A 56,773-nucleotide genomic window follows, 5' to 3' on the forward strand; every position below is an offset into this window, starting at 1 on the left:
CGGGTGAGCTCACAGAGGATGAGGACGAGGAGGAAGAGGAAGAGGGTGATGCTTGGTTTGCCTCAGAGTTGCGATGGGGCTCATCCAGGCCTGTGTCGGCATGGCCACGTGTTGGACTTCGCCGCTGGGAAATGATGGATCAACCAAGGCCGGTCTCCGAGGGGACCCCGCCTCGCTGAGGGGTGCTGAGGGAAGCAGCTCCTCCTTCTTCCCCCTCCTCCATCCAGGGAACACGAACCTCGGCCACGCCAGATCTGATTAAACATTGCCTCCCTCCCCAAGCTCGGCCTCGCGCTACCCTGGGCTAGCAGGCGGCAGCCCCCGGAGCCCTGGGGTGGGCTGTTGGTGGCCACGTCTCTCCCGGGGTCCTGCTGCTGCCAGAGGGATCCATCCTGGAGCAGACCCGGTGCTGGGAAGAGCCGTGGGGGATCCGGCCGGACGCCTGCAGCCCATGGAGAGGCTGTGGGGAGCGCCAGAGGACGCGGCGGATTGGTGGACAAGCTGCCGTGGGGCTTTTCGCTGTCGGCTGAAGCTGTCGGCTGTGCCAGGATTACCGCCCGAAAGACCCGCAGCTCAGCAGGGAAAGCTGAGATAATCCGTCACAGAGAAAGGCCGCTCATCCGGGGCTACCGGGTCACTGGGCTCACCATGCGGCCGCCGCACGCGCCGGTGCCATGCTGCGCACCGGCGATGGGTGCCGAGGGCCGGAGAAGGGCCAGCTCCGAGCACGGCACAAACACGTGACTCCGGGAAACCCCTCGGGTTTGGGGTGGTTCACCCGCCCGTGGGGCTGCTCCCTCGGGTTGGGGGGGGGGGTGATGGCACCAGGGTGGGGGCGGTGCCACGGGTGGGGCGCTGGTGGATGGGGATGCTGTCCCGGGAAGGGGGCTCGCCCCAGCACCCCGCTGTCTGGACATGGGGCTCAGCAGAACTCAGCACCCACCTCTGCCCCCCCCCGCCCCTCCGAGGAATCCTGGTACTCTGGGCTGCCGGGACGTGGGCGTCCCCCTCCTCCAGGCCCAGGGGTGTCCCGTTGCGCCCCCTCAACAGCTCTGCCCTTTCTCTTCTGCGGGGAGATGAGGGATGGCTGGGGGGCCCAGGAGCGGGGACACCACCAGTCCCTCCCATGGGGCCACCCCACCCTGTCCCGCTCCTCCCCCGGGGATGGGGTGCCTGGGGGTCCCAGGGGGTCTCCCCAAGGCCTGGGGTGGTCTGGGGGGAAGCACAGCCCCATGGCAACCCCTCGGCTTGTCCCTCCTACACCTGTCCCCATGGCAACGCAGCCCCTACCCCTCCAGTACCCAAAGCTATACCCCATCACCATGGCAACGGGTCCCCGACCCCTCCATCCCCTTGGCAGCACCTCCCCTCCCTGTCCGTCCCGCACTGTTCCCATGGCGACGCCCCCCTTAGTCCCGCCCGGCCACCCGCCCTCGCCCCTCCGTCACCATAGCAACACCCCCCCCGCCCCGCCGTGGGGCGGGCGCTCTGCCGGCCCGGCAGGGGTCGCGAGGCCGCCGCTCTATGGTCGGCTAGAGCGGCTGCTGTTGCTATGGCAACGCGGCCTGGTCGAGAGGGCAGCCCTGCGGCGCTGGGCGCTGCGTTACCCCCACGGCCCGGCCGCCGCTCTCTCTGCTTGGGCCCCTTTTCCGGCCGGCCCCGCCGCAGGAGGTTACCGTCCCGGGGCGCTCCCCCTCGGGCTGGAGCCCCGCCAGTAGCGGCACCGCCAGCCCGGGCCCCTGTGGTGGAGGGCAGGGCCCTGCCCACCGGGCGAGGCCCAGCAGGGCCTGGGCTAGGCTGGCGGGGCAGGCTTGCCCGCATCCCCGGAGGAGGCCCGGCGGGGATGGCCTGGCAGCCTCGGGAGCGTTTGCGGGGTCCAGAGATCCCCCTGAGGGAGGAGAGTGGAGTGGGGGTGGCTTTCCGTAGCGGTGAGGGGCTGAGGGCAGTCAGAGGAACCAGCCGCAGGCCACACCGTGATTCTCCTCTGTTTGAAGCAGGAGCCTCCTCACCGCTGGGTGAAGTCCTGGAAGGAACCGTTTCAAATCTGCACCCTGGTGCTTGCGCAAGGAGCCCCGGAGGATGTGCGCTGTCCTCTGCAATAGCACAGTTATCACGATATACAGGGGAGTTTTACAGGGCGCTGCATAGGATCGCCATAGCCCTGGCCTCAAGGAAGGTCGGGGGTGTCTCTCAAGAAAACTGCATGCAAGTCCAGGAAATCTTGTGGTTTTGGGAGAGCTCTTCAAAAGCCAGAAGCCCCAGAAGATAGCAAGGGAGGTGGCAGGCAGGCCAGGTGCCATCGCCCGTGACACAGAAGGGCACAAGGACCTTTTAGAAGCAGAATGGTTTCACCAGGCGTGGATGCGGAGCAGCAGGCTGGCTCGGTGTGTATGTGACAGTTTCCCACTGGGAGTTTGAATTGCATCTTGGCAGCAACAGAAGCTCTCCCTAAACCTGCTTGGCTGTTAAAAGCCTCGTATTTGCCACTTTATTGGTAATACTGAGCCAAAGCCGTGGTTGTAGAGTGCTTTAGCAGAGTTTTAAAATCTGAGATGCTGAGACTAATCCCTCGTGTGACCCCGATGTGCTCCCGGAGTACAGGAGCATTCACCAGCGCTGCTCCTGCAGAGCCATCTGCACCAGCTGCTGGGCTATAAACTCAGTTTCACTGAGGATTTGGAAAACTGTTCGAGTTTTAAAAGGAAAATTCCTCTGTTTCTATAAAAGGAAACCACACAAGGATGTCTGGAATCAAAGGAGCTTTTGAAACAAAACTTCTGAGCGGGTGTTTATGTTTCATGGCAGATGAAGTTATCAGCCACATGCAGGTGATAAATGGCCGTGGGAGAGCGGAGGCCGTTGCTTCCTCTTGCCGGGCAGCAACCGGGGCAGAGCTCGTGGCCTTGACGAACTTGCTTTTGCCAGAAGAGAAACAAGAGAAAAGTGAGTACTAAGGAAATGGCCGTGGTAGCCGGATAAACCCCATAGTTAAGTGGAGCTGCTCAAGCCTGCGGAGGTTAGGGACTCTGCTGCGGTGGGAGGGGGGCTGGTCTTGCAGGTTTTGTGCTGCTCTGCCCAGAAACGGGCTGGAGAGGGGTTTGCAGAGAGCAGAAAATCGTATTTTGCAGCACAGCAGGTTAACTGTTCACAGCCTCCACACACAAACAGTCCGAGCAGACAGACGATGGGGCAGCCTGTGTCTTCAGTGTCTCCTGGAGTGGCAGTGAGGGGGTAGGAGGAGTATCTTGAGCTGCTCTTTCCCGCAGCAGCTCACCCTCACCTTCAGGGCACGGCAGGCATAGGCGTCCCCTCCAGTCACATCCCAGACGCTCCTGCGGATGCTTTTCAGTGCCCTGTCATGGCATGTCCCCCCAGGGAAAAGATGAGAGAATTCATCACCGTTGCACATGTGTCCTGGTTTCGGCTGGGATAGACCTAATTGGTTTTTTCCCTTGTAGTAGCTTGAATAGTGCTGTGTTTTGGATTCAGTGTGGGATTCGGTGTGAGAAGAATGTTGATAATGCACTGATTTTTTCAGTTGTTGCTGAGAAATCAAGGACTTTGCAACTCCCTGTGCTCTGCCCGGTGCAGGTGCACAAGGAGCTGGGAGGGAGCAGAGCCAGAGCACCAGACCCAGACTGACCACTGGAATATTCCAGGTCATCCAGCGTCATGCTCAGTGTATAGAGGAGGGTTGATCGGGAAGCTCGCTCTGGCTTCCAGGATTGTGGTTTCAGGATTCTCTCTCCTCTGGGATCGCTAGCCAGGAGTGGGCTGGGCATTGGTCAGCGGGTGGTGAGCAATCGCATTGTGCATACTCATTTGTATTTTCCATTATTATTATTATCATTATTATTTGAATTTTATTTCAGTTATTCAGTTGTTTTTATCTCAACCTACGAGTCTTCTTACCCTTACCCCTCCAACTCTCTCCCCTCTCGCCTGGGGTGGGGGAGGCTGAGCGAGCGGCTGCGTGGCGTTGGGCTGCCAGCCGGGTTTAAACCACGACAGCGTGCCAAGCTCCGTTATTTCCGTTAGCGAAATGCACAGTGAGACCGTTATCACGACAGTGAGGGTGACCCAGACGAACATCTCTCATCAAGCTTTGTGTTCGCAGGGGATGTGTGGTCTGGTGCTGGCAAGAACTGGGGATATCCTCGCTCTGCTGGAGCCTGAGATAGACCTGGCCTGTGGGATGAGCCTGTGCTCCGGTGGAGGCGGCAGCAGCTCCGCAGCTTCTGAATGGCCACCCCTTTTACAGGCGGAGGCTGGAGACACCAAAATGCTCGGCAAAAGCAGCTGCTCACTATTGCCAGAGGTACACTCGACACATCTGTGGTGTCACTGGGGTGAGATTTACTCAGACACTCGCCTTGGCATCGTTACCAGCCTGCAGTGAGGTTCTCGCTCTGAACACAGCGCTCTCCTCTTGAGTTTTGAAGTGGGGTCCTGCTTGCTTCACCTGGTGCCCCCCGTTCCTGTGCTTATTCCTCCACCCTCACCAGCCACTTGTTACCCAGGAGAGCTCCTTCACCTTCCTGACAACTTCTTCCCTGAAGCGGAAGCCTCCCAGCCTCGCACAGAAGCTGTTCCAGCTGATCCCTCTGGGGAGAAGGGGCCCGGGAGTGCTCGCCCTGCTGAAGGACTGGGTGAGCACGGTGGTGCGGGGACATTCTTGTTCTCCCTCTGCCTCGGGTGACTCCCGACATCTGCGCTGCTTTCTGACCACCTCTCTTTTTTTACGCTCTTTGCCCTGACGGCTGCTCCCCCGTTAAGACAGGGCAGGGAGCCGTTGTCCGTTATCTCAGGGCTTTGCGTGGCCGCGCGCAGGAGCTCTGACAACGTGACAAACCAGAGAAGAAACATGCCGCATGGCTTCCTGTGGATACACGTGCCACCTTCCTCCCCCGTGGGAGAGCTCCCGCAGAGAAAGCGCTCGTGGATGTCTCTGGAGACTGATTTTATGTCAGCCAGCAGCTCCCAGGGCCTCTCACTGCTGAGTCAGAGGTGGGTGCCACCGGCTGCGTGCCTGCCTGCGCCGCCACCTCCCAGAGCAGAGGGGTTTATCAGATGTGACATCTCAAAATAAACCTCTGCGAGACTTCCATGGCCTTCAGCCATCGTCCCGCTTTCCCTTCGCGATCGCGGCGAGGACTGCTGTCGGAGCAGGCTGGAGGGGAAAAATGTGTTTTGAAGATTTTAGTTACAAAGGGGCTGGATTGCGGTGCAACTTGTGAAAAGCAAACACAAGGGTTGGACGTGCCTGGACAGCTTCAAGCGTGCTTCGACAACTCTGCTGTGTTTCTTGTGAGACCTTTTGATGTTGTATTTCTTAGTGGAAGACCTGTTTCTTGGTTTTGACACAAAATTACTGGCAGTCATCCCCCTCCAAAATTAAAGCAGCCTTCTGGAAAGTAGGTACCCGCCAAGCAACAGAAATTGGGTTTTTTGTCCTGTCTTAGCAAAGGTCTTGTTCTTCCTGAACCATTCCTTTAGATCCTAGAGGCTGCACTTCACTCCTGCTTGGCATGAAATAGTGTTGATTGTCCTTTGCCTTTGTCACTGTGCCACATACATCAGGTGCTTTTAAAGCACCCAGGCGTGAAGCTGAGCTTTACCGTCTCCTTTAACGCCGCCCTTCGGAGCTGATCCCTCTGCTCACGGTGCAGGGTGCAGCGTGATCGCTGCGGTTCTCAGCTCTCCCCCTTTGGAGGAGGGTTTGAATTGCTCCAGCTGGTGCCTTCACACCAGATGCAGTTTTTTTCCGCCTGTTCCGTAACTGCAGTCAAAAACCTTGTAATCAAAAGAATAACAAAACACACAATGGCCCTGCAAACTCCCTCATCTCTTCCGCCAGCTGTTTCTTTCTTTTAAGAGAAAAGCTTCCATTACTCAGGCATTTTATGAGTTTATGCTTCTTTTTGGGGCCCGGATTCAGTGTTTCACCAAAGAGATGTTTCCTTTTAAGGCAGAGGCCTGCTTTGGGAAGGGCAGCTACTAAATCATCCAAGCTGAGCAGTGCCCTTGCTGCTGCAGAAAACGGGATAAGCGCTTTGAAAAGCCCAACCTTCCTCTCCCCGCAAGAGCAGCGTTCCCCTTCGGCTGCTCCAGGCTGTAGCGTGTCGGTTCGCATCTGCGGCTCCTCCATTTCACAGCGCAGGCTCTTGTCCCTGCTGCAGGATCAGTCCTGCCCAACCCTTGGGTGCAGACACTGCTAAACCTGCCCCTTCTCTCTCTCCCCTTCGGGCACAAAAAAGGACTTGCAGAGCCTCCTGGTTTCCTCTCGGTAGGTTCTGGAGAGAGCCTGGGCGCTCCAGGCTGCCCCCAGCCCACTGCAGTCCCCGTCTGCAGCTTCCCCAGGGTGTCTTCAACCCCGGTCCTGTATGCTGGCTTCATGCTGCAGCTCCTCCCTGCTGATAGACCGTGCTGTGGGCGGTAGCGGTGAAACCGCCACGGTGGGCAAGCTTCCCCGGGGCTGCCTCATTTCTATCGTTTGTCACTAACAGAGCCCTGCACGTCATCTGCGCTGACCAGATTGTTTTATCAACCAAGCGTAGCTGGTTATCTCTGAGAGCGAAAGGGCGCTCTGCGGCCCCCGAGGACGCTGCCCGGCACCGCTCGCGCAGGGGCTGCCTGCATGCTGCCTTCAGGTTCAGTGGAGCCCTCCCTTAGCTTTATCCACCCTGTACATGTACAGCTGGGGAAACTCCATCCAGAATTTCAGAGGGAAGTCTCAGTGTATGCAAACAAGGTGGAGATTGGACCTTCATAACCCTCTGCCCACTGTGAGTTTATCTGTGTCACCGAGGGGTTTTGTCACGGTGTCTCCTCTGTCTTTTTAGGGTCTTCTCCAAGTGTGACTGAATAGTCAAGTGCTACTTCTTTCCAACTCTCAAGTGTGGGGTTTTTTTTCCCCTCTGGACTTTGCAGCCTCCAGAGCAAGCCCTTCTGCTTTTGTGCAGGCCCTTCTGTCTGACACGGTATCCTTGCGACATCGGCGCTTGGCCGATCCATCGGGATCTCGCCCATGAGATGTCCTTTGCCAGCCCCATGGCGGCTCCCGGCTCTGCCTCGCGGCGGGTGCCTACGCCGAGCGGGTGCCGTGGTGAGCCCGCAACATCTCTGGCGTGATCCCAGGCAAGGAGGAGGTGACGTGTCCGTGTGAGTACATGGATGCGGCGCTCTGTGGCATCCCTCCAAGATGTGCCCTAATTGGTATTCACATAACGGAATCTCATCTTCTGGGGAAAGCTAATTACACAAAGGTTAATTGGGATCTCGCCGGTGTGGGAGGCAGGGAAGCATCATCTTTGGCCAAAAATACCCGACAAAGAATTTTGAAACAACTGAGCAATTTTTCATTCAATCAATCTATTTTTGTTGCTGATTGTGACGCTGTGCTGCTCTTTTTCTTCTCTGGTACCCCACGTGAAGTGAGCACGAGGCTCGTATCCCTGTGTGAGATGTGACTTTGTCCCGAGCAGAGGGACTGGGTACTGCAGGCTTTGCCATCCTGTATGTCTTCCGTACTGCTGTAGCCAGTCCCACAGAGCGTTGTCCCCTGTCACAGTGACGGAGGGGCTTCTCCTGGCTGTGTGCTGTGGTGGGGGTGTGGGGAGGAGGAGACCTTGCAAGGGTCTGCTCCAGAGGAGGCCACGAGGGTGATCGGGGGGCTGGAGCACGTCCCCTGTGAGGACAAGCTGAGAGAGTTGGGGGTGTTCAGCTGAAGAAAATTCCAGGAAGACCTTAGAATGGCCTCTCAGTACGTAAAGGGGGCTACAGGAAAGCTGGGGAGGGACTCTTGATCAGGGGGTGTAGGGACAGGATGAGGGGTAAGTTTTAAACTGAAAGAGGGGAGATTTAGATTAGAGATAAGGAAGAAATTCTTCCCTGTGAGGGTGGTGAGACACTGGCACAGGTTTCCCAGAGCAGCTGTGGCTGCCCCCTCCCTGGCAGTGTTCAAGGCCAGGTTGGACCAGGCTTTGAGCAACCTGGGCTAGTGGAAGGTGTCCCTGCCTGTGGCAGGGGGGGTGGAACTGCATGACCTTTAAAGTCCCTTCCAACCCAAACCTTCCTGTGATTCTGTGGTTAACCCTGGCAATGCCAAAATAATACAAATGAGGGACAATTTGTCATGAAAAATTTTGGGGTGATCATGAAGACTTTTGTTGTTTGGGTTTTGTTTTTTTTTTACCCACGGATCAGCAGACTGGGAAGTCCTAGCAGATATTGTTCCCAGGATGAAATGTGTTATACTGAGAAAGAGTGTCAGTGCTTCCAGCGTCCCTGGGCACTGGCTGCTTTGGGAACTGGGTGTTCTTAGGGAAAGGTGGCAGCTCGCTGAGGGGAGCCTCCCCCACGCCAGGGCAGGTCCCCTGGCTCCAGTGGCAGAGGGCTGTGCAGTGTCCCCGGTAAACAGGGGGCTACTGCCAGGGAAAACCGACGGTAGAACTGAGAGACCCTGTAACCCCCTGCAATGTCGCTGTCTGTGTTTGATTCCCTTTGGGATTATTTGACCAATCTGAATCATTTTTTCTGATTTTTTCGGTCTGTTTTTTCAGCGTATTCAAAAATCAGAGGAAATGTCCTTTCCAGACCTCCACCCCATCACCCGGAAGAGCCTGTGGGTCGCTCTGAGTGACAAACGCTCTGCAAAATGGCTGTGCAGAGGCCTCGCTTCACACGTACCAGGTTATGCCTTTGGGCCAGCCATGTCCAGCCTCTCCTTTTCCTTCAGTGCTTGGTTCACCATGAAGTAATTGCTGTAATTTTTAGCACTAAGGAAGTGGAGACCCAGAAATCTGTGTCCTTAAGGGTATTAAGAAGAGGATGATGGACATTCTTCAGTGTCTTAAACTCCCCCAGCCCTTCCAGCTCTGGTCTCGTTCCAGAAATATAATTGGGAAAATGTCTCCCAGCCTCATGTATTCATTCCCAAGGGCAAAGGAAGAAGAAAGTGAGTTTTGGACTTTTCATGATTTTTTGAGTCATAAAGCAGAAACAAGTGTTCCCGCCCGAGCGACCCCCCCCTTCGCAGTCCCGTGCTCCCCATTCCCACCCCCACCGTCCCCTCCGCGTCTGACCAGCTCTTGGCCTGGTTACCGGCAGCCGAACCACGTGTACACCCGGCACGTTGCGGGACAGCGGCACAACTAGGGCATCCCAAAAAAAGCCACCTGGGGCCGGGGCGTGTGTCACGCTCGGAGGTGGCACAGAAACCGTTGGGAGGGGAAGCGTCTGTGTAATAACCGGCATAAATCCCCAGCGGCCCCCCCCCAGCGCTGGCCTGGAAACGCTCCCGCCGCGGTGCTGAGCACTGGCTTCTCCCGATCCGCCTCCCCTGTTCCTTCCCCGTTGTCGCCCTCCCTGACGGCTCTGGCGCGGGGGTCGTGGGCAGATGGGGGGACATGAGGCTGCCTGTGAAACCGAGGGCGGGGAGGGGGGTTGCTCCTCCTCGATGATATCACGCAAGTGTGAACGTTTGCAATATGGCTCTTTCTGCTTGATGCGATGCTTCCGGCTACTGGGTTTTACATTCCTTGGACCCCGAGGGTGTTGGAGCAACCTGGCCTGCTTGCTAATAGCTGAGAAGAATAAAATAATCCTCAATTCACACCGTCGGGCAGCCGGGTGGTGCCGGTCACAGCTGCAGGAACCTGGTTCCAGACAACAGTACATGTGTTGGCCTCAGGGAGCTCCGTCCGCCCCGGGAGCGCAGTGGGGGGTGGCTGGTGTGAAGTAGGGCAGGGTGTGGACTGCAGGCCCCCCGCCCCGGCGAAGGGAGGGGCGAAGGGAGGGGAGCCGCGAGGTGAGCACGGCTGTTAGAAGCAGCACCCCACCTTTCAGTGATTGAGGGGGGCTCTGGGCCCCCACGGGGCTGCACGCTGTGCGTGACTGCAGGGTGACGGCGGGGGTGCCTCGGGTTGTCACACTCTGGGTGTCTCTGGATGGCTCTGGGGCTGCTCCGTATGGACTGGGACACACTGGGGGTGGGTGTGGGGCTGCTCCGTACAGACTGGGCCATACTGGGGGTGGATGTGGGGCTGCTCTGTACATACTGGGGCATACTGGGGTGGGTATGGGGCTGCTCCATACATACTGGGCCATATTGGGGGTGGGTGTGGGGCTGCTCCATACGGACTGGGCCATACTGGGGGTGACTGGGCTTTGCCAACTGATACAGAGAAATGTCCACTTTCCTTGCAAATTATTTACTTATAACAACATATGATGATTTCTGAACGTTGCCTAAGAATCCTGCTTGCCCGGACTGTTTTATGGATTCAGTGTAGCTTACCCAGATAGTTTGGGGATTGGCTATGATAAGAAAGTAGCAGGTAGCCCTGCGGCATGAATTAAAAAGACAACTCACTGATAGCAGACTCAAAGCCCTCAGTGGGCACTTAGGCAAGCTTAAACTTGAACAAAAGGACTCAGAGATACTATCTAGGGAGGATGATCTCGCCGATTTAGGAAGGAGGCACCTGAATTTTGCTTCACAGCGCATGCCCTGGAAGGAGCGGGCACCGTGAGGAAGACCACGTACTTCCCCCCTTGACCACCAAAGACGCAGGCTCAGACTATGCAAATGAGTTCCGAGAAATAATTATAATAATGACGCCTATCCCCCGAACTAACTGTAATAACCCGGCCTTTCCTAATGAGTATGTATGCTTTGGTGTAATAAATAGTTGGCTACTTGCCAAAGCCGGTGTGCAAGCTTTGTGGAGAAATCCCCTTGCACCCCGGCCGGAATAAACATACCTGCTTTACAGCTCTCTCCGAGTCGGAGAGTTTGTCTCCGCGCGTCACAACACCATGTCACAACACCATGTCACAACACCATGTCACAACACCATGTCACAACACCATGCCATGTGCGCGGCGTGGGCCCTCCTCGCCCCCGCGCTCCCCCGCGCCTGCTCCTTTATTTTACATTTCAATGCCAGGCCTGCAGACGCGGCTCTCGACCTTCCCCCTGGCCTGGAGCCAGCCCCGCTCTCATCAAAGCTCGCCGGTTCTGCCCCGCGGGGTCAGCGGGTGCCCGTGCTCCCTGGCACCGCACGGCACGGCATGGTACGGCACGGCATGGCATGGCACGGCATGGTACGGCACGGCATGGCATGGCATGGTACGGCACGGCATGGCATGGCACGGCATGGTACGGCACGGCATGGCATGGCATGGTACGGCACGGCATGGCATGGCACGGCATGGTACGGCACGGCATGGCATGGCAGGGCACCGCACGGCACGGCATGGTACGGCACGGCACGGCACGGCAGCTGGGGGGGGGCACACCGGGGTGGGGATTTCTCACGCAGCAGCCGAGGTTTGGCATCTCGAAGGGCTGTTGTTGCAGCTGTCTGCGAAATTTCCCTTCTCTTTGGCAGAAAAATTCAGGGAAAAAAAAGCCTTTTCTGCTTTTTGTGCGTTTCTGGCAGCGGCGCAGCTCCCCCAGGCGCAGCCCCGCGCTCATGGCAACCCCCCCCGCCGCTGAGGGCAAAGGGGCAGCGGGATGTGCACGGGGGAGCCAAATCCTTCCCCCCCCCGGCAAGGTGACTGGGAGTACCGGGAGCATCAGCAAGAGGTCTGTGCCGGCCCCGGCGGCCTCCTGTGGGGCTGTGGGACGTGCTGGTGTCCCCGTGTCCCCGTGGCCTGTGCCAGCAGGTCCGTGGGCCGCAGCTTGCGGAGAGTCGCTGGCGGCTCCCTTGGGCTGGGAAAATCCTTCTGCCAGCAGCTCCCGCGCGGTGCCGAGGGGGTGTTCACAGCTTCCCCATCTACCGGGCTCCTCTCTGGCTTCTCGCCACCCCCGGGGGGGGATTTTGCGGCGGTCCCGGTGCCCGGAGGAGCGCTGCCAGCTCCTGGCTCTGCCCGCGGCGCCGCGGGCACCGGGATCCTCCACCCGCAGTTCTCCGGGAGAACCCCCTCGGCCCAGGGCTCTGCACCAGCCTCGGACCCCCCATGGCCACGCTGCCGGGGCTCCCCAAAAGGCTGATGCTGGCGGGGCTGTACCGGGTGGGGGTGAGGAGTGCAGAGCATAGCAAAAAGGGGGGTACCTGTCCATGTCACCCCCCAAATGGGCCTTGAACGAGGACGGTGCAACCGCCGGCGCAGGCTGGTGGTCCCGGTACCTCCGGCCCTTCACCCAGCTGGGAGAGGCGGGAGCGGCGGCAGCGGGGAGCTGCTCGGGGTGAAGGAGGGATGAGTTTGTCACGGCGGGGGGGTTGGCTGAGCCCAGCCGCTGCTCCCCCCCGGACTGGGGTCCAGCTGCCCCGTGTGCTCCCGGGGGCACAGGCCCCGAGGCCGGCACAGGGAACAGCTCCTGCTGTCCCCGTGCCGCAGGTGACCCGGCAGCTTCAATTCTATTTCCACCAACCTTCGATTTATGATTTCAGGGCTTAGTTTAATTAGCGCCCGGACCGTCGGGACGGGGGACAGCACGGGCTGAGAGGTTGCGAGGACGGTGCATCTGCTGGCAGTGCGGCTCTGGGCGCCGTGTCACCGGCGGACCCCAAAGAGCGCGGCCTGCTCCATCCTGGTCAAACCCACAAAACGCGGCACATTTTGGCTCCCCACTCCTTTGGGCAAACGTAGCAGGTTTTTTTGCCTTCTGTGCAGGATTTGTCACCTCCCCAGGGCCGCTGGGCTCATTAATTTCCTTCTCGTTACGGGCTCCAAGTGTCTCCTGGGCAACATTTTTAGATGTTTGACCTATATGCAGAAGATGATTTATTTTCCCCGAACGACAGCATCCCTCCTCGGGGAGCCATGCGGCTCCCGGGACTGTTCCCTCAGCTCTGTCTGGGGACGGACACGGCCCTTTCTGCCCTGTCCTGTCCCAGCTCTGCGTCCTGGTCCAGGGGGGTCTGCTGCGGGGGGGGGCGGGGGACACCGGGTACTGAGCCGAGGGGTGCGGGATGCGGTGGGTGCTGCAGCGGGGGACGGTCACCACGGGGGGGACCTTGTGCCAGGGCAGGGAGGTCTGCGGGAGCAGGTAGGGTCCTGCTCAGCACCAGGGCAGGGAAGGTGGGGGTCACAGCACTGGGGTGCCAGGGCTGTGCTGCGGCTGGCACCGTGGGGCTGGTGGAGTGGGACCCCTGACCTGCAGCGGGGCCCCCCTCGTCGTGGGACAAACATTGCTGCCAGGGCTGGTGGTGTGGGCAGGGGGGGTTGCCAGGGAGAGGGGGGCAGCAGGGTGGGGCTGCACCCCAGGGTGCCCCTTCCCCAGCACCCAGCAGGACCACAGCACCCAGCTGTCTGTGGGTGGGGATGCACCCCCAGCACCCCAGCACTGCTGTTTCCCCAGCACGGGGCTGCCCTGTGGCCCTGGCACCTCAATAACAGGCCCCCGTGGGAACCCAGTGCCCCCCCAGCACTGGTGCATCCCCAGCACCCCAACACCTCATGCACCCCCTCCCCTGGCACCCCCCGCACCCCTGAGCATCCCCAGCACCCCAAAACCTCATGCACCCCTCCCCTGGCACCCCCCGAGCATCCCCAGCACCCCAACACCTCGTGCACCTCTCCCCTGGCACCCCCTACACCCCCCGCACCCCCGAACATCCCCAGCACCCCAACACCTCATGCACCCCTCCCCTGGCACCCCGCCCCCCGAGCGTGCCCAGCACCCGGACACCTCAGGCCCCTCCTCCCCCGGTACCCCCCCCCCCCCCCCCCGAGCGTTCCCGGTGCCCCCAGCACCCCCCGGTCCTGCGGCCCTCAGGACCGGCCCCTCCGCCGCCTGTTCCCTGCCGGGCCGCCCCCCGCGGCCGGCGCCTCCTCCCCGCGTCGGGCGGCGGCTCTGGGGGAAGATGGCTGCGGGCTCCGCGCCGCGGGTAGAGCCGGGCCGGGCCGGGCCGGGCCGGGCCGGGGGGAGGCGGGAGCGGGGCTGGGAACGGGGCTGGAGCCGGGGGGGGCGGGGGGGCCCGTCCCGGGGAGCGGGGCCGGGGCAGCCGCCGTCCCGGCCCTTTGTCTGGGCCCCGCTCGGCGGGGACGCGGCTCCGCGCCCCGCCTTTGTCCGCCCCGGCCACCCCCCCCCGGCCTCCCCCCGGACCCGCAGCCCCTGCCGGGTGCTGAGCCGGGCTGGCTCCGGCTGTTTTCCAGGAGCCGGTGGCCTTTGAGGACGTGGCTGTCTACTTCTCGGCGGAGGAGTGGAGGGGGCTGGCGGGGTGGCAGAAGGGGCTCTACAAGGAGGTGATGATGGAGAACTACCAGCTGATCGCCTCTCTGGGTAAGGGCCCCCCCGGCCCGGCCCCGTCCCATCCCAACCCCATCCCTGGGACCTATCCCCATCCCCAACTCATCCCCATCCCAGGGACCCATCCCCAACTCATCCACTCCCCATCCCATCCCATCCCATCCCATCCCATCCCAATCCCCATCCCCATCCCGTCCCCACCCCACCCCAGGGACCTATCTCAGGGCCAGAGGGATGTTGTGTGCCCCAACATCCAGCCACCCTCTGACCCCCCCCCCCCTACTCCTGGGCCTGTCTGGGGGGGGCTGCTATTAAACAGCCCCTCCCAGAGCTGAGACCACAGGAAGAAGCCGGAGCCTGGCAGGGATGGAGCAGGGGAGATGGTGGTGGCCGGGGGGACAAGGTGTGGCAGGGATGTGGCGGAGGGATGCCCGTGGGGGCTGCAGGGGTGTCTGGCTGCTGCGCGGGGGGCCACAGAGTGGAGGGGAAATCCCCCCCGCTCCCACTGGGGACGTCGGAGCGGTACAGCCGCGGTGGCAGAGTCTCCGTGGCACTTGCCTGCGCGGAGCTGCCCTTTTCTCCCTGGAGCAGGCTCGGCCGGCCCCAAGCCGGGGGTTGTCCTGAAGCTGGAGCGAGGGGAAGAGCCGCTTTTGGGGGACCCCCCGACCGCGCCCGTGGGAGAGAGCCTGCAAGCTCCTGGCACAGGTGAGTGTGGTGAGGCCGACGGCGAGGGCTGGCTGCTCCATCAGCCAAGAGCCGAGCCAAGCCCTCACCAGCGAGGAGCCGGTGTGCCAGGCGGCAGGCGCGGGGCAGGATCCGCCCAGAGGCCGCAGTCAGGGATGGGCGCACACTGTGAGCGCCTGGCAAGGCCGTGGTGCTGGTGTTGGGGCTGGGGGCGGGGGGGGGGCTCCTGTGTGCCTCAGTTTCCCCATTTGTAAATGGCGACGGTGTTATTCACCCCCCTCCCAGGGCAGGGCTGAGAGCAGAAGGGTCCTGGCAGGGGTCCTGGAGCCAGGGGACGAGGGCAGCGGGGCTCTGCGCCTGCCCCGGTGCCCAACCAGGGACATCTCTTGCAGCGGAGTCCCCTGGGTGCCAGCTCTCCAGCTGCGCTGCCGGCACCGGCTCCAAGAGGAAGGAGCTCTCCCTGGCCGACCGGGTGAAGCTGCTGCAGGCGCTGGAGTCGCCCTCCGCCTCCGTGGCAAGCGTGGCCAAGCTCTTCGGCATCTCCAAGAGCCAGGCGAGCAGGATCGGCCGTCGCCGGGAGCAGATCCTGGCCGACTGGCACACCAACGCCAACCCGCTGCGCAAGCGCAAGCGCGAGGGCAAAGGCGGCCAGGTGGAGGACGCGCTTTTCACCTGGTTCCAGCAGGCGCTGGCCCGTGGTGAGCGCCTCTCGGGGCCCATCCTGAAGGCCAAGGCGCAGGAGCTGGCCCAGAGCTCAGGCCGGGACTTCGAGGCCACTGATGGCTGGTTGTGCCGCTGGAAGACCCGCCACAACATTGTCTTCAAGCGGTACCAGGGGGAGAAGGTGGACAAGGCGGATGCGGATGTCGGCAGCGCCCAGAGCTGGCTGAGCGAGGTGCTGCCCGGTCTCCTCACCGGCTACCGCGCCCAGGACGTCTTCAGCGCGGAGGAGACGGGCCTGCTGTACCGCGGCTACCCGGAGCGGGCGCAGGCCCCTGGGGATCTGCGGCGGCTGGACGGCGCGAAGGCCAGGGACCGCGTCTCCGTCCTCTGCTGCGCCAACCACACCGGCACGGAGAAGCTACGGTTGCTGGTGGTAGGCAGGAGCCGGTGGCTGCGCTGCCTGCCCAAGGACCCACGGGTGCTGCCAGTTACCTACACCAGCTCAGGCAATGCCTGGGTGACAGCGCGCATCTTCCAGGAGTGGATCCTGCGGTGGGACCAGGAGCTTCGCCACCATCGCCGCAGGGTCGTGCTCTTTGTGGGCCGCAGCAGCGCCCACCCCCCTGAGCTGAGCACCAAGCTACACAACATCAGGCTGGTTTTTTTCCCCGCCGACGCCTCCAGTGTCGCCCAGCCCATGGATTTGGGCGTCATCCCCAACCTGAAGGGCCACTACCGCGCACTGGTGCTGGCCCGGGCGGCGCAGGACCCAGCGCTGGCCCGGGCAGGGCGTGTGGCTGAGATCGCCAGCCAGGTGACGCTGCTGGATGCCATCTACCTCCTGCACAAGGCCTGGAGATTGGTTCAACCGGCCACGGTGCGGAGCTGCTTCCGGAAAGCCGGCTTCCACCTGATGCCGCTGGAGCGGTGGGAGGCCGACTCGGCGCCGCTGGCGGATGTGCCACGGCCGCCCTTCATCACTGAGCGGGACTTCCTGGCCTTCGTCAGCATGGACGCAGCAGAGCCGGCCGTGGGCGACGTGGCGGGCGAGGATTGCTCGTGGGGGCGACGGGGCCGCTGGGACGCAGGGGCTGCTGGTGAGGAGGAGGAAGAGGAGGAGGAGGGGGAGCCGGAGGCTGGGAGCCAGGTCACAGCTGCCGAGGCGCTGGCCGGGCTGTCAGCAGCCATGAAGTGGTGCCAGTTCCACGGGCTGGTTTACCACTGGGAGCGGCTGCTGGAGACCGAGAACACCCTGCGGATGGCCGTCGTGGCTGAGGCCACCCGGGCCCCGCTCTCGGCGTGCGCCGGCTACGTGCCCGGCATGCTGCTGTAGGTGGGAAGTCGACGCGTGCTGGGGCCTTGCGGAGAGTAGGAAGGATGGATCCTGCGGCACCTCCTGGGGAGCAGCACCTTGCTGCGACCCCCTCGCCCTGTCCAGGGCTGGGGGGGGTGGGTCCAAGGGTGGTGGGGGAGGTGGAGGGGCTGCCGAGATCAGAGGCGGGGGCCACCCTGGTTTTTGCTGACCCAGAGATGGCCACAGGCAGAGTTGGGGTGAAGCTGGGCTCTGCTCCCACGAAGCCAAGGTGACTCCGGGCTGCGGGGCTGACGTGGGACAAGGTGGCTCCGTGGGGGCCTGGCCCGGCGTGGCAGCCCCCAGTCCCTGCAGCTCTCAGGCTCTCAGCCCCTCTCCCACTGCAGCCCTGGGGAGGGGACAGTCCCGTCCTGTGCCACCCCCCCACCCCAGGGCACGCGCCAGGGCCCCAGCCCCCCAAAATGTGTGTGGCGCAGGTGAGCTCCCCGTTTGCTCCCAGCCCGAGAGATTCCCAAAGCGGTGGTCCGGGGGGACAGGGGGGATCTGTCCACAGCGGCCTCTGTCCCCGGTGGGGGGGATTGGCCTAAGCTCACAGGGGACGAGAGGCGATTCTGCTCCAGTCTTTGCCTTAAACACCTCAAGAAGCCCGGCCCTGCCGTATCACCCTGGGTCCCCCCACTCCGCGGGGTGCCGCATCTCTTGCCACCGACCATGGGCGTGCCAGAATGTGGGCCGTGCCACGCAGCTGGGGCACCCGCGGGGCCCTGGGAGTTTCTGGGGTTTCCTGTAAAATGGGCCGTTGTGTTTGTCCCGTCGATGCGGGATTTTCTGTGTTTACCCCCACCCCAGCAGTAAAGGAGGTGCCTGGCAGATGCCCTGTGGTCCTGCGCCGTTCTGGGCTGGCAGCCTGACCCGCGGGACCGGGACGTCCCTACCGGCACGCGGCCATGCGGGGACACACGCGCCACCCAGGGACAGCACCACCCCGGCTGGGGGTGGGGGCTGCAGGTCCTGCAACTCCCCGAGTTCCCAAGGGGGTGTGGGTGCACCCATGGCTGTGGGTGCAGGGGTTGCCAGGCTCCGACCCTCTCCCGGCTGCCCGCGGCACTGGGGCCCCATCTGTGTCTGGGCCCACTGGTGCTGGAGGCTGCGGGCTCGCCCCAGTGTGCCACAGACTCACCCCAGTATGCCACAGGCTCACCTCAGGGTGCCACAGGCTCACCCCAATGTCCTGCAGGCTCACCCCAGTGTGCCACAGGCTCACCCCAGTGTCCTGCAGGCTCACCCCAGTGTGCCACAGACTCACCCCAGTATGCCACAGGCTCACCCCAATATGCCACAGGCTCACCCCAGTATGCTGCAGGCTCACCCCAGTGGCCGGTGGGGGGGGGGCTGTGGCTTCTCACCCCCTCCCGCCTCACACAGCCACCCCTTGCTGCAGCAATTCCCATCCCTAGTGCCGGGAATGCACCATCCCGGGGTCCCCCCCCCTCCAGGGACACCCCTTCCCAGCAGTCCTGCCTGGGGGATTGGCTTCCCATGGGGGTCCAGCTTGCAAGAGCCACACTGCCCCCCCAAGGGCCGCTGGGTGCAGGGGTGAGCTGTGGGGTGAGCCGTGGGGTGAGCCGCCGTGGGGTGAGATGTGGGGTGAGCCGGGGGGCACTGGCTGCCTTCCTCGGCACCGGGGCCATTCCCTCTCATCAGGATCTGTCCCTGCGCCGTGGGGACGGTGTGGGGGGTGGCACAGGGGGGCCATGGCACGCTGCAGGCAGTGCTCGGCTCGCTCGGGGCTGACGGAGAGCCCCGCCGTGCCACCTCACCCCCTCGGCTGGCGAGCAGGCAGAGGCCTGCCCACAGCATCTGGCGCAGGCAGCGCAAGGAGCCCAGGCCCTGAGCGGGACCGGCTTCCTGTGGCGCTGGACGCTGAGGCCCTCGAGGAAGGGGCAGATGGGCGAAGGAGCTTCTCTGGGACGATGGCGATGGAGAACGACCACCTCACGGCCTTGTTAGCAGCCAGCGGGCATCATCCTCAGGGAATTATCCCGCTCCCTTGAGCCCTCCCCGGCGCTGGCACGCTCCGGCGTCGTGACACTGGTGCAACAGGAGATGTTCCTGCCAGTGCCTGAGCCGTGCCACCTCCGTGGCACAGAGAAACTGGGATGGACTGCGGCCAAAAATCATCCCCGGCATCCTGGGGACACTCGTGGGGTGAGACTGGCCCACAGGAGGGGGTGGGCAGCCCCCCGTGGGGCTGCTGTGGCTCGCTGGAGCTGTGGAGAGCAGCGGGGGGGGACCGAACGCAGACGCCCGTGCCGAAGCTCTCAGGGCTGCGCTGGGAAGGACGGACTCGGTGAGGGGAACACCCCAGCTGGGAGAGACTGGAGGAGTCTTCGGGCTGGAGTGGGAGCGGAGCCACGTGCTGTGGCTCCTCGTCCTGTCCTCACCCAGCACCTCCCGGCTCCTCAGCGGGGCTTTCCCTGCCGGAGCACCGGCCTTTTCCCCCCCAGCAAGGGTTGGGCCCTCGCTTTGGGCTGCCACAGGCCGGTGGGTGCTTTTCCCACCCAGGACACACCGGTGGGTGCTCATTCCCGGCACAACGTGCCTGGCACAGATCCTGGCTGCCAACGCGCTGGGCAGGTGCTCTCGGGGGTCCCTCCAGCTTTTCCCACAGATTTGGGGTGTGCCCACGCTTGGAGCCCTGACACACGAAGTTACCCCCCGGCTCCTCTCCCCAGGGAATCCGCGGGACGGGGCTCGCAGCGAAGCACCCACGGGGACGGAGCCCGGTCTGACGCCGGTGACACGAGGCCTCGCAGGACCCACCATGGTTTGGTGACAGGGGACAGCCCGGGGGACACCTTCATCCACATCCAGGGCCTGGGGGGACCCCGACAAACCACAGATGGGAGCGGTGGGGGGGGCAGGAGAGGGCGGCTGCGCCTGGCAGAGCAGTGCCCGGGACACTGATCCCTGCCCCGAGCGGGGCGGGGCGGGGTCCCCTCTGTCCCGCTCCGCGCTCCTCCCGCTGCCCGGGGCCGGGGCTCCCCATAACCGGGGCCGATGCTCCCGGGCCCGGCCTCCCGCCGCGGTGCCACCGCCCCCGCCCTCCCCTTCCGGGCCCGCCCCGGTTGTGGCTCCGTCGGCGCCATCGCGGCGCTCCGTGCCGGGGCCCTCCCCGGGCAGAGATGCAGCGGGTAAGGGCGAGCGGGGCCCCGCCCCGGGACCCGCCGGGACCGGAGGGGGGGGGGAATCCCGGTCCGGTTTCGGCGGCAGCTCCGCGCCGCCCCCTCCCCCCCCCGCGCTGCTCCTGCGCCTGAGGCCCCGTCCCCGCGGGTCCGTGGCTCTTGTCCGTGGCCCGGGAGGAGCGGGGGGGGCGGTGTGGGGACCCCCGGGACCCGCCGGTGCCCGGTGGTCTCGGGCAGGCGGGTGCTGAGCGGGGTGTCCAGACGTGGCAGGATGCGGCCCCAGCCTTCTGGTCCTGCTTAGCGGGGGGTGGGGACCCGGGGCCGGGTATTGCCCCCCCATCCCCGGCCTGAGCACAGCCGGACCCCCGGGCCAGGCTGAGGCGGGGGGGTCCGGGGATCCCCGGCCACCCCGCAATGACAGCGACGGGGCCGAGCAGCACAAGGACGGAGCCGTTTCGGGATCCGTGACCTGCTACAGCCCCGCCTGCCCCCCGGGAGAAGGAGGAGGTGAGGGTGGCGGCAGACACCACCCCCACCACCCCCCGATGGGGTCCCCGGGTCCCCTCAGCCCCTGCTCTTGTCTTGCAGGGTGCGGTGACGTTCGAGGACGTGGCCATCTATTTCTCACCCGAGGAGTGGGTAGAACTGACAACATGGCAGCGGGAGCTCTACCAGGAGGTGATGATGGACAACTATGACCTGGTCGCCAGCCTGGGTAAGGACGAGTCCTTGGGGAGCCCGGGCGTGGGCAGCACTGCCGGGCTGGGAGCGCGTCCGGAGGCTCAGCCAGGGGTCCGGAGGCTCAGCCGGGGGTCTGCAGCCCGAACCCCTCGGGTCGGGCGCACGTGGTCAGAGCCCAACCTGCCGTCTCTCCACGCAGAGCGGGGCTGCAGCGTGCCCGCTGCCCTCCCCGGGCCTGCCGAGTCCATCCCCGGTGTGTGAGGAATAACAGCTCCAGGTACCCCGGCCCCGCTGCTCCCCACCCGCTGCGCCCCGGCTCGCCGCCACGACCTGGGGCTGGCGCCGGCAGCTCCTGAGGGCCCTGAATGCAGCAGCCCCCCTCCCCGGTCCTGCTGCTCCCACGGCCGGTATCCTCCTGGCACGGCCCCCGGTGACGGTGACTCCTCAGGTGGCTCGGGGGATGCTGAGGTTTCTCTCTCCCACACAGGCCCCAAGTCCAAGCTCAGCCACAAAATGGAGCCTGGGGAGGAGTCACGTGGGGGGGTCCTCTGCGGCGGGGGGGACGGCAGAGCTCCCGATGCCTCCGGCACCTGTGAGTGACCGCGGGGACACCGGGCTGGGAAATTGGTGCTGATTTAGTAAGTTTGAGGTAGAAGCCCCTGGCGCAGCACGAGGCGGCTGACCCCAGCCAGACCCCCACCGAGGCGGGGTCCTGCCCCACATCCTCACTTGGGTGGGTTGGGGTGTCTCACCTCGGCCCGGTTGTGCCGTGGGCGTTGCAGGGGTGAGGGGAGGCTGCGGCGGGGCGGGGGGAGCCGGTGGTGCCAGGACCGTGGGGGGTCTGCGCTGACGGTGCCCCCGCCCTGTGCTGGGACGCCCCTCGCCATGACTGCGCCCCTGTTCCCGACAGCTGCCTGGGGCGGGACGGCCGGCGAGGACCCGTCTGAGGACAACGACCGGGGACGCTGGGTCCCGTACGCATCGCCAGCTGGGGCAGCCGAGGAGTTGGGGTACCCCACGCTCTGCTCCGGCTGGTGCCACGCGGAGCCGGGGGCCTGGGATGCCCCCCGGGAGCTACCGGGGTGGGAGCGGGGGGAACAGCCTCTGGGGGCGCCCATGGCAGGGGGTGGGGGGCTCCTCATCTGCGGCATCTGCGGGCTGAGCTTCGAGGCCGAGGCCGAGCTGAGCGTGCACCAGGACGAGCACCGGCGCCCGGCGCCCTACTACCAGTGCGGCGCCTGCGGCAAGGCTTTCCGCCACCGCCGCAACCTCCTGACGCACAAAAAGCACCGGGGCCGGCACCAGCATGCCTGCACCGAGTGCTGCAGGACCTTCTGCTTGAAAGGGGACCTGCTGCGGCACCGGGCCAGCCACGGCGGCGAGGGCGGCCACGTCTGCACGCTGTGCGGGGACAGCTTCCGCCACAAGCGCGGCTTGCAGGCTCACCGCAAGGAACACGCCGACCAGCCGTGCCACAAGTGCCCGCAGTGCAAGAAGCACTTCGAGGACGAGGCCAGCCTGAACCGTCACCAGGCCGCCCACTGCGAGGAGCGACCCTTCCTCTGCGGGCGTTGCGGCCGCAGTTTCAGCTGGAAGGAGAGCCTGATCATCCACCAGCGCAGCCACGCGCAGGAGCGCTCCCACAAATGCCCCGACTGCGGCCGCGGCTTCAGCCGCAGCGGGAACCTGCTGATGCACCAGCGTGTGCACACGGGCGAGCGGCCCTTCGCCTGCCCCCAGTGCGACAAGGCTTTCTGCAGCAAGGCCAACCTCATCACCCACAAAAAGCTCCACCGGCGTTACAAGACCTTCGCCTGCTCCCACTGCCGGCTGGGCTTCGACTCCAAGAGCAAACTGCTGCTGCACCAGCGGGCTCACGGCGAGGGGGATGCGGGCACCTCCACGGCGGGGGACGATGGCCAGCAGTAGCTGCGGCCACTCTGGAACACAGGAGGGGGCTTATCTCTGTGCTGGGAGGGCGTGGAGGGGGCCTCATCCTGCCCTCGTGGGACATGACTTTGCCCACTGCATCCTCCCCAGGGCACATCCAGGACCCGCCAGCCCCGCGCTCCGCACCCCTTCGGACCTCAAAAAAAACCCTCCAGGGCACTTCTCCCATTTTCCCTTCAGACCTCGAAATATTGTTCCGGGGTACTTCCCAGTTCTCCCAGTCCCACCAGTGCTGCGTGGGGGTTGTCTCCCTTGTCTGTATTTAAAGCCAGAAGGGAGTGATGTGAATGTGGTCTCTTGCAGAGGGGCAGAGGGCCCCGATCCTGTGCTGGGTGGTGGAGGAGCAGCTTGAGCCTCTCCCCGCTGCCCAGCTTTTGGCCCTCAGTCTTACCCTCGGAGAGGTGCTGGCGTTGGGCTGGGCAGCTCTGGGGGATGAACAGCACCCGGGACCCCCGTCCTGACCCACTCCTCTGGGCATAGCGGATGCTGCCGGGCGCTGGCCAGGTGAAGTTGGGGTGGGGATGGCGGAGTGGCCGCCCCATCTCCATCCCCTCTGGCTGCACACTGGTGAAACGGAGCTGTGAGCCCGGCCTGGGGCCACGGTTTGCCTGGAGCTGCGGAAGAACAGAGCCGGGGTGCGGAGCGTGGGACCCCCAGTCTGCCCAAAGGTGTCCCCCACCCCACGGGGGCACCTGGGGCCTGTGGGCTGCCCTGGCTCTGCCCAGGGCTGGGGGCTGTAATCCCTCCCCGATGGGGCTCGGAGGGATGGGGCAGCTCCTGGGGGGTCTCTGTGCTTCCGGGGAGGGCAGGGGTGAGGGGTGCTGTCTGCACCCGCAGCCTGGCTGCCCTGCCAGTGCCAAGGATGGAGCCATCCGGGCACCCCAACCTGTCCCGGTGCTGCTTCACCGGGACCTGCTGCCTTCCTCTGAACTGCTTTGTACCTTTGTTTGAAATGGGGGGCAGTGCCTGGGACGGGGAGACCGCTGTTCCCAGTTAGGAAGCGTGGCCACCCAGTTCAGTTTGTGGCCAGTGACTTTTCCCTCAAGCACCCCCCAGCACCAGTTCCCCTGTCTCTGGGTAAGTGTAGGAGGAGCCTGTTGGCGCATTTTAAGTTACGGAGCACCACGTTGCCCATGTTTTTTCATAGTTTAATAAATCCCTTCTGGCAGGAATGTGGCTGTTGGTTTGGACGAGCGGTTGCCCGTGCTGTGGCAGCACACTGCGTGCTTGGGAAGCTGAGGGGAGCTGGGCAGGGCTGGGAGGGCCTGTCCGGTGGGGGATTGGCTGCTGAGCCCGGCCTTAGCTGGTCCTTGTGCCGGCATTGCCCAGGGAGCCCCGAATGTGTCCGTTCCTGAAGATGCAGGTGGACTAGACGGTTGTCCTGCGTCCCTTCCAGCTGAAACTCCTATTCTATTCTATTCTATTCTATTCTATTCTATTCTATTCTATTCTATTCTATTCTATTCTATTCTATTCTATTCTATTCTATTCTATTCTATTCTATTCTATTCTATTCTATTCTATTCTACTCTATTCTATTCTACTCTATTCATTTGTTTCTATTTCTGTTATTCTATTATGTTCTATGCTGTGCTATGCTACACTACGCTACACCACACTATTCTATTCTCTATTAATTACAGCCTCAAATGCGAGCTGCATCGAGAGGGGCTGCAGCAACCAGTGCTCATACTGGGGTGACCCCCTGCTCGGGGGGGCAAGTGCTGGCCCACTCCCCCCACTCTGGGAGCTGTGTGGTGGCCACGCATGGTGCCTGGCATGGTCCGGGGCCGATGGCAGAGCCTGGGCAGGCAGAGCCGGGGAAGGGGGAGAAAATAAATGAGTCTGTGCTGCAATTTGCAACTGCCTCCAATTTTGGCACCAGTTCTTTGCCCCAGGTGTGGCTAACGGTGGCCAGTGGTTGCCTGAGGCCACCCTGCCCTTGCACAGCCCTGTCACCATCCCCAGGGATGCCTCTGGGGCCTGCTGGGTCCCTCTTGCACCTGGGGGGTGGCACCCGCAGCTGGGGGGGTGGATGGCCCCACACCCAGCTCTCGCTAGAGGCTGCTCCTGGGGTCGGGGGGGAGTTCAGGTGGGAGGGCAGGAGGGACCAGCCGGAATGGTGGACTAGGTCACGCTGTGGAGACCCTGCTCAGGTGATGGCACGCTGTCACCGGGGTTAGCGGGGTTGGGGGACGGCTGGGGACAGAGGGGCTGGAGAGGTGGGCCCGTGTTGGTGTTCAACAAGGCCAAGTGCAAGGTCCTGCACATGGGTCGGGGCAATCCCAAACACAAATCCAGGCTGGGTGATGAGTGGATTGAGAGCAGACCTGAGGAGAAGGACTTGGGGGTATTAGCGGATGGAAAACTGACTGTGAGCCAGCAATGTGCGCTGACAGCCCAGAAAGCCAACCGTGTCCTGGGCTGCATCCAGAGCAGTGTTGCCAGCAGGTCGAGGGAGGGGATTCTCCCCCTCTGCTCTCATGAGATCCCCCTGCAGTGCTGTGTCCAGCCCTGGGGGCACCAACATAAGGACATGGACCTGCTGGAGTGGGTCCAGAGGAGGCCACAGAGATGATCAGGGGCTGGAGCACCTCCCCTGTGAGGACAGGCTGAGAGAGTTGGGGGTGTTCAGCCTGGAAAAGAGACGGCTCGGAGGAGACCTTAGAGTGGCCTTCCAGTACTTAAAGGGGCCTACAGGAAAGCTGGGGAGGGACTCTTGATCAGGGGGTGTAGGGACAGGATGAGGGGTAACGGTTCTAAACTGAAAGAGCATGGATTTAGATTAGAGATAAGGAAGAAATTCTTTCCTGTGAGGGCGGTGAGACACTGGCACAGGTTTCCCAGAGCAGCTGTGGCTGCCCCCTCCCTGGCAGTGTTCAAGGCCAGGTTGGACGGGGCTTTGAGCAACCTGGGCTAGTGGAAGGTGTCCCTGCCCGTGGCAGGGGGGTTGGACTAGATGGTCTGTAAAGTCCCTCCCAACCCAAACCTTCCCGTGATTCTGTGATTCACCGGGTGTCAGGCTCTGCTGCCCTCGGGGGGCTGGTCCCTGACAAGAGCTGGGGCAGGGAGCAACCACCCATGGGACACCCAGGATGCAGGCAGTGGAGGCAGCCAAAGCCCCCCTGCCCTCCAGCCCCCTGCCAAGGCTGCCCCAGCCCCGCTGTCGGGTGGGTGACAAGCAGGTGGCACGTCCCCCTCGTCCCATCGTTTTGTGGATCTCTCCCTCTGCCCTTGCTGGCACCCAGACCCGGCACCCTACACCTCTTTCCCCCAGCTGCCCCACCAAGCAGCACGGCCTCACCACTGGCCTCCCCCCGCTGCCCCGTCACACCCACATCCCCTCGTCCCCTCGTCCCCTCATCCCGCTGCAATCCGTCACCCGCTGGCTCCTCCACTTGCAGACCCGCGTTATTGTTACTGACTGTTTATTGCCCACGACTGTACCATAGTCCCGGTAACGCACCCGGCTCCCGGTGGGACTGGTCGGTCCTGGCTGTACCAGGATGAACCCCCCCGCCTGACCCCCCCACCCTGTCCCAGCTGGCCCGGGGGACACTGGAGCATCCTGGGGGACACCGGAGCATCCCGGGGGAGGCTGGAGCATCCCGGGGAGCACTGGAGCATCCTGGGCGAGACTGAAGCATCCTGGGGGACACCGGATCATCCCGGCGGAGGCTGGAGCATCCCGGGGAGCACTGGAGCATGCCGGGGGACACCGGAACATCCCGCGGGACACCGGAGCGTTCCGGAGGAGACCGGAGCGTCCCGGCCCGGGGAGATCGGAGCATCCTAGGGGGTCCCGGCGGCCGGGGCCCGGGGCGGGGGGGGCCGGACTACAGCTCCCGGCAGGCAGCGGGGCGGGAGCCCTTTGTCTGCCTCGCCCCGTGCGCCGCCCGCCCCGGTGCGCTCCGGCGGTCGGCGGCCATCGGCGGCGATGCCCCTCTGAGCGCCGCCGGTGAGAGCGGGGGGCACCGGGGGCGGGGGGAGCACCGGAGCAGGTGGAGGGGTACCGCGGCTAGGCGAGGGGTAGGGGGGGGAGGCTCCGGGTTGGGGGGGCAGTGGGACAGGCTGGGGGGGGGTGTGTGTGTCACCAGGAGCGCGGACCACAGTGGTGACAGCCCGGGGGGGGGACACCGGGAGCGGGGGACACACCGGGAGACACCGGGAGAGGGGGGGTGCCGGGCCTCAGCCGCGGTGGGGGCGGGACGGAGACGCTGCCACCCCCCCCATACCCCTCCGACACCCCCACACCCCCCCAAAAAATAGCCCCAGCTCCAGCAATCCCAGCAGCTGGGATGGTTCTGGGGAGGGGGACGCTGGGCCGGGGGCGGGGGGGGGGCGGCACGGGAGGGCGGGGCGTGCCGGCACCCCGGAGGAGGGGGATCCTCCATCAGGGCGAGGGCCGGGGCCGCCCCTCCCAGCCCCGTGTCCCGGGGGAAGGGGGGTGTCACCCAGAGCACCCCGGCAGGGCCCGGGGCTCCGGCACCCCCCGGGACTCCCCTCAGCCCCCCTAAGGGGTCTCTTGCCAGGGTGCTGGTGGGTGGGGGTGGGGGCCCCAGAGCCAGGGACGTTCTCCTGGTTCTTGAGGTGTCCACCGTGAGACCCAGAAAATAAACCCTAATAAACCGGAATGACGCTTGCAAGTGCGGGGCTGGTTTTGGTGAAAACCGATCTATTTAATGAGCTGTTTGGGTCGGGGGGGGCCGGGGCAGCCTCACGGTACCTGCTGCACCCTGAGCCGAGCCCCGGTGGTGGCTCCGCTGCAGCCTCAGACCCCAGGAACTTCTACTGTGGCTTTGGAAAGGCTACGGGAAACTGGGGACAGGGAGCCGGCGGTGACCTCCCCCTCTGCTCCCCTTGGCACCCCGGGGGTCCCAGGCCGGGTGAGGGGGGTCAGATGGGAAGGGGCTGTGCCGTGGGCTCAGGGATGCCGTGGTTGCGGGGATGCCGTAGGTGCGGGGATACCATGGGTGCGGGATGCCGTGGGTTCAGGGATGCCGTGGGTGCAGGGATGCCGTGGGTGTGGGATGCTGTGGGTGCGGGGATGCTGTGGGCACGGGATGCCGTGGGCGCGGGATGCTGTGGGTGCGGGGATGCTGTGGGTGCGGGATGCCGTGGGTGCGGGGATGCCGTGGGTGCGCGGATGCCGTGGGCGCAGGATGCCGTGGGTGCGGGATGCCGTGGTGCGGGTTGCCGTGTCTGTGGGATGCCGTGGGTGCAGGGATGCCGTGGGTGCGGGATGCCGTGGGTGCGGGATGCCGTGGGTGCGGGGATACCGTGGGCGCGGGATGCCGTGGGGCTGGGGGTGCCGAGACCCCAGCATGACTCCCTGCCTGCCTGCTTGCGTGCACTCCTGCCAGGTGGCCCGAGCCCCTGAACTGCTCGTGGGGAAGAAGCCACTGTGGGAGGTCCATGGGGTGTTGTTGGGGGAGCACGAGACGGGTGAAGGCTCCCAGGGGGGCCCAGAGGATCCCCCGGGGATGAGCAGCCCTTTTCTGCCCCGTTTTTGCTCTGAATCACTCTGAGATTGTTCATTGCTCTGCCCCTGCACCCCTGCCACCGCGGCTGCTGGACTGGAAGGAGTGGTGGGGGGTGGCAATTTGGGTGACAGCAGGGTGCCCTGGCCCCCTCCTGTGCCAACCTGCACCGCTTAGCCCCTGCACTGTCCTTGGCCCCGCTGCTGCTGGCAGCTTCTCGGGGACAGATGTAGGGTGATGGGGGTCTGGGGGAGGGACGGAGCGGGGGGAATCGACACAGCCTGGGAGTGCTGGAGCAGGGAGCAGGGAGGCTGGCATCCTCCGGAGCATCCCTGTGTCTGTCACGGGGGAGGCTGGAAAGAAACTTTCTGTCCCTCGGGCAGGTTCTTCTGGAGGGAGCCCCAGGCTCCCCAACAATGGAGCAAGAGGACAAGCTGTTTGGGGGGGATCCCCAGGACGCGAGGCTCCAGGGGGTGCCCGATGCCTGCGGCACAGGTGAGGCTGCCAAAAGGTCCCGCGGGGACGTGACTACCGTGGCACCACGGGGACTTTGCAGCCCCCCCCAGACTCTGGACCCCCCAGCTCTGAGCTGCCACATCCCACGGAGTCCCCCCTGCCCACGAGGGAGGGTCCGTGCCCCCAAGCTGGGCACGGGGCTGCAGAGGGAGTGTGGAGCCGGTGTGGTGCCATGATGCCGGTGCTGCCCGGGAACCCAAGAACAGCTTTGTCTTCCTCAGGAAAGGGCTGGGCTGCCGTGAAGTGTGAGACTGTGGTGAAAACTGAACTGGAGGATGAGTCTTACACCCTGTACCCCCAGGGCCTGGGTGCCACCGTCCCCAGTGTCCCCAGCACCGGTGAGCGACCGAAGAGTGCACGGCTAGGGGAGGGCTGGGAGCTTGGTGAGACGTGCAGCCCCCTGGCATCAAGTCCCCTGTCCCATACCGACTGCTCCAGGTGACGTCCTGTATCGACTGCTCCGGGTGATGTCCCTACGGGGACATGGGAAAGGATATTGCGCTGGGGAGCTTTTCTGGGACAGCATGTGCGCAGTGCCGTTTGGTAACTGGGAATTCCCTCCTGGAGGAAAAAGGGTGATTCTTTTTCTTCCGTAACAAATATTTAATATCTCTGGGTGTTTTGGATCTCCATGGTTCTGTGGCTCTTTCCCTGGGGGTTCGGTGTCCTGGCACTGGGAGATGCCCGGTGGCTGCAGGGAGCTCCTAGGATTAAAGCATGGTGAGCTGGAGCTGGAGCTGGAGCTGGCACAGACAGAGTGTGGGGACGTCCCGAGCACTCGGTCTGTCCTTGAGCCAGACGCACGGGCTGTGCATTTCCTCCCCCAGGCATCAAAGCGGAGATTGTGGTTAAGAGTGAGCCGGAGGACGAGGCGTATGGCGGTTACCACACTGGCTCCGCGGATGGGGATGTGCCCCCCCTCCCCACTGCCTGTAAGTGAGACAGGGAGCTGGGGGGCCAGGGGGATGGTGACACTGTCCCGTGCCACCCTGGGGACAGTGAGGCAGCACCGTGCTCTGCCTGCAGGTGATGCGAAGCCCGAGGTCATCGTGAAGGTGGAGCCGGAGGAGGAGCCATTCATCGGGTGCCCCCCGGGGCTAGGTCACCCAGGAGGTCCCAGCCACTGTGGCAGCACAGGTGAGCACCAGGGCGAGGTGTGGGGACAAGTGTCCGGGCTTGCTGGGCACTGTTCCCGCCTTACGGTGGGAGGAGGAGGAGGAGGAAGCCACCTTCCTTGAGTGGGGAGTGAACCCTTGGCGGGCACCTTCTGGCGTTTATCACCGAAGGTGCTGAGCCGCCGGTGAGCAACACACCGAGGCAGGTGTGGTGCTGAGCTGGGCCGTTGCGAAAGCTGCGAGCTGGCGGTGGTGGCGCTGGTGATGAGTGATGCCGATGGCAGCTGCACGATGGGATTTCCCCTTTTTGCAGCTTTATTTGGTGCTTCAGTGTTTCTCAGGGTGCGGTGTGTCCCCTCCACCAGCCCGGCTCACACGTGGTTTGCCGTGTCCATGCTCTTCTCGCCAGTCCCAGGTGTAACTCGGCCATGAACCGGCTGCAGGGAGGCAATGGGCAGGCGGAGGCGGCTGTGTGGGTCCCACCAGTGCCTCGTGGGTCCCACCAGTGCCTCGTGGGTCCCACTGCTGCCTTGTGGGTCCCACTGGAGCCTCGCAGCTGCTGGAGCAAAGCTGGGGCTGACTGGTGAGCCTGGGGCAGCCTTGCCACTGGCTTCTGGTGCTCAGAGGAGTGACTGTCCCTGGGACTGCACCTGACACCGCTCCCGTGGCCCCCATATCCCCTGTCCCTCTCCCAACCACGTCCCAAACCCGGTGGAAAGCCGCAAGGAGGGACCCGCCAGTGCAGGGGGGTGAATGCAGCTCGGGGGGAGTCTCCTGGCAGGTAACAGCGGGGCTCCCCTTCTCTTGGCAGACAGCGATGGCGAGCGGCATCCCAAGGAGGAGCTGGAGGAGGTGCAACCTGAGGATGAAAGCCTGGGGGCTGCCTCGGGGGTGTCCCTGGGACCCCGGCCCTGCGTCAGCCAGTGGACTGTGCGGCAGGCACAGGGCGCTGTAGCCGAGCTCCAGCGCAACCCGGCAATGCCCAGGGGGCCGCGGGCCACCCCCGAGCCCCGGGGGCTCTGCCTGGAGAAGGGCACAGCTCCGGCGGTGCTGGTGGGCAGCGCTGGGCAGAACCCCCCCTCTGCCTGTGGGGCGGGAAGCACCGTGGCTCCCAGCACTGGGCCAGCACGGCGTCCCCGCAGCCACGGCGCCGAGCGTCCCTTCGCCTGCAGCGAGTGCGGGAAGAGCTTCCAGCACCGGGGAAACCTCATCACCCACCTGCGGGTGCACACTGGGGAGAAGCCCTTCACCTGCACTGTCTGCGGCAAGAGCTTCAGCCAAAAGGGCGACCTGATGCGGCACCAGCGCATCCACACGGGCGAGAAGCCATTCGAGTGCACCGTCTGCGGCAAGAGCTTCTGCTCCAAGCAGACCTTCATCCTGCACCAGCGCATCCACACCGGCGAGAAGCCCTTCTCCTGCTCCGAGTGTGGCAAGAGCTTCAACCGCAAGGCCAACTTCATCACCCACCAGAAGATCCACCGCGGCGAGCGCCCCTTCATCTGTGCCGAGTGCGGCAAGGGCTTCTGCGCCAAGAAGACCTTCATCCTCCACCAGAAGATCCACATCGGCGACCGGCCCTTTGGCTGCTCCGAGTGCGGCAAGAGCTTCAGCCGCAACGGCGACCTGACGCGGCACCAGCGCATCCACACCGGCGAGCGGCCCTTCGCCTGCGCCGACTGCGGCAAGTGCTTCAGCCACAACGGCGAGCTGATCAAGCACCAGCGCATCCACACCGGCGAGAAGCCCTTCACCTGCACTGAGTGCGGCAAGAGCTTCAACCGCAAGGGCACCCTCATCACCCACCAGCGCATCCACACCGGCGAGCGGCCCTTCGTCTGCCCCGAGTGCGGCAAGACCTTCAACCTGAAGACCACGCTGATGAAGCACAAGCGCATCCACACCGGCGAGCGGCCCTTCACCTGCCTGGAGTGTGGGAAGAGCTTCAAGTACAAGGGCAACCTCCGGACCCACCACCTCACGCACACAGTGGAGCGGGTCTACCCCTGCACTGAGTGCGGCAAGGTCTTCAGGCACAAGAAGGAGCTGACGGTGCACCAGGGCCTGCACACGGAGGAGAGGATCCTCTCCTGCTGCCGGGAGGGAGAGTCCTTCAACCCCTTCCTCCCCACACACCCGCTCCTCCTCTCCTGCACCCAGCTCCCGGTGCCACTGGAAGCCTTTGCCAAGTACAAGTAGGAAGGGCTGCGGCAGCGGGGACAGCCTGGTGTCCTGCCCGGTGTCCTGCCCACAGCACAGCCCTGCCTGGTGTATTACTGGCGGGCCACAGCAGCGATGGGAGGAACGAGACCATTGCTAAAGCCTCGGAGACACTGCAGGGCCGTTGGCTGATGGGGGCCGAAGCTTTTCGGGCTCCCCTGGGGATGGTGCCAGCTGTCGGCGGCGCTGGAGGGGCCAGTGCTCTGGCCTCATGCCGGCACTGTTCCCACCCCCAGGTCACGGGGGGCTTTGTCATCCCCCACCTGAGTTGCTGGTCTCGTTTGCTCTTCAGAAATCTGGCAAAAGTGATTTGCAGGGGGAAGGTGTGATGATGGGGGTCACCGTGCCCCTCCCCAGGTTTTCTGCTCCTGTCCACTCCGCTCCCTGACCCCTGTAGCAGAACCCCCCTTGTCTCGTGCAGAGAGCCCCGGTTCAGCCGCTCGCTGGAAAGGGGCAATGCCGAACCCGAGTCGTCCTTTCTCCTTGTCCTTATCCCACACAGACACACCCGAGCAGGGGGAGAGCTGGGGGCTTGGTGCAGCCTCTGGGCCATGCTGTATGGCTGTCCCTGGCTCGGAGCTGGCTCAGCACCCCCCTTTTTTTTCCCACAACCCCCATCACAGTTTTACCGAGTCACGTTTTTGGGATCCTTCCACCCCCAGTGCCTGCTGCCTCCCCAGCGTTGATTCCCCCGTCTGGTGCATCCCCCAGTGCTGGCACTGCTCCTGGTGACACCACCAAAGCTGTCAAACAGCTGGAAAAAGGCTTTTTCTTTTTTGCAGCCTCCCCCTGGTCCCAGCGCAGCTCCCAAAGCTCTGTTTCATTCTCCCGGGAATTCCTGGGCCCCTCGGTCGCTCTGTTGGCATCCTGGACATGGGCTGGTTGGAAGGGACCTTCCCTGACCCCTCTCGGGCATGGCGATCCCCCTGCGGGGTGTCAAACGCCTCCTCACCTGGCACTCGCCTCGGAAAGGGGCTTTGGTGAAAAACAAGTCTTTTAGGGGGCGGGCAAAGGGGCGGCTGCAGGGCCCAGGGTGGGTCAGGTTGTTTCCTCAGCCGCTGTTTCTGCAGGGGGGGTGTTCTGGGGGGGCACCAGGGGCTCCCAGCTGTCTCCCCAGCTTGCTGTGTAGCTCGAGGTGTTGCTCATTGCTTCCTCACCTCAGTTTCCCCGTCTGTAAAATGGGGGTAATACCACTCGCTGTAGGGGTGGTGGGAGGGTTAACCCCTTCCTGACTGTGGAGAGAGCCCTGGGGGACAGTGAGTGCTGCCACAGGGGGGCTGTTACCGCTGCTGGGGGCCGGCGATGGCTTGGATGATACGTGAGAATCCCCCCAACAAGCCCTTGAAATGCAGCAGGTGAGGCCCACGTGTGTTTACAGCTCCACTCCATCCTTTTCTAACCTAGAAACTAATAAAAAGTGCAAATATACGGGAACCCCGTTGTCTAGTACAATTTGCTGCTTCTTCCTGCTCACATGGGAGCTGTGGGTCCCCTCATCCCTCCTTGCTGGGGGGTTTCTGCTGCTTCCACCTTGCCCGGCACCCAACACCCACCTGCCCGTGACCATGGACCTTGTCGGGAGTGGGTGCAGGCGGGGGGCGAGCGCTGGGAGCTGCCGTCACTGTCACCAGAGAGCTGGCATCTGTCCTGGCTTTGGCTGGAATAGAGTTAATTTTCCTTCTCAGTAGCTCCAACAGTGCTGTGTTTTGGCTTCAGTGAGGGATTTGGTATGAGAAGAATGTTGAGAACACGCTGATGTTTTCAGTTGCGGCTGAGAAATCAAGGACTCTCCAACTCCCCATGTGCTGCCCATGTGCAGGTGCACAAGGAGCTGGGAGGGAGCGGAGCCAGAGTGCCGGACCCAAACCGGCCGCTGGAATATTCCAGATGATGTAACATCATGCTGGGTGTATGGATGAGGATTGGCCGGGAAGGGGAGTTTCCAGGATTGCTGCTGGGATTGTGGGTTTGGGATCTTGTTTCTTTCCAGGATCACTGGCTGGGAACAGGCTGCGTGTCGGTCAGCGGAGGGTGAGCAGTCGCACTGTGCATCACTTGTTTGTACTTTCTATAATTGTTTTATTTTATTTCAATTATTAAACTGTTTTTATCTCAACCTACAAGTCTCCCTTTACCGCTCCAATTCTTTTTTCCAGCCCCTGGGCAGGAGGAGGCTATGTGGTGTTGGGCTGCTGACCAGGTTTAAACCACGACAGCATTGCTGTCACTGGGGAGCTGCCACCACTGTCACCCGGGAGCTGCCGTGCCATTCTATTGCCCTCACCCAGGTGTTTAACACCTCTGGGGCTGTCAGAGGTGCCCAGGGATGGCCCCGGGGGCACATGCAGGTCCCCTGCGTCCCCCTGGTGAGGCCGAGCCGTGGCTGATCCCCCTGGGCTGGCACAGGGCAGCAAGCAGCTCCAGTGTGGGTCAGCATCTTGGGGAGCTGGCAGGGAACCCCAGCAGCGCTCGGGCGGCTGCGGGGCCCTTCCCCGGCAAAGACTCTGCCACAGCACCTTCTCCAGCACCAATTGAGACGCTGAGGTTGAGCCGGAGCCCATCTGGCATCGCCGGCTGCGCCACTGGCACTGTGCGGTGCCCGAGGGCTGAGGGGGATGCGGTGCCCAGCTGTGGGGTCTGGGGTAGGGACAGGGCTTCGCTCGTCGGCAAGGTCTGTCATGGTTTGACTCTGGCAGCACCTGGCCACTCCCTCGCCACTCTCCCCGGTGGTAAAAGTGAGAAGGAAACTCGTGGATTGAGATAAAACCAGTTTAATAATGAACAATAAATAACCATTTAAAAAACCAGAATTGTAAGGAAAAGAGAAAGAAAAAAAAAAACCACGAGAGGAAAATAAACCCCAAGAGAAAAACAAACCCCAAGAAAGACAAGTGATGCAAATAAGAATAATTAACTGCTCACCAGCAACCAGACGATGCCCAGCAGCCCCCCCCACCAGCTCCCCCTCCCCCCCAGCTTTATGGCGCTGAGCACCCAGTGCTGGGGCCCAAGATGTCCCTGCGGTCCCTCGGGGTCCGCTCTCCTGGCCGTGCCCCTCCAGCCTCTCATGCCCCCCACGTGCTGAATCACTAACCAGGGCCTGTGGGCTGGGGGGGGGCAGAGCGAGGCCCCCCAGGACCACGTCTGCAACACCGCTGGGGCTGTCCCTGACCCCCGGCGATGTCCCTCAGCGGGCAAGGGGACACACACACCCCCCCACACTGTGGGCCTGGTGCTGGCAACCCCCCGGCACAGACAGTGTCCCTCCACTCCTGCACACAGCTCCCCCCCTCCCCACCCCCCGCAGAGGTGTGACCCCCCAGTGCTGCTGCCCAAACCTCAACAGAGCACCCCCATCCCCGGGGGGGTGGGGGGCACCCACATCCCTGCAGCTGGGGGGGCACCCACATCCCTGAGGGTGGGGTCATTGTGTGGGGGGGAACCCCTATCCCTGCAGCTGGGGAGGTGTGGGGGGACCCTCATCCCTCTGGGTGGGGTTATGAGGGGGGTAACCCCATCCCTGCAGTGGGGGGCATAGGGGGGCTCCACATCCCTCAGCTGGGGGGGGGGGCATGTGGAGCACCTGCATCCTTGCATTTGGGGGGGGGCACCCCCATTCCTGCAGCTGGGGGGGTGGGGGGAGAAGCACATCCCTGTGGGTGGGGCCATCGGGGGGGGGATCCCCCATTTCTGCAGCTGGGGGCGGGGGGAACGGCAACGCTGTGTGTGTGGGGTCATGGGGGTACAACCCATCCCTGCAGTGGGGGGTATGGGGGGGGCCCACATCCCACAGGTGGGAGGGAGCACGAGAGGCACCAGCATCCCTCCGGATGGGGGGGAGGGGGACACTCGCATCCCCACGGATGCGGGTATGGGGGGGGGCACCCGCGTCCCCGCAGCTGGTCTGAGAGGGGGACGACGGCGACGACACGCGACACGCCCGCATCCCTGCGGGTGGGTGTGGGTGTGGGGTGCCCCCTCCTCCCGCCCCCGGGCCCTGCCCAGCCCCCCCCCCCGCCCCAGCCCGGACTACACCTCCCGTGCTGCACCGGCGGCGGGCGGCCCCCCCCGGGCTGACGCAGCCGCCGGCTCCCGGGGCCGCCTTTGTCCCCGCCGGGCTGGCGGCGCGGCCCCGGCGCAGGTAGGGGCGGCGGGCGGCGGGCCCGAGGCACGGGGATGGGCGCTGCCTCCCCCCCAACCCCCCCCCAGAACCCACGGGCATGCCCCCGGCGGGCGGCACCGGGAGGGGACCCCGGCCCCGACAGCTTCTCCCCTCCCTCACCCCGCCCTGCCAGACCCCTCCCCTCCCGGACCGCGGTCCCCCTCCCCGGTGTTACCCCCTGCCCGGCCTTGCTCAGTCTCCCCCCGCCCCCCCGCCCCGTGACAACACGGACGCGCTGCTCCGTGTCCCACCCACCCGAGCCCCCCCGAATCCTGGGAAGGGGTCAGACCCCCCCGGGACACTTCCCCACATCTCCCTCCTGCTCCTCCTGCGCACTGGTGCTGTCAGGATTTCCAAGAACCCCTATTTTTTTTTTTAAATCCTATTTTTCCTGGCTATTCCCTGCACTCTGGGCCGGTGTTTCCCTGGTGGGTTTTGAGGCCTTGGGTGGAGGCGGCCGCTGGCAGGTGAGTGACCTTCAGCCCCTTTATTAATCCAAAATCTTGTGCTTGGCAGCGCCCGCCTGTGTCGGCTGCGCCAGCGCGGCTGCTCCCGGCACCGGCATCTCCTGCAGAATCTGGAGCCTCCCACCTCCGTCTTCCCGGATAAATATTTGTCTCCATCTCCGAGCCAGCGGCGCGCTGGGCTGCGGGCTGCTCCGGCAAGGTGGGGGTCAGGCACAGCTGGCGCCCGCCCCAGCGCTAGCGATAAACCCTAAAAAGTCTGGACGCCCCGGTTCAGTGCAGGGTGCTGCCGCTGCCGAGCTGCGCCGCGGGCAGGAGCGTGGCTGTCGCCAGGCCTCGGGCCGAGCCTCGTGTCACGGTGCTGTGCCGTGCCGCGACAGGGGCACTGGCGTACGGTGCGGGTCTGCAATCCGTCGTGAGCGGGGGAAACCTGCCCCTGAGCCCGCCAGCTCTGCCCAGCTCCCGGCATGAGATGCCGGAGCCACCGGCAGCAGCAGGACTTCGGCAGAGGCGGCTGGTGGGCACGCGGCGCAGTGTGCTGAACCAGGCCCACTTCTCGCCACAGATGCCGGTGACGTTCGAGGATGTGGCCGTCTACTTCTCTGCTGAGGAGTGGGCCGAGCTGGCAGGCTGGCAGCGCCGGCTCTACCGGGAGGTGATGCTGGAGAACTACCGGGCGGTTGCCTCGCTGGGTGAGGGCTCTCGCTGGCACCTCTGGGCTGGGGCCAAGCTGGGATTTAGCTCCGTAACTGTGCTGGAGCCCCAGAAAGCAAAAATCTGGCTGTGGCTGTGACTGCCCGAGCACTGGCCGGCAGTGGTGATAGATGTACTGAGCCGGGGAGTGCCTGCAGAGAGCTGTCCTGGGGAGGGGAGGGGAGGGAATGGGACAGGGATGGGATGGGATGGGATGGGATGGGATGGGATGGGATGGGATGGAACAGAATAGAATAGAATAGAATAGAATAGAATAGAATAGGAGAGAAAAGGAGAGAAAAGGAGAAGAGAAGAGAAGAGAAGAGAAGAGAAGAGAAGAGAAGAGAAGAGAAGAGAAGAGAAGAGAAGAGAAGAGAAGAGAAGAGAAGAGAAGAGAAGAGAAGAGAAGAGAAGAGAAGAGAAGAGAAGAGAGAAGAGAAAAAATAGAGAATAGAATAGAATAGAATAGAATAGAATAGAATAGAATAGAATAGAATAGAATAGAATAGAATAGAATAGACCATTTTAATTGTGTGGGCCCTACAAGGCCCATCAGGGCCCCCTGCCTGCCCACCCCAGCACTGCCCAAAGCCAGAGCCATTGTTAGGGGCATTGCCCGTTGGCCACAGCAACCCCAAGGGGTCCGGGGCACCTGGGGCACCCGCGCCATGCTGGGGAGCTGGGGCCGGGCTTTGGCCATGCTCTCGGTACAGAAATGGCGCTGCTTTGAGCCACTCCCTGTGTCCTGTTTGAAGGAGGGTAGGGGGGCCTGCAGGCATGGAGGTGGGGGCAGAGCCAGAGGGAGATGCTGGAGCCAGGGGGGCCTGGGGGTGCCGGTGCTGCCATCCTGGCAGTGCGGGAGGGAGTGCTTCTGTTTCTGCCCCGGACAGGCCGTCCTGCTGTCAAGCCAGAGCTCATCTGCAAGATGGAGCGAGAAGAGCTGCCGTGCGTGCCAGACCCCCCTGGGGTGTGGGGGGGGCACTGGACCCCTGTGCCAGGCGGGTACCGGGGGGCTGTGGTGGCGGGGGGGAATCCAGCAGCACCGTCCCCTTGGCCCCAGATGCTCTGTGCATCGGGAAGGGTTGGGGGCTGGGGGGTGCCTGTGCCAGTCCCTGTGGTGGGGGGTCCCATGTGCCAGTCCCGTCCCTGGCAGTGACCCCGGCCTCTCCTTCCCAGGAGCCGGTGACATCCCAGTGCAGAGGGTGGCTGGGGGGGTCCCTGAGGGGCTGCCGGCACCCTCCGCCCTGCTCCAGGGAACGCCCGAGCGGGGCGGGAGGCGACGGAAGGGCTCGGCCCGCAGCCGGCCGGGCAGGAGCAGGGGGGGCCCATCAGGGCTCCACCAGCTCCTGGCCCCCCAGCCGCTGGAGAAGACCCCCCCGACGTGCCCCGAGTGCGACAAGAGGTTCAAGAGCCAGACGGCGTTGGCCATCCATGAGCGGAGCCACACGGGCGAGCGGCCCTTCCCCTGTGCCCGCTGCGGCAAGGCCTTCCCCTCCAAGGGGGACCTCAAGCGTCACCAGAAGACCCACGCTGGGAAGCCGGACCCCCCTCGTCCCGGCACTGGCCTCCCGGCCAAACTGCAGCCAACTCGCTCCCCCCGTGGCCCCCCGGCCCCCAGGAGACCCCACGCCTGCACCGAGTGCGGGAAGAGCTTCGGGAAGAGCCGGGACCTGAGGAAGCACCAGCAGACGCACACGCCGGCGAGGCCCTTCCCCTGCCCGCAGTGTGGCCGCCGCTTCCGCCTGAAGCAGATCCTGGCGTCGCACCAGAAGGTGCACGGCGGGGAGAAGCCCTTCGGTTGTGGCGACTGTGGCAAGCGCTTCGGTCAGAAGCATCACCTCCTGAGCCACCGCCGCATTCACACCGGTGAGAAACCCTTCGCCTGCGGCCACTGCGGCCACCGCTTCAGCCAGAAGCACCACCTGGTCAGCCACCAGCGCATCCACACCGGGGAGCGGCCCTTCGCCTGCGCCCGCTGCCCCAAGGCCTTCCGGGACAAGAAGACCCTCACCGTCCACCAACGCGTCCACACTGGTGAGAAGCCCTACAAGTGCGGCGAGTGCGGCAAGACCTGCAGCCAGAAGCAGCACCTCAAGAGCCACCAGCGGGTTCACCGGGACCGGCCGGTGGTGCTGGAGGGCAACCGGTGGGAATGTGGGGGGGGTCCATCCCCGGCGGGGGGGCGAGCAGAGGCCAAGCCTTTCCAGTGCGGCGGCTGTGAGAAGCGGTTTCGGGACGAGGGGATCATGCTGGCTCACCAGCGCACCCACGGCACCCTCGGCTTGCCACCGCTGCAGCCCAGCATCCCCCGAAACTGCCGCTGAGGGGTCCGCGGGGTGCCGGGGGCTGTGGTGAGGGTGGCTGCAGCACCCAGAGCATCGACCCCCAGCTCTGTCAGAGCAGCTACGTGTGAGCTGGGAGCGAGCGGCAGCCACGGTCCCCTCTGGCTCTGCGGAGAAGCATCCTCGCTGGCGCAGGCTGGATCCCCTTTAGCTGCTCCCTGGGGACTCCCTGGGCAGCAGCACTGCACTTGTCACTCAAGGGGGTTCGTCGCTGGTGCCCCTTCCTGTTGTGCCATGGGCGCAGGACTGGCTGCCAGGGCAGGGGACACAAGAAATGGGTCACCACACAGCCAGAACGGTGCAGGGGATGGAGGGGAATATGCTGCTTTATTTTTCCACCCAGATAGTAAATAAAAAGCTTCTTGATGCCACCAACGAGCAGCGAGCTCCATGGCAACACAGCGCGTGCCACCGCTCGCTGGCGGCAGCACCAGGGCCTGGGCTGGGGCCAACATCCCCTTCCTCATCCCTAGAAAACCCCTGTCCCAGCCCATTCCCGCTGGGACACAGTGAGAGGCTGTGCTGCGCAGCCAGGGGCAAAGCGGTGTCCTGAGGGAGCTGGAGGGACGTGGGCTGGTCCTGGCGAGAGGTGCCACCCGTGCCGGAGCCACCGGACTGTGCTGGAACCAGCCGCGCTTTCCATCATCTTGTTTTAAATTTTATTTTTTTCAGTCAGCACAGGGACACAAATTCACTCATGCCCAAAGTTTCCTTCTATTCCCCCCAAAAAGCCGGAGTTGGTGGTGGCCACAACAGTCAAAGCCCAGCTCGTGGGTTTGGTGTCAGGCGTGCAAAGGCACCTTCGAGTTTCAGGGGTGCCCAGGGCACTGGGGGGGGGCGTGCTGTGGGGCTGGGGAGGCTACAGGGGGCTGGGGGGGGATGTGGGGCTGCGGCAGGTGTGTGTGGGGATGGGCAGGGGCCCCATTCCCTCCTCGACACTGACCCCCTCCCTCTGCTCATCCCTGAGGCTTTCTGGGACCCAGCCTCCATGCTGGGGGTCTCACCTCCCCCCAGACACAGGCCGAGTGGCCTCGGGTGTGTCCCCCATGTCCCCCACATGAGCCCCCCCCCACAGTCCTGCACACCACCAGGCCCACCCTGGTCCCCCTCAATCCTCCCCAGTCCCCTCCCAGTCCCCTCTGATCCCTCCCTGGTGCCTCTCCGGTTCCCCCCCAGTCCCTCCTGGTCCCCTGCAACCTCTCCCAGGTCCCCCCCAAGCCCTTCCCCATCCCGCCCGATGTCTCCCCCCTAGTCTCTCCCCAGTCCCTCCTGGTCCATCTCAAGCTCTCCCAGGTCTCCCCCAGTCCCCCTGATCTCTCCTAGTCGCTCCCAGTCCCCCTTGAGCCCTTGCTGGTCCCTCCCGGTTCCCCCCTGTTCCTCCTGGTCCTCCCTGAGCCCTTCTCTGTCCCTCCAGTCCCTCCTCAGTCCTCTCTGAGCCCTTCCCAGTCCCCCACAGCCCCCTGCAGTCCCTCCCAGTTCCCCCCCACCCCGCCTCCATCTAGTGCCAGAGTGCCAGATGCGGGGCTGCTGCAGAAGGGGCAGGGCCCGGAGCAGGGGAGCAGGGGGGCCCCAGGGGGCCACCACTGCCGGTGGGAGGTGGCTCCTCAGCGCCAGGAGAAATCCCCACCTGCAGGAGAGGGGGTGAGGAAGGCTCAGGATGCTGCACCCTGGGGGGGCCGCCCCCACCCTGGCCCCCCACCCGCTTCCCCTGACAGCTGCTGCACCAACACCACTATGGGATGAAGATGCTGCACCCCGGGGGGGCTGCCCCCACCCTGACCCCTCCCTCAACTGCTCCCTCTGGCAGCTGCCACATTGGCAACACCACGGGGTCGAGATGCTGCACCGGGTGGGGGGGGTTTCTCCCATCCTGACCCCCCCCAGCTCATGTGGCAGCTGCCACATTGACAACACCATGGGGTTGAGATGCTGCACCCGGGGGAAACTGGCCACCACGATGACCCCCGCAGTCACCCTGGCAGCTCCAGATGACGGGCAGCACTGCGGGCCGGGCCAGGCCCGTGGGACAGGGCAGGCGCAGGACACGCACAGGGCTGGCGGGGTCCAGGCGGTAGCTGCAGCACTCGCACACACTCTGCAGGAACAGCTTCTGACCAAGGGATGCGCGGGTACTGGCAGAGGGCAAAACCAGGGAGACAGCCCCCCTCCCCAGCTCCTGCTGCCTCCCAGACCCGTGGCAGACCCAGCCGGTGTCGACTGACCTCAGCGGTGACAGTGTGTGGCAGCGGCAGCGCCTGGTGCGGTAGCTGACCTCGACGGTGGGCAGGGCGCATGGCCCCTTGGCGATGGTCCGCAGCTCGGTGATGCGGCGGCACGTGGAGGGCGGCTCCTCTGTGGGGAGGGGACACAGCGACAGTGCTACCCTTCCCCGACACCTCTGTCCCACGGGGTCCTGGTGGGCGCCTGGCTGTGCTGTGGGGCGCGGGGCCCTTACTCGGCCACTCCTCCTGGCACACGGGGCAGCAGCTGCCCGGGTCCCGCACCTTCACTGAGCCCTGTGAGATGGTGGCCTCAGATCCCTGCCCATGCAGGCCCCTTCCCCACGGGCACCCTCTCTGCCCACGTGGGCCCCCTCCCCACAAGTGAGCCCCGCCCACCAGTGCTCCCTCCCCACACATATCCCTCCCCACAATTCCCCCCTCCCCACAGGCACCCCCTGCCCATGAATGTCCCCTGCCCACGTGTCCCCTCCCCACAAGTGCCCCTTCCCATGCATGCCCCTTCCCTACATGTCCCCCTCTCCACACGTCCCTCTTCCCATGCATGCCCCTCCCCACGTGTGACCCCTCCCCACCCACACCCCACACCTCGGGGCAGACGAGTGGGGGGCAGCCGGTGGCACAGGCAGCCTGCCCATTGACACAGCAGCAGGTCCTGCTCCTGCTCCTGCTGCACCAGCGAGAGACTGTGGGCCCCGGGCAGGGTGGGGGACAGCTGGCAGTGGCACAGGTCAGAGCGGACTCCACCCCTGCCCTGGGCAGCCCATTCCAACGCCCAACAACCCCTTCTGGAAAGAAATGCTTCCTAATAGCCAGTCTAACCCTGCCCTGGCGCAGCTTGAGGCCATTCCCTCTTGTCCTATCCCTTGTTCCTTGGTTCAAGAGACTCATCCCCCCTCTCTGCACCCTCCTTTCAGGTAGCTGTAGGGGGCGATGAGGTCTCCCCTCAGCCTCCTCTTCTCCAGACTAAACCCCCCCAGTTCCCTCAGCCGCTCCCCATCAGACCTGTGCTCCAGACCCTGCACCAGCTTCGTTGCCCTTCTCTGGACACGCTCGAGTCATTCAATGTCCTTTTTGTAGTGAGGGGCCCAAAACTGAACCCAGTCATCGAGGTGCGGCCTCACCAGTGCCGAGCACAGGGGTAAGATCCCTTCCCTGTCCCTGCTGGCCATGCTATTTCAGATACAAGCCATGATGCCATTGGCCTTCTTGGCCACCTGGGCACACTGCTGGCTCCTGTTCAGCCAGCTGTCAATCAACACCCCCAGGTCCCTCTCTGACTGGCAGCTCTCCAGCCACTCCTCCCCAAGCCTGTAGCGCTTCGGTGCACAGAGGGGAAGCATATTCCTCTGCTTCCAACTATGGGGGCCCATGGTGTGGAATCACGTGGAGTGGTGGTGATGGCTTGAGGTGCATGATGATGCAGTTCCAGGGATGGTTATGGAATTGGGGTGCTCTGCCACTCCGGGAGGTGATGGTTGGATAGAGTAGATGTTGAATGAGTGTTAGTTTTAGAAAGTATCTCTCCTTGTATGTGAGGCTGTCTTTCATTTCAGGGTCTATTGAATGTAGAGGTAGTTCCTGTGTCTTTTAAAAATAGTAAAGAAACTCTCAAGCAGGGGGATTTCTTTTTCTCCTTGACCGGGTTGATTGTCACCTGGTCCTGGCTGCTCTGTCATGTGATGTTCATGGCCAGTGTTTGGGTGGAGGTTGGGCTCAGGCTGTGGTGTTTGCAGGCAAGGTGATTCTGGAGGCCTCCGGGAGCTGTGTCCTGAGGAGTGCCGAAGACATGGGGCCATGGAGTGCTGTGGCAGTCAGGTGGCCAGATGGGTTTGTTGAGAGTGAGGGGTGGATTGTGGGGTAGCTGAATGAGTGGGGTGCTTCAAATGTGTCTCCCTGTGTATGGTTGTTTAATGTTTTACTTCTGTTGTTGTAGGTGGAGATGAGGTTTTTGAGTATTTAGAAAAAACAAGAATTAATAAAAAAGCCCCAGCTGGGGGATTATATTTTTTTTTTCCCCTGGTTGTTTTTTTTTCCCCCAGTCCCAGCCGCTCTGCGAGGCGATGATCATTGCCAGTGTTTGGACACAGAGTGGGCTAGGGCCAGGGTTTTTGCAGGCAGGGTGATTTTGAAGGCCATTGGGAATGGCGTTCCTGGCCTCAGGTATGTCATAATAATATTTAAATAGTTATGAATCTAGGTAGTAAAGACATGATGCTAATAGGGATATGAAAAGAGCATAAATGCTGTGAGAGGTAATGGTGATAGGTAAATCACTCCTTCTTAGGGCTTTAGGGTTTATGAAGTGCATAAGTCTTTGTGTAATGTAGCTTCAATAAAGGTGTATTTGCTCTTGGTTCCAAGGTGTATTAAACAGGTAAAAGCTGGTTTGTAATGTAGCTTTAGTCAAAGTGTATTTGCTCTGCTCCTAAGGTTTCTTAAGTAAAGGAAATTTTTTGTGTAATGTAGCTTCAATAAAGGTGTATTTGCTCCTGGTTCTAATGCTATTAAATAGTAAAAGCGCTTTTGTAATGTAGCTTTAATGGTGTATTTGTTGGGGTTGGCTCCTGTGTGGTTTCTTTGGATGTCTGACTTTGTCCCTCTCTCTCTCTCTGTGCATCTCGCACCCCTTTTCGGAATCTAACTTTTTCTGGCCTATATTTCCCCTCCAGCCTCCAATTTTCTCTGGCCTCTACTTCCCTCTGGCCTCACACCCCTTTTTTGCTTCCACACTTTTCTGTCCTCTATTTCCCTTCCAGCGTCCCTTTTGGACCTCCAGCAGCCTTTCAGCCCTCACTTTTTTCTGGCCTTTATGTGTTCTTGGAACTTCCGGCCTTTTTTTGCCCACCCAGCCCTTTTCGGTCTGCCACCCCTTTTGGCACTCCACAAGTTTCTGCCCTTTATTTGCCCTCCAGCCTCACACCCCTTTGTGGTCTCTGCTCTTTTCTGGCCTCTGTGTCCCTTGCAACTCCTGGTGTCAAAGGCCAAGAGTTAAATGGTAACTGGGCTCAAATGTCTGAAAAGCAGTTGACACAGCTGAAGCTGGAGAGGCCTGAGAAAGGGAAACAAGAAGAAAGTCAAGGCCTTCTGGGCAGCAGCTGCCTCCCACTGTGGGAAGAGACAGCCTGCCTCTCTGGGAGAGGAAGGATCCCTCTTCATAGTCTACAGCAGGCCAGACCGCCAAGGTGCACCCCAGGGTCTGTGTGAGTCACCCCAGGTGCGGTACGGCCGCGTAGTGCGCGAGCAAGTGAGGCTGCGTGTGTAGGAAGCCTCGTAAGAGCTGAGAGACACCCCCGTATTCTTTGAGGGGGAGGACAGACAAGTGACTGGAGATACAGAAGAGGAAGGGAGGAGAGAAGGAGGCAGCAGAGTCTGAGCTGGCAGATTTCCCTGGCAGCGCTGAGAGCGAGAGCTGCGGTGAGCCCCGGGCCCTCGGGGCCCCCTCGCCCCTCCTGTGCTTTTTAGGCCCTCCCCTGTGCCTCTCTCTATCCCTCGCTGCTGTGATTTTTTTGGCTTCCCTTTACCTCTGTTCTCCTCTCTATTCTTCTCTCTTGCTCCCTCTCCCTCTTGCTCCGTCTTCTTCTAGCTCTCCCTGTTCCTTTTTCTCTAGACACCTTTGTCCTGCTCCCTCTCCATCCTTTTTTTTTTCTTCCTCTGTCTCTCTCCTGCAGCCTAGAACACTTTTCTTCCCTTCTCCAGTTCTTTGTCTGATTGGCATCGGTCTCTTTTCCCCCACAACTTCTCTGGCCTGTTCCCTGGCGTTCTTTTCCTCTCGGTGCCTGTCTGTGCCGCTCCATGTCCCTGCCTTCCTATCTCCTTGCCTCCTTCTCTTCCTCCCTCTGTCCCATAATCTCTCCCACTGCCGCCCCCCATCCTGTATCTTGCTGTCCCCATCCTCCACCCTGTTTGCCTCGTCCTCTCTCAGACCCTTTGTGCAGCTCCCTGTCTCGACTATGGATTGCTTTGCCTCTCAGTCTTGTTCTCTGTCCCCATCTTTTCTCGTGTTCCACCTACGTGTCATTCCCTCTGTTACTCTTGTTAGGCCAGCATCCTGCTCCCTGTCCCTCCCTCTTTTGCCGTCACCTGGCCGATGAAGGGAAAGCAGTGGATGTAGTTTTTCTGGGTTCTAGTAAAGGTTTTTGATACTGTCCCTCACAGCATCCTTCTGGACAAGTTGTCCAGCTGTGGGATGAGTAGGTTCACGGTGCACTGGGTGAAGAACTGGCTGAAGGGCAGGGATCAAAGCCTTGTAGTGAATGAGGCTATATCTGGTTGGAGACAAGCCACCATCGGCGTTCGTCAGGATTCAATCCTAGAGCCAGCTCTGTTCAGTATTTTATCAAGGATCTGGCTGGAGGAGTTGAACGTACCGTTAGCAAGTTTGGCAGTGATACCAAACTGGGAGGTGCTGCTGACTCTCTTGAAGGCCAGGAGGCCTTGCAGAGGGACCTAGCTAGATTGGAGCACTGGGGAATCATTAATGGGATGAAATTTAGCAAATAAAAATGCCGGATTCTGCACTTGGGACGGCATTATGGCAGGCACAAGCATAATTGGGAGAGGAGTGGCTGGAGAGCATCCCTGCAGAAAGGGATGCAGGGCCGCTGGCTGACAGCAGGCTCAGTGTGAGGCAGCAGCGCACGCCCTGGCAGCCAAGAGGGCAAACCGCACCCTGGGGTGCATCAAACACAGCAGAAGCAGCCGGGCAAAAGAGGGGATTATCCCGCTGTATTCAGCGTTGGTGCGGCCCCACCTTGAGTGCTGTGGCAGTTCTGGGCCCCACAATTTGAGGAGGATGTGAAGGTCCTTGACTGTGTCCAGAGGAGCGCAACCGAGCTGGTGAAAGGGCTGGAAGGAATGTCGTGTGAGGAGCGGCTGGGGACTTTGGGTTTGTCTAGTTGGGTGAGAAGGAGGCTGAGGGGTGACCTCACTGCTCTCTACAGCTTCCCGAGGAGAGGAAGGGGAGAGGGAGGTGCTGAGCTCTTCTCCCTGGTATCCAGGGATAGGGTGTGTGGGAATGGTTCAAAGCTGCACCAGGGGAGGTTTAGGGTGGACATCAGGAAGCATCTGTTTGCCAAGAGGGAGGTCAAACACTGGAACAAGATTCCTGGAGAGGTGGTTGATGCCCCAAGCCTGTCAGTGTTTAAGAGGCACCTGGACAATGCCCTTAATAACCATGCTTTAACTTTTGGTGAGCCCTGAAGTGGTTCCCTTCCCCATTTCCCATCCCCATTTCCCACTTCCACTTCCCCACTTCCACTTCCCTCCCAATGAGACGAATAACAAGGAGACTGTTACTTGCCTGAAATGTCAGGGCTTTTTCAGCTCCAAAACAACCTTCAAGGACACCCATCACAAAGGTTACAAGTGCTAACAGGATTTTCTTGTATTTTTCTCAATCAGTTTCAGAGCAGATGCTCACAAGCATTAACGTGGTGCACACGTGTAGCCAGCACGTTTCAGCACCTCTTGGCCTTGCAGGGCCCATGCAAAGAGGAAAGCGTGCTCTTAAGATGCACTGCCTTGTAGTGGTTCGTTTCCAAGCGTGACTCAAAATGCAGGTTTTAGCTGATAAAGCAGATATGGTTTGAAGTCCTGGCTCCTGACAGGCTCTCTTCTTCCTAACAGCCCTCTGGAGAGGGGGCACTGCTGGCAAGGGAACTCGTCTCTAGCCTCACTCTGCCTGCTGCTCCAGCAGAGCCATGCCTGGACAGGGGCGAGGGCCTGTCTCTTCACACCTGGCCGGCATCAAAATGTTGTGATTCTTTAACTGAGTCGACACAGCCTGGCAGCTTTCTGCCCTCATTTCACTAGTTTTCCAGACAGATTCATTACCAGGCATGTGCTAGAGGATTGTTTTATATAATTTCTTTTATTAATTTAAAAAAAACCCAAAAAAGCAGCTCCTTTGCATCTGAATAACCTCATCAGTAAGGTCATCCCCCCACCATTCCAGGTGGTTTCAGCTGTGCCCACAGCATGGTCACCAAGGGCAGGGACAGCCCCTGGGCCTCCTGGGCACAGCGACTGCCTCGGGGCCAGCTCCCCAAAGGCTTCCTCCGAAGGGTGCTGGGCGGAGGGGGGTGGGCGGGGCTGCGCATGGGGGGCCCTGTCAGTCACCCCAATGTCACAATGCCACCCCCGTGCCACAATGCCACTCCCCGGCAACGCAGCAGTCACAGTGCCCCGGGGCAGTATAAAAGGGGGCACCCGCCAGAGCTGCCCTGGGGGCAGCCTGAAGACATCTGAGAAGAGATCCTTGAGGGGAGGGTGGGATTACTGGGAGGGGGCTGAGGGAGGAAGACCAGCGGCTGGAGGAGGCGCCTGGAGGTTCTCCACTGCAAGGCCAGCACCTGGCAGGGCCATCTTCAAATCTCCTCTGCTGGATGGAAATCCTGCTTCAAGCCTTCAGGGAAGAAATGCAAACCCCTCAGGAGATGAGAAGAACCACCAACCACTGGAGGTGCCCGAGGCTCTCAGGCCTTTTCATCTGGGTAGCCGTGGCCAGCCCAAGGGAATGCCTTCTTGAGGAGCACTGCAGAGCTCACCGTCCTCATCCCCTGCGGAGCCAGGGGCAGCAGCCGTAAGAAATGGGATGCAGGGATGTTGCCAGGGGTCACAGTGCTTTGGAGCACCCGCTAGACAGGCACAGGAGAGATTCTTGCCCCCAAGGTCGATCAGGCCGGGGGCCTTTGGCCACTCTCGGAAGCCCCTGAGATGGCTCCAGGGTGAGGGAGAACAGGGCTCAGGCATCTCCTGGGAGGCGTGACCAGCCGGTGGGACAAGGAGGCAGGTCTTGCTCACCTGCTCAGGGAATAGCCGATCGCCATTGCTGGGGTCAGGAAGGAATTTTCCCCCGGGGCACATTGGCACTGGTCCCCGGGGGTTTTTTGCCTTCCTCTGCAGCACTGAGCATGACCACTTGCCAGGGCTCCTGTGGTCCCTTTTGGCTGGGTCACTGCCTGCTGCTCGTGCACCACGAAGATGGCCTCTCGTGCCCTGCAGCTGGGGGGAGGAAGGCTTTTTTTCCCCCACGGTGGGCTAGCGAGTGTCCCCGGGGGTTTTTGCCTTCCTCTGCAGCGCTGAGCACGGCCCCTGGCCAGGGCTCCTTTGGGCCATGCTGGCCAGGTGCCTGCTGCTCCTGCTCCACGAAGGTGGCCCTCGTGCCCCGCGTCCGGGGGGAGGAAGCTCTCTAGACTCCCAGGGTGGGCCCCAAGGGTGCCCCCCCCGGGAGTTGCTGCTTGTCCTCTGTAGCACTGAGCACAGCCCCTTGTCAGGGCTCCTCTGAGCCCTTTCGCTCAGTTCTTGCCTGCGGCTCTTGCACCACCAAGGCCCCCCTCACGCCCTGCCTCTCCCTGGCTCTCCTTCCCACGGCTAGCCCAGAAGCACAGCGGAGCAGTTTTTGGAGGGCTGAAAGTACCACTGGTGTTGGCAAGTGTAATACTCTGGAAAATACCACGCACCTCCTTCTCCTCCTCTTCTGTGTGGGATCGGTCCTGGTCCTCATTCTTCAGACTCTCGCTCTTCAGGAAACAGGGACTACTTGCCCTGCTTTCCTGCTGCCACTCTGTCATCCTAAGTCAAACGTGGCATTGATGATAGTCCTTTCTTACAGACTGAAACAAAGAATTTAGAAACACAAGAGCAAAACTAATGATAAAAATAATTAAAAAGACCCATTAAAAATAATAACTGGAGAGCAAAAAAATTAATAAAAATAGCCATTCAAATAGTTATAAAAATAATTATAAAAATATAAATATATAAAAATACAATTATAAAAATACAAAATTTATAAAATATAATTATAAAAATTATTATAAATTATAAAAATATTAGAAAATTATAATAAAATAATTATAAAATTATAAAAATATTATAAACTAGGTGCAGGAATGTTTGGGGGTTTTTGGGATGCCAAGATGAAAATTCATGTGAAAATAGTTCATTCCCAAAAAAACAGAGAAAAGTCACATTCTTAAAACTTCTCAGTTTGCTCTCAGGAGCACCTTCTTTGTGCATCAGTCAGTTACCTGCTTTCCTGTTTCCGGCAAAGATGACTATTTTCTGAACCATGACATTCATGGATCTGTCCCTCCACACGACGCAGGGCATTTGTGACTTTCTGTGGCTCTCGCTTCCCTTTGCCAGGCTTCAAGTGATGTTTTTTCAAGCTAACCCGAGGATTGCATCAGCCTGCTCCTGGCTACACGTGTGCACCACGTTAATGTTTGTGAGCATCTGCTCTGAAATAGAGAAAAAAAAATCCTGTTAGCACTTGTAACCTTTGTGATGGCTGTCCTTGAAGGTGATTTTAGAGCTGAAAGAGTCCTGACATTTCAGGCAAATAACAGTCTCATTGGGAGGGAAGGGAAATAGGGAAGGGAAGGGTACTTCAGCTGGAAGAGACCTCACTTCCCCTTGGTACAAAGAGATGTGACAGACATCCTGCACTTCTCCAGTTTTACAGGTCTGCTGCAGGAAATATTCTCCTGTAATTCCTGCCAGTGCCACGGAAAGAACTCTTCAGCTTCAGCATTTGCACCTCCTTGTCTGGATTCACAAAGAAATCATATGGTAATTCCTAAGAGTTATGAAGATTAATCAGAAAATAACACTGAAGAAAGTAACAATCACAGCCGAACAACATGGTCACAGAAAGAATGAAATAGTGTGTCAGCTCTTGGAAGTTGTTCCTACACATCGTGCTTGTATACTAATCCTCTGAGAGATCCACGTCAAGAGTAATTCCAAATTCTCTTTCAATGTTATGTCTATGAGAGGACCCAAAATATTCTAGTTTATAAGGTAACGTATGACAAATTCATTCCAAGGCATCATCCTGAGGAAGAAAAGAACAAGAAAAACAACAAGATTTCAGGCACTGAATATGATTAGAGGGAATGAAGATTTTTTAAATGAAAAGAGAAGAAAAAAAGGAGCCTGGAACAAAACCCTTGAGAGAGCTTCTAAATAACAGGGAGCATGTCAAAGGCAGATGAACCATGTAACCAGAAACCAGGCAATGTTTCTTCTCTGAGACTAGAACAAACTACCACTATACAGATTATTTTTCCCCGTTGCAAATAAATAGTTAACAAGATAAATGCAGGGGGGAGTGTGTGTTTCCATTTTATTGCATGATTTTTTCACAAGTCTTTGTCTTCATACCAGTAAAGAATTAAAGCAATGCCCCAACATGCCTTCTGAAACCAAAATCTTGCGTTCCAGCATGTCCAAGTTCCTCGCATAAATACTGTGAAAGTGGTGAACTAAACAACTACTTATGCTAGAGTAAGGATAAGATACTGATATGAACAAATTCTGGGAACAGGAAAATGTCCCCTTTCTTCACCATCTGTGAACATTCTACGCAGGGTAGAAGCTAGCCCTGCTGTGAGCAGGAGGTTGGGATCATTTTCAAAGTACCTTAATCTGTGCACATTGAGATTGGTTGTATCCTGCAGGGGAGGCGGGGTGGAAATTTAGAAAAAGGAAAAAAACCCACTAAACCCCGAAGTTGAAAAAGGCATTGTAACAAGGGAAGCAAAGCTGAAAGGCCACCCTCGGCACATGGCGTTGCGAGTCCCTTCTCCTGGTAGCAGAAGAGTGGTTTCTTGTTGTACTACCTTAGATCCTAAACCAAATGCCACATATCATTTGGCTGCTGCGGGAACAATCAGTGCTTGGGATTATTCCTGGGAAACAGCAGACACTTCACTACGTCTTCTGGAGTGCAACTCCATCACAAGGGTCTGCACGGGATACTTTGTGCGTAGCTTACAACAGTAGCAATACAAAAGCAAAGGGCTCAGCTCAGGCGAATGGGTCACGGGCTCCAGCGCCAGCGTGGACACATGCTCACAAGCACACAAACTCTGGTTTCCCTTTCATAGACGTAAACCTGGAATATGCACATTCTCTGACCTCTGTACATATCTCAGAGCATTGTTTCCTCTGAAACAGAGAGGAAAAATACTGCAGAGCCGTTCAAAAAGAAAGCATTCTAATACTGAAGACCTCTGTGTCACTTTGTCACACAACAGGCGTCACAGCAGCAGGTGACATTGAAAGGTGCGTGGACTTAGAGAAGTTACCGGTCACAGGGAATGCAGGAGAGAAAAGCTCACAAGACATATGCTAGAGGATGATGTTACTGTAATTTCGGTCTCAAAAGAAGCCCCTAAGACTTAGCTGGAAGTTTTAGAAGGCAGGCATTCTTTCTTGCAGCGCCGGATGCACGGGGGATCACTCCACCTAACGAGTGTGCCGAAGGACAAAGGCACGCTCATTATACACACTAACAGAAATGAATATTCATGTAACTCCCAAGAAGTACACACCTGTTTCCAGAGGATCTAATGCAGATGTCAATACATTGCGCAAGCATACTAAAATTTGGGGAAGGGTCTTTGAGGGGCTTCCACAGGGCTTTTTGGTGGTCTGTGGTGGTCCCTAGTGGTCGTTGAAGAGGTGTCTCTTAGTGTCCTTTCCATGAACTCTTGAGTCTTTTTTCATAGAAGATCTTGTCTTGGCTCATCGCTCTGTCTGGAAAGTTTCTCAGCTTTCTTACCTTTGGCTTGCACAGGTGTCTGCTGGTTTCTCTGCCCTCCCCGGGATGTTCCCATCACAGTTGCAAAAATTATGACCTTGGGCGCATTCTTGTCTGAGGCCCCTTACAGCAATGAGCACCAACTGCTTGCAGGCATCAGCTAGCAGGCACCAGTGACAGTTGGTGCATTTGCTGCCAGGTTGAGAGAAGGCTGAAACACATTACAGAGAGAATTGAAGACAGATATTTTTCCATTTCTCGGTTTTGCTTCTCAGTCAGAATGAGCCTGGGATACACACAGCTTTAGCACTTTGTTTCTGCAATTGTCTTCAAAGTCTACACAACACATGATGGTGCTGCAGTCCACGTGCTGCAGAGCAGCCCTGGCTAAATAGTCCCCAGAAACTGTCTGCAAGAGGGGTTTCCACTGAGCTATCACTGGACTATTTCTAATGATGTTAGCACCATCAGATGCTAACAAAAGCCTGTTGGTGTTTTCCAGGACGTGCTTTCAGAGTGATCTGTCTTTCACCTGGGCTAACACCGTTCTATCAGAGAAGCGTAGTAGATAAAAGCGGAGGAAAAGCAAGTAAAACAATATGGTTACCTCTTCCTTACCTTTGTCCTGGTTTAACCAGGATAGGGTTAAGTTTCCCCAGCAGTGGCGGGGAGCTCTAGCCGGGTTATTCAGATACCATGGAGGTCACATCCTGGCAGGTCACATTTTCCTGGCGCGGAGTGCGGTGCACTCGTGGTTTTGTACATCGTGCTTCAAACTGCTGTATTTGGTAGCTATTTTGCTCTGTTCATTGCTATCACTATTACTGTTATTGTTATTGTTGTTGTTGGTTGTGTTGCTATTGCACTGTTGTATTAAACCTTTCCTTATTTCAGTCTTGGGGCTTTGTATTTCACTCCCTTTGTGGGGGAGGGACAGCGGCCGCGTGGTCTCAGACCCCGGCAGGGGCTAAACCACCACACCTTTCAGAAAATATGTTTTAAAATCTCAAAGATGAAGTGAGATAAGAGAAGAGGCTGCACTACTGTCAAATGTCTACACATTGCTGTGAAACTGTGCAAAAATATAGCACTGAATACACAGGCTTTATAATTATTATTGACATGGAGAAGAGACAGAAAAATTTAGCTTTCGCTTCCAGTGATAGCAGCAGAATTATGAAGTCTGAGATTCCCCTGGTTATTCTGCAGTACCTTCTTCCCCTTTATTCCCAATGAGTCAAACCCAGTTCTGTATTCAGGAAGAAGTTCATGAAGAACCAAAGTTAATTTACTCAAAGAGTAATTCTCCTCAGTGATTTATTAAATATCTTTACTCAAGAAAAATTATCCAAAGCTTTAAACAGTAGGTAATCTATAACTGTACCTAGTCTTTAAACAATAGGTAACCTAAAACTGTACCAAAGAAAAGAAGAAATCATGCAATCTGATCAAAAAAGGACGAGGATTATACCTCTCATCTATCAGTTAGATCAAGCTGATATAGGCGGACATGCCCTTGAGTTAATCTCCAGAAAGTCTGGAAAGCTGCACCGAGCTAAGTGTTCACAGGCATGGTCATATCAGAACATTTTCCAATAAAGATAACTTGCCTATCAACTCAGGCCAAGGAAATGCCCTAGAGACAAGCTGCCCTCTGACCACTAAGAGCTAAACCTATCTCCCACTTTATTCCTGGTCATGCGACATCATGGCAACAGGTACGGTGTGAATATAGAAAAGATGTCCTGAGATCTCCATCACCCAGAACGGATGTTGTTACATGAAAATGACAGTGCTCATCAGCACGTCCTCCCCACCTGCACCATCTCTCTCTGTCACCTAAAAGCGAGCCAAATTCCAACCCAAAGAAAAGACAAACAATTCTCTAAAGATGTGCTCTGCACAGCGGCCTTGACAAAAAAGCACGAGACAAAGGGAGAAAGAAACTAGTAAATAGCGGAGTGGTGACACCTTCCCCCACGACACCAGGAATAGTTTCAAAGTCGGCGTTGCCTTCTGTACCTGTACAAGCCATGAAAGCAGAGGGCTGGAAGGACACAGGACAAAGGGGCACGCTGGCATCTGGCATCACCGTGGCAGCACAGGCACAGCAAGCCGTCACCAGCAACACCTGCACAGGCAGCTTAGTTGCCCTTCTCTCAACCACAGTCAGCAAGAGTTCTGTTTGCAGACTGTTTGTCATTGAGTCACTGGGGAGGAAAGAGAAACACCTCCCTTTTGTCCTTAACTGGTGTTGTGCTCTCAACAGCTTTTACCCTGCTGGAGGTCCATGGGAATCTACTGATGGGGGAGAAGTACCTACACACCTGTCCTGGTTTGGGCCCAGAGGGCAACTGAGCACCATGCAGCCCCTTGCTCACTCCTTCCCCCTCAGGGATGGGGAGAAGACAATAAAAGGCTCGGGGGTCGAGTCAAGGACAGAGAGGGATGGCTCACCAGTTATGGTCACAGGCAAAAGACAGACTTGATTTGGGCCACAAAAACCATCAATTTAACAATAGGAAGCTGCAGGAAGAAGAAGGAATGGGGACAACGACATTCAAAGTGATGGTGCCACCATGGATGAGCAGCTTCCTATGCCAAGCATGACATCATATGTTACGGAGTGTCCCTTTGGTCAGCGGGGGTCGGCTGTCCCAGCAGCCCTGCGCCCTCCCAGCTTCTTGTGCACCCCCAGGCCACTCACTCACTCACTCACTCACTCACTCACTCACCGGTGGTGTGAGAAGCACAAAAGGCCTTGACTCTGCCTAAGCGCTGCTTGGCAATAACAAAAACATCTCTGTATTATCAACACCGTTTTCAGCACCAATCCAAACCACAGCCCCATACCAGCTACTGTGAAGACAATTAACTCTGTCCCAGTCAAAACCAGCACAATGCCCCATCCCAGGAAGCATTCAAGATGAAGAGGGAGCTCTTCCTTCGGAGAAGCAGAAGACTTCTGTTCTGACCTGAAGATGTTTTGGCAAGAGGGGCCACTCAACAATTAAAAAGCCAGTAAAACCCAGTTACAAACCAACTAAAACCCAATAAGAACCAATTTAAAAATAGAAGAAATATGCTCTTCTCTCCTATTTGGCACTTTTGAGACTGCAGACTCCTGCATCCCATTCCGGTCTCCCCAGGACAGGGAAGACACTGACCTGCGTGGTGCGAGCCCAGCCCAGCACCTTCGAGATGGTGAGGGGCCGCGGCACAGGGCACACGCGGGCAGGCGGAGGGAACTGCCGCTGTGCAGCTGGGAGAAGGGAAGGCTCAGGGCTGGGGCTGACTGGTGATCTGCCAGAACCCTGGAATTGCTCTCCTCACCCAATACCAGGTAGAAAATCACCTTGTTTCTCTCCCACACGCACTTCACTAGAGCTAGTTTGGGGATTCAGAACAGCAAAGACCTGGTATAAAAAAAAAAAAAAAAAAAAAAAGAGCGAGCTTGATTTCCCCCAGCTTGCATCCCTGCTCTCTTTGGTAGGATACAAGCCACGGGCTCATCTACCTGCTTCCTTTGTCACTGATCAAACAAGAAGTAAGAGAGCATTCAAATGCGAGTGGTCTTTGCCAATGTGCATGGAAGCCACATCACATCTCCACTTCATGAGACCTGTGAGAAAAAAGCTCCATCTTAATGGTAGGAACAAAACATGGAAGTGGAGCTTTGTCGTGAAAACTGGTTCTACAGAAAAAAATACCTCTGTGACCTCCCGAGCTCCTCTGGCTTTCAGGTCTTTAAGCCCAGAGCCAGTAGGGAGCTGGCCATGGCGTCAACTACTTTGTCACAGCCTGGTTTCTAACCAACAGCACTATTTGGTTTGCTCCCAGGTGGAGCCATGGAGTAGACCTGCGGGTATCCAGCAAAGGCTACTGGAGCCCAGGGCTTGCAGCAAACCAGGGAACACACTAAACTGACGGCCTGGGTGCACCTCACGGACTTCAGAGTTTGCTCTGGACAGAAGTAAAAACACTGGGGCTTTTTGCTTTGCTTTGGTTTGGTTTAGGGGGGGTTATTTTGTTCTTTTTTATTTTTTCTTTTTATCTGCTACAGCAGTGGTTCTCAACCTGTGGTTCGCAGACCCCTGGGGAGCCCTGATGTCATCACAGGGGGTCTGTGAAGGCTCAAAGCAGGGGTGGGGAACGTCCAGCCCGGAAACATTTGCTCTGGCCCGCGGCAAGCACTGCGCCTCCTTTTCCCACAGCCCCCTCCCCTCAATGCTCCTCTCATACTCAAGCCCCCACCCCACCTGCCCTGACGCACTAGTATTTTCAGAGCTAGTACGGTTGGTGGGACCCACTTTA

At 60.4% G+C, this 56,773-nt stretch overlaps 1 protein-coding gene across 1 annotated transcript; it reads left to right on the forward strand.

Annotated features, from left to right (window-relative positions):
- Positions 1-19,983: 19,983 nt before the first annotated feature.
- On the forward strand, positions 19,984-40,038 carry LOC141936268 (uncharacterized). The gene is made up of 6 exons (XM_074853153.1): positions 19,984-20,053; positions 20,633-20,759; positions 21,213-21,317; positions 21,636-22,521; positions 30,929-31,784; positions 39,098-40,038. The coding sequence occupies exons 1-6, from the start codon at positions 20,045-20,047 to the stop codon at positions 39,647-39,649; spliced, it is 2,535 nt and encodes an 844-aa protein (XP_074709254.1). The 5' UTR covers positions 19,984-20,044; the 3' UTR covers positions 39,650-40,038.
- The last annotated feature ends 16,735 nt before the right edge of the window (positions 40,039-56,773 follow it).

The sequence above is a fragment of the Strix uralensis genome, chromosome 1, assembly GCF_047716275.1.
Source record: "Strix uralensis isolate ZFMK-TIS-50842 chromosome 1, bStrUra1, whole genome shotgun sequence".
Classification (NCBI taxonomy): domain Eukaryota; kingdom Metazoa; phylum Chordata; class Aves; order Strigiformes; family Strigidae; genus Strix; species Strix uralensis.

Coding starts and splice junctions, on each gene's coding strand:
- LOC141936268 (XM_074853153.1), top strand. Junction 20,760..21,212: donor TGACCTGGTCGCCAGCCTGG/GTAAGGACGAGT, acceptor TCTCCCACACAG/GCCCCAAGTCCAAGCTCAGC. Junction 22,522..30,928: donor ACCCACAAAAAGCTCCACCG/GCGTTACAAGAC, acceptor GCGTCCCCGCAG/CCACGGCGCCGAGCGTCCCT.